The 72,089-nt window shown below is 41.8% G+C and overlaps 1 protein-coding gene across 1 annotated transcript; it reads left to right on the top strand.

The window, feature by feature from the left end:
• Positions 1–45,800: 45,800 nt before the first annotated feature.
• Positions 45,801–55,018, top strand: NRPB1 (RNA polymerase II large subunit). Its single transcript, XM_086510545.1, has 15 exons — positions 45,801–45,940; positions 46,055–46,193; positions 47,755–48,018; positions 48,113–48,421; positions 48,633–48,791; positions 48,880–49,041; positions 49,130–49,350; positions 49,446–49,587; positions 49,679–50,014; positions 50,097–50,383; positions 50,503–50,761; positions 50,899–53,966; positions 54,050–54,142; positions 54,227–54,280; positions 54,360–55,018. Exons 2-15 carry the CDS (start codon positions 46,110–46,112, stop codon positions 54,439–54,441), a joined length of 5,520 nt encoding a protein of 1,839 aa, XP_086366671.1. The 5' UTR covers positions 45,801–45,940; positions 46,055–46,109; the 3' UTR covers positions 54,442–55,018.
• Positions 55,019–72,089: the final 17,071 nt, after the last annotated feature.

Genomic DNA, 72,089 nt, shown 5'->3' with positions numbered 1-72,089 from the left:
GGGCGTAGTAACTATTTTGATCACATGGGTGTGCATGTCCCACACTGGGTTGGGTTTGCGAGGCATCTTACTGATCACCTGCAAGAGAGGAGCACTCACTAGTCAACTGCACCTTGCATAGTACGTACAAGTTCTACAGAAGCCGCAAAAGGCGTTTTGTGATAATAAAACAAACGCCTAAAATAGGGCTGAGTTTTAAAAAAAAAACACCGGTACGGAACCTATTTGTACGTACGGTACAGTTGTACGATATGGATACAATCCGTACGTACATACGGATGCAACCTTGAGCTAGAGTGATCCGTATCTTCTGTTGCAACCTTCATCAATGGTGAGAGACCCCTCGAGGTTGTGGGTGTTTGGATCTGCCTAGCTCAATAGCTCGGTCAATCAACGTACCTCTAGTGTGGGTGGGCTCTGAAATTTGTTGTGATGAATGCTCCTCTGGCTCGCCCCTGGCTGGTGTAAAGAAATATGTGATTCGTCTCTGCGACTATCTCTCCCTTGATGTCCTCAACAAGCTCTCCCTAAGTCTGCGCAGCTCTAGCAGGAACAATTTGAGACATCTCTGATCCTCGTATCTCATGACTCTAGAATATGGTCTGAAACCCTCTCTGACAATGGAAGCGGCCGCATATCTCATAGTACGTCAAGCAATGACATGTGTAGTGCAGCTCTATCTCTGGCTCTAAGTGACATAGGTGACATATCTTGGCCCCTGCTAGTACCCCTCGAAATCGGCCAGTCTCAATCTTGAGTTGATGTGAGGATGTGCGTATCTACCTAATAGCGCATCGTATCCCATGAGATAAGTGTGTATCTGTCATAAAATCTAATATCTAACCAACCCAAATGATTTTCTCATATTAAACTGATCATTTGATGTGGGAGAATAAACAGGAACAAGGGTTAGAATATAGACATGTGTTTATGGATCTGTCTCAACACGGGGCCAAGGGTAAAAGGGGTCAAAATGAGAGATGGTATGTTAAAGAGCAATGCTACCTAATGGAGCTTGAAGACCTCAGGGTTAGCTTCATTAAAGACCTCCAAAAGTTAGTGTTCAAAAGTCCTTTGACCTTAGGCAAGCTAGGGCTGACCTTGAGGTGGGAATCCTACCCAAGCACGAGGTGCTTGTTGGCTTGCTAAGTGTTAGTGGGAACTTCATCCAAAAGCTTGAGGTGTTTCTCACATGCTTAAATGACTAAAGTTCTTGAAGTAATCAATTCAAAGATAACTCTCAAGAGACATGAATGTGCCATGCTTGATTGACTGAGTCTTTGAAGTATTCAATTCAAACAAATGACTTAATAAACATAAAAGACACATGTTCAAATGATCCTCCACATGTGGCCCTCATGATGTGTTTGAATGCTATTGGATTGGTTTTAAAGGGGTCCAATGAGAATTTAGATACATAAAAATAAATAATCAAGTTCTTTCTCTCAAAGAGGAAAAAGAGGACATATGTCCAAATGAAATATTAAAATAATACGAGAGAGAGAGAGAGAGAGAGAGGTGTGGACCAAGCATGAGAGGGGGGGGTATACTCTCCCACACACACTCACATGTTCTCTCATTGTGTGGAGTGCAAAATGCAAGAGCTCCATCTCCTTCTCCAAGTTTGTTGACAAGTGGAGAGCCTACACCAACAATTGGCTATGGAATGCAAATCCAACCAAGAGCCATGCTTCAATGCTTAAGCTTGCCATCTTCTTCATCTTCATTACTATGCTATTATGCTATGATAAGCAAGAAGAGTGATGATAAGTGAGGAACTATTTCTTTCTCCTATAGAATGTTTCTTCTTCCTCTTCCCTACCCTCATTCCCCGCTAGCTCTCTCCACCTTCGAAGGTGTTTGAGGCACTGAGGCTTGGGATGATTAATGCTTTTTGCAAAGTTTATGTTAAGCTCGTGATGCATGAAGCTTTCCATCTTCATATCATCACCAAGGTCACAAGAAACACAAAGATTGTATTGTAACAAAGTCTCTCTTGATGGGAGAATCTATAATACGAACGCCTTTTGGAGGGGACCGTCGGCTCCAAGTAAATCTGGTCCTCATCTCTTGTCATGTTCTCTAATACTCTCTCTCTTGCAAAAGTATTGTTCATGCCAAGTTAATTAAGTACTATGTTTATGTTGCTACCATCAATTAAGTTCACCCTCCAAGTTCTCAAAGTAATCTCACAAAAATGCTCACTCTAATTCTCTCAATTCCGCCATTCTCAAAGTTCATAGGCTATTTACATTACATTGGTATCAGAGCATTTGGTTTTTCTTTTCTTGCTTAAGAAGAGAGGTCCTTAAGTAGCCTATTAATGGTTGATTTCGTTCATTATATTAGGCTAAGTGGGACTGGGATCTATTATCGATTTTGTTGAGCCCATTATGTGGAATATGGTGCACACCTCGGGAGCTTTGGTCTTAATAATGGGGTCTTTTTGGACTTGCCTACGGCTTTACCATTATTGAACCATAAGAAGTCCGAAAGGAGCTATCCCTCGGTAATTCTGCTATGTTAGACCCACCCCACTACTCTCTATAATTAACCAATTCGAGTCGTGGGTGTAGATACTTAAGTGCTTATTTTCAAAGGCTAAGAGGAGTAGCAACTATGGTTTTGAGTTGCCAAAGAATAAACTAAGTAAACACATAAGTATAATTAGCATGGCTGAGAGTAGAATGAACATTGAAAACTTTGATTTTGCACATGAAGGTGCTAATGATAATGCTTCCATGTTTATCAATTAGTTTGTTACTAGGTTGCATCAAGCTATGGGCAACCCTACTTTGCAAGCCGAAGTTACTCAACAACTTCGTGCTTATGGGATTTCCCTTCCTCTCCAAGAGGAGAGAGAGCTTAGGAGGCCTCTTGATGAGACCCCCAAAAGAATACTCTCTCCCATATGAGAGGAGGAATCCAAAGAACAAGAAAGTAATGAATTCCTAAGTTCCTCTGAAGATGTGGCTCCACGAAGACGACAGTCTAAATGATCGCCAACTCCTCCCATGAGGAAACGATCAACACATAGTCCTTCTCCTCGTCACTCCAAAAGGGAAGAGAGGACACGAAGGAGGAATCCAAAGAACAAGAAAGTAACGAATCCCTAAGTTCCTCTGAAGATGTGGCTCCATGAAGACAAGAGTCTAAACAATCGCCAACTCCTCCCATGAGGAAACGGTCAACACATAGTCCTTCTCCTCGTCACTCCAAAAGGGAAGAGAGGACACGAAGGAAGAAAGAGGTCACTTTCTTCTCCTTCTTCTTCACCTTCCTACTCTCCTGATGAAATCTATGGCTATTCTCCTAGAGAATACAAGAGGGGAGGACATCGCAAATCATAGCCTGCATGGTGAAGATCACAAAAGCTCAAGAAGTTCAAACAGAGAGGAAAGAGTATCTATTTTCTCACCTATGATGGCACCTTTGGTGCCACTGACAAAGTATTGGCCTTCATCCATTAATTTGATGCGGCCTTTGGAGATGAGGGCTGTTAAGTATGGAGCCTGATTAACCCCTTGTAGTTTTCTGTGGTAAAAACGCACATTTGTAAGGCCCCCATTATGAGGAGAAGCCATCATGCGTAAAGGAAAATCACTCGCCGGAAACCAAAATTTTCACGGTCAATTTTCACAATGGAATATTCCTTTTCGCCGGAATATTATGGCAGGACGGCGGCTGGAAAGTGGTCGGAAAACGATCGATCGGTTGGCTGGTAGGCCAGTGGAGGCCGGTGGTCAGAAGTCAATGACCGGTGGCCGGTGGCCGAAATCAATGGCCGGTGGACTAATTCAAAAGCGGACTTGTCTTCTCAAGGGCAGCCACACATGGGCGGATTGGAGGGTGCGATTTGGACTTATCTACACAAGGGCGGCTACACATGGCTGCCTCTCATGAGAGAGGACAACCCCTTTGGCCTATAAAAGGAGGCCATTTCTACACACATTTCATAGTGTGAAGTTGATGCAACAAGGTGGGTGTGAGGTGGTGAGAGTGAAGCAAGGTGGGAGCTCTATTAAGGGTATAATCCCTTTGTAAACTACTTCTTGTTTTGAAGTACTAAAGCCATTGAGTGGCTACTTTCCCGTGGACGTAGCTCACATTGGGTGAAGCACGTATATTGTGTGTACTCTCTCTCTCTCTACTCTATAATCTCTTGTGTGTGAAATCTATCTCTCTCCATTAAGTAATCTACTCAAATATCTATTCAGCTATGTCATATTTCCTAACAACTGGTATCAAAGCAAGGTTGGCTCGTAGCTAAATTATCTCAAGAAAAGGATTCCTTGAATTGAGTGGGAGTTATGGCGGAGGAAGGGAAGCTCAAGATTGAGAAGTTCAACCGCAAAAACTACCAACATTGGAAGATACAGATTGAAGACTATCTCTACCAGAAGGACCTCTATTTGCCACTAGGCGGTTTTGCAAAGAAGCCCACAACAATGGCAGATGAAGGATGGATTGTCCTTAATCGAAAGGCACTGGGAACAATCCGTTTAAGCTTGGCGTCAACGGTGGCTTTCAATGTTTCGGAGATGAAGACCATGGAGGACTTTATGAAGTCACTTGACGACTTCTATGAGAAACCATCGGCATCCAATAAGGTATTTCTTATGAAGCGCTTGTTCGATTTAAAGATGGCAGAGAATGGTTCATTTGCAGAACACCTAAATGACGTTAACACAAACATAAGTCAGCTTCGATCGATGAAAATCAATTTCGATGACGAAGTGCGAGCTCTCCTTATACTATCATCTCTACCGGATAGTTGGGACAGCCTTGTAATGGCTCTAAGTAATTCTATTTCTTGCACAAATACTCTTAAGTTTGATGATGTTGTGGGTGTTCTCCTAAGCGAGGAAATATGAAGGAGAAGCACAGGAGAATCATCAAGTGCTACACTGTCAGTGGAAACAAGAGGAAGGCCTAAGGAGAGGTTCAAAAACCAAAAGGGTTGTGATCGCTCAAGACGGAGCAAGTAACGCACAAAGTCAGTTCTTGAATGTTGGAACTGTGGCAAGAAGGGCCACATCAAGAAGGATTGATGGTCCAAGAAGAAGAAGGAGACTGAGTCTCAAGAGCAAGATGCTCTAATTCTCTCATTAGACAATGTGTCTAATTCTTGGATAGTAGATTCCAGGGCTTCATTCCATGCGACACCACACAAGCAACATTTCCAAGATTACACCAAAGGTAATTTTGGGTATGTATACTTGGGAGACGATGAAGCTTGTGAGATTGTCGACAAAGGTATAGTTTCTGTCAAAACTGCTAACGGAAATGAATGGAAGCTTAAAGATGTTAGGCATGTTTCTTCTCTTCGGAAAAAATTTATCTCTAAAGGACAATTGGACGATGAAGGTCACAACATTGCGTTCGGAAACAAACAGTGGAAGATCTCAAAGGGATTTTTGGTGGTTGCCAAGGGAGAAAAGGTCGGTACACTTTACTTGTGTACTATCAGCACGCAACCTTCAACTTGTGCAACAACTACAGAAGTTGACAGTGCGGTGTGGCACTACCGGCTTGGGCATATGAGTGCCAAAGGAGTGCAAATCCTTCAAACGAACAAAACTTCTACCAGGTTTGAAAGAAGTGGACTTAGAGTTCTGTGAAGATTGAGTTTATGGTAAACAAAAGAGGGTAACATTTCAAAAATCAGAAAATGAAAGAAAAAATAAAAAACTTGAGTTTGGGGTCTTGCAAGTACACCATCACTTGGTGGCTCATTGTACTATGTAACATTCATAACGATGCGACTAGAAAAACATGGGTTTATGTCATGAAGAATAAGTCCGATGTATTTTTCATATTTCAAAGGTGGAAAGCCTTTGTGGAGAATGAAACAGGTACCAAGGTTAAATGCCTTAGATTCGACAATGGAGGCGAATATTGCAGCCAAGCTTTTGAAAGCTTTTCTGCTAGCAATGGCATTCGGAGGCAAAGGACAACCCCAAGGACACCCCTCAACAAAATGGGTTTTCGGAAAGGATGAATAAGACAATCATGGAGCGAGCACGAAGCATGCGGCTACATGCATGCCTACCGCTTGAGCTTTGGGCGGAAGCTCTAAGTACGTCTGTGTACTTAATCAATCGGTCACCCTCAACAACATTGGATGGGGGAGTTCCAGAAGAGGCATGGGCAGATAAAGCGGTGAATTATGCATTTCTCAAAGTGTTCAGGTGTGAGGCTTTTATGCACATAGATAGAAGCCTAAGATCAAAGCTAGATGCAAAGTCCAAAAAGTGTTTCTTCATTGGCTATGGCGAAGGTGACTTTGGGTATCGCCTATGGAATCCTGAAGTTGGTAAAATCTGAAGGAGTAGGGATGTAATTTTTAACGAAACAAAATATGTACAAAGATTACTTGGAAAGAAAACAAATAAAAGAAACAAGTGATGAGTACATGGAGCTTGAGGACGGTGAAGACTCAAGGACTGCAAACAGTGATAATGTGCAACAACGTCAACCAAATGAGGAGCCTCAACCTATTCCTTGAAGATCTACAAGAGCAAGTAGACCTCCAAAAAGGTTTGTTCCTTCCTTCAACCATCTCTTGATCTCAGATTCTGGAGAGCCGGAATCATACGAAGAAGCTATGTAACACGAATCCAAAAGAAGAATGGACGAAAAGCATGCAAGTGGAGATGGATTCACTACATCGCAACCAAACATGGGAGTTGGTTGAGTTGCCTAAAGGTAAGCGGGCACTTCAAAACAAATGGGTGTACAAGCTGAAGGAAGAAGAAGGTGGTAAGAAAAGGTACAAGTTTAGGCTTGTGGTAAAAGGGTTTTCTCAAAGGAAAGGTATTGACTTCAATGAAATGTTTTCTCATGTTGTAAAAATGAACTCAATTAGGCTTGTCTTAAGCCTTGTGGATGCTCATGATCTAAATCTTGAGCAAATGGATGTAAATACGGCATTCCCTCACGGTGACTTAGAGGAGGAAATTTACATGCTTCAACCAAAGGGGTATGAAGTAAAAGGTAAGGAGACAATGGTTTGCAGATTAAAGAAAAGCTTGTATGGATTAAAGCAAGCATCAAGACAATGGTACTTGAAGTTCGATCGATGGATGTTAGATCGTGGATTCAGAAGATGCAACTCAGATCATTGCGTCTACACGAAGAATTTGGGAGATGGGAAGTTCATCATCCTAATGTTGCATGTTGATGACATGCTGATTGCAAGTGCTAACATGCAGGACATCAAAGACCTAAAAGAGGAGCTGTCCAGGTGCTGCAAAGAGGATACTTGATATAAAAATATCAAGGGACACGACGAAAAAGACAATAAAGCTATCTCAAGAGGATTACATCAAGAAGGTACTAGAAAGGTTTGCAATGCAAAATGCAATACCAGTTTCTACACCTTTGGCTAGTCACTTTAAACTAACAAAGGATATGTGTCCAAAGACACAAGAGGAGATAGCCTATATGTATAAAGTTCCATATGCTGCAGTTGTAGGTTGTGTAATGTATGCTATGGTCTGGACAAGGCCAGATATTGCACATGCAGTGGGAGTTGTGAGTAGATTCATGGACAACCCAGGTAAATAACACTGGCAAGCTGTGAAGTGGATACTTAGGTATCTAAAAGAGACAACAACAAATGCTTTGTATTTTGGAGGAACTGATATTTTTCTAGAAGGGTATACTGATGCAGATATGGCAAGTGACAAAGATACTCGAAGGAGCACTACTGGCTATGTCTTCAGGTTGGAGGCACTCAATAAGCTGGGCTTCAAAGCTATAGAAAGTGGTCTCACTTTCTACCACGGAAGCAGAGTATGTAGCAATGACGGAGGCAACCAAAGAAATTCAGTGGCTTCACAGATTCTTAGAAGAGCTTGGATTCAAACAAGACAATTGTGTCTTGTACAGTGATAGCCAAAGCGCTATCCATCTTGCAAAGAACTCAGCCTTTCATTCAAGGACAAAGCACATTGAGGTGAGATATCACTTCATACGCACTCTTTTGGAAGAGCGACAACTAAAGCTAGGAAAGGTGCATACAAGCGAAAATCCTGCAGACATGTTTACAAAGGTGGTCAACAAGGAGAAGTTGAGTTTTTGATCATCTTTAATCGGCATTCAAGGATAAGAAGCCAGGATGGAAAGCAGTCACAGGTTTGGTTTGGAGATCAGTCTCCAAGTGGGAGATTGTTAAGTATGGAGCCTGATTTACCCCTTGTAATTTTTTGTGTTAAAAACGCACATTTGTAAGGCCCCCATTATGAGGAGAAGCCATCGTGCGTGAAGGAAAATCACTCACCGGAAACCGAAATTTTCACGGCCAATTTTCACGTAGGAATATTCCTTTTCTCCGAAATATTATGGTCGGATGGCGGTCGAAAAGTGGTCGGAAAACGTCCGATCGGTTGGTCGGTTGGCCGGTGGTCGGAAGTCAATGACCGGTGGCTAGTGGACGATTTCAAAAGCGGACTTGTCTTCTCAAGGGCGGCCACACATGGGTGGCTACACATGGCTGCCTCTCATGAGAGAGGACAGCCCTTTTGGCCTATAAAAGGAGGCCATTTCTACACACATTTCATAGTGTGAAGTTGATGCAACAAGGTGGGTGTGAGGTGGTGAGAGTGAAGCAAGGCGGGAGCTCTATTAAGGGTATAATCCCTTTGTAAACTACTTCTTGTTTTGAAGTACTAAAGCCATTGAGTGGCTGCTTTCCCATGGACGTAGCCCACATTGGGTGACCCACGTATATCATGTGTACTCTCTCTCTCTCTACTCTATAATCTCTTGTGTGTGAAATCTATCTCTCTGCATTAAATAATCTACTCAAATATCTATTTAGCTACGTCATATTTCCTAACAAGGGCTTCACGGAGTCCTCCAAGCTATGCCATGTAGCTATGCACTTCCAAAAATCAACTCGTCAATGGTGGGCTAGCCTTTGTGGCAACGATGAAGCCCCAAAGACATGGAAAACTCAACGAGTTTCCATCATGAAGCAATTCCTTGCAAGCGATGCAAAGGATAACGTACTTATCGAATGGCACAATTTGAAGCTTCTCTCACATGAGTCTATTCACAAATATATGGATAAGTTTTGAGATTTACATCTCAAGGCTAATGTCTTCTAAAAGATAGACTTCGCCAAGCAAAAGCAACAATTTTGTGCAGGATTACCTGAAGAAATGGCCGAGTATGTCAACTCCCAATGGCCTGGTTCTATAACCGAAGTAATCCACCACACCATGGTTGCTTCCCGCATCAATTTCCAACAAGGGGCTAGATGGAATGTCAAACCCATGGAAAACAAAGATAAAAATGATGCAAAGGGGAAAACCAATGCCCAAAATCCTTCCCAAGGTACTTCCTACAACAACAACAACAATAGGTCCAAGGAGATGGGAGTTTACAAAGGTAAAAACAAACTCTCTCATGAAGAGCTTGAAGCTTTTTGCAAGGACCATAAGTGTTTTAAGTGTGGGGAGCAAGGACATGGCTATCATTCTTGCCCTAAGAAAAATGCTCACAATGAGACTCCTAGGGCTTCCACCATCGAAGCTCCAAAAGAGGATGCTCATTGCAAAGGATCATCTCTCTCCTATGCTTGGGGAAAGGTAAGGGAGCATGATGCCTTCATCTTGTTTGACCATGGCTCTACTCACATCTTCATATCAACGGAGTTGGCCACCAAGTTGGGCATTCAAGCTTTTGAGATGGGAGATATTGTAACGACTGACACAGCTTTCAAGGGACAGCAAGCCTCCGTTACTCCCTTGATTGGGAAGTTGAGGCTTCATGTCCAAAGCTATGTCGACAAAGAAGACTTTTTCATCTCTCCTCTCCAACATGAGGATGCTATCCTAGGGGCGCCATGGTTTGATCGCATGGTTGCCAACATGAAGTTCCCTGAGAGGAGAATCTACTTCACCTACAGGGAAAAGAACATGTATATAGATGCTAATGAGTCTGTTCGTTCTATACCACTTGTAAATTCACCAGCTTTTGATAAGTCAATGAAAAGGATTTTTGCCTACATGATTTTTGTCAAAGAATCCACTAATGACGCTAATGGTTTATCAAATGAAAATGGTAGGAATCAAGAAGAGTTAGACTTGTCTGACTTTCTAAAAGGACTCCAAGATGTATTCATTGATGATATCCCTATCGACTTACCTCCAAAACGAGGGGATAATGACCATGAATTGAGCTCCTATCAAGAAGCTCACCACCTAACAAGCCTCCTTATCGAGTTTCCCAAGCTCAACAATAGGAGCTTATGAGGCAAGTACAAGAATTGGAAGACAAAGGGATGGTGAGGCCTAGCTCATCTCCCTTTTCTCCAGTCCTTTTAGTGGAAAAGAAAGATGGAGCATACTGCGTGTGTGTGGACTATCGCGCACTGAACCATATCACTATCAAAAATAGATTTCTCATACCTCGGGTAGAAGATCTATTTGATAAGCTACAAGGCTCTACCTACTTCAGTAAGATTGACCTTAAAATTGGCTATCATCAAATAAGGATACTGAAAGAAGATATCATAAAGACCGTGTTTCGTACAACGTTTGGTCTTTATGATATCTAGTCATGCCTTTTGGCTTGACCAATGCACTTGCCACATTCAATCTTTTGATGGAGAAAATATTTAGACCCCATCGTAAATTCACTGGAGTGTTCTTTGATGATATCATCATCTACTCCAAGTCCTTGGAGGAACACAAGCAACATGTCCAAGTGATTTTTCAAGCATTGAGGGAGAACAAGCTTTTTCTCAACCAAAAGAAAAGCAAATTTTCCCTTCAAGAGATTCAATACTTAGGTCGTATTATCTCTCAAGATGGTATCCGTATGGATCCATCGAAATTAGAGGTAATAAAAGCATGGCCTAATCCAACGAATCTACATGAGCTAAGAAGCTTTATTGGTATGTGTGCATACTATAGACTCTTCATAGCAAAATTTTCTCAAATAGCAGGACCATTATATGACTTAACAAAGAAGAACGTTAAGTATTCCTAGATTGCTAAGGAGCAAAAAGCTTTTGACAAGCTTACCTCTCAACCAGTCCTCATGCTTCCAGAACTCTCAGAGCCATTTGAGGTCCAATGTGATGCTTGTGGTGATTTCCTTGGAGCAGTCTTGCTTCAAGAAGGGCATGCCATAGCATATGAGAGCCGAAGGCTCAATACGGATAAACAAGTCTTGGGCATTTATGAGAAAGAGCTTTTAGATGTTCTGCATGCCCTAGACACATGGAAGCACTATTTATTGGGGACTCCATTCATTTTATGAACATACCATCATAGTCTCAAGTACTTCATGAGGCAAATAAAGCTTTCTGACAAACAAATAAGGTGGGAAAAATTTCTTTTGCAATTTAATTTTCATATTGCTCACATTGCTGGTAAGCACAATCAAGTGGTTGATACACTATCACGATGACCAAAAGTTAATGCTGTGTCTATAGCAACTCACAATGATCTATCTTCTATGATAGATGAGTATGCTATTGACCCTAACTTTAAAGACATAATGTCAGCCCTTGCTTTGGGAAAGAAAGAGGAACCATTCACCTTGCAGGATGGTTATCTTCTCCATGGAAATAGGCTATGTGTTACCCACTCTCTTCGTGAGAAAGTCATGTATGAATCCCATTCTCCTCTCTATGCGGCGCATAGAGGCATTCAACCTACTCGTCGAGGAGTAGAGACGTATTTCTATTGGCCTGCCATGAAAGTGGACATACAAGAGTATGTTTCAAAATGTGTGGTATGCCAAAAGATTAAATATGATAGAGGGAAGAAACCTGGATTACTCCAGTCATTTCCCATCCCTAATTCACCATGGAAGAGTATATCCATGGATTTTATCTTTGGATTACCCAAGTCTATACACAGGAATATGGGAATATGGACAATAGTCGACAGGTTTAGCAAGCAAGCACACTTTATTCCTGTTAAAAGACTATTAAGGCACACCAAATGGAAACCATCTTCATATCTCAGATTTTCAAACACCATGGATTACCAATATCCATCATGTCAGATAGAGATCTTAGAATGACCATTAATTTTTGGAAAGGTCTCTTTGAAAATCTAGGTACAGGATTGAATTTCTCTTCAACCTAACACCCACGAACGGATGGCCAAAGTGAGATAGCCAATCTTACAATACTCGATCTACTAAAGACTTATGTTACAAAACTAGACCAACGATCACAATGGGAGAAGTACTTACCCCTTGTAGAGTATGCGTATAATAATATTGTCCATACTACTACAGGAAAAACACCTTTTGAGATCATAGAGGGAGGACCTAAAAGTCCCTTGCTACTTAAAGTACATGGGAAGATCTTCGCTGCTGATGAGTATAGCTGTGACCTACAAGACTCTTTTCAAAAGGTTAAGGAGGCTATATCCATCTCTCAACAAAGGCAAAAAGATGTTGCTGACAAGCACAAAAGGGCCTTAACATTCAAAGAAAATGATTGGGTCTTACTTAAGTTTCCCAAGGCTCGATTGAGGCAAACGACGAGCAAAAATCCTACGGGCCCTCAAAAGTATTATGCTAAATTAGCAAAAAGATATTATGGTCCTTTTCAAATATTGAAGCCAATCAATGACATGGCTTATCAACTCAAGTTGCCCAACCATTGGCTCATACACAATGTTTTTCATGTGAGCCTACTTAAGCCCTACAAAGGAGAGCCACCAATAGAACCAATTATTGAAGACCCTCCAGAAATCGAAGACCAAGAAGAGGTGCTACAACCCGAAGCTATCCTTTGGCATGAAGACAAGATACTACGGCATGGTAAGATTATCCGACGATGGTATCTTATTAAGTTCAAAAATTATCCATTTGAAGGTGCTAGATGGATGCAAGGAATACAGCTTAAGGATAGTATGAACGTTGTCAATGCTTACAATGTTGCACTAGAGTAAGCAAATATAAATACTTTCTTAATGAACAATGTTTTTGTCTTATAAGACTAATCCTCTTTTGTGCACAAATTTAAATAGTATGCATGCTTAGAATCATGTTTGTGACGACGACGTCACTCAAACACCAAGTAGAATTTGTCACTCTACTTTGGGAGTATGATATGGACTAAAGAGCATACATGCTTGTGACGGCTACGTCTCCCAAGCACCAAATGGACTAGTCATCCATTCTGGAACGATGTCGCTGGGTAAAAAGGGATCCTCTACCCGCTAAGAAACGTAGACTAATGACTAAGACTTTATCTCTTCTACCTCATAGTCGAGGACGACTATGATTTCAAGAGAGAGGTAATGTCATAACATCTAATATCTAACCAACCCAAATGATTTTCTCATATTAAACTAATCATTTAATGTGGAAAAATAAACAGGAACAAGGGTTAGAATATAGACATGTGTTTATGGATCTGTCTCAACACGGGACCAAGGGTAAAAGGGGTCAAAATGAGAGATGGTATGTTAAAGAGAATGCTACATAATGGAGCTTGAAGATCGTAGGGTTAGCTTCATTAAAGACCTCCAAAAGTTAGTGTTCAAACGTCCTTTGACCTTAGGCAAGCTAGGGTTGACCTTGAGGCGGGAATCCTACCCAAGCACGAGGTGCTTGTTGGCTTGCTAAGTGTTTGTGGGAACTTTCTCCAAAAGCTTGAGGTGTTTCTCACATGCTTAAATGACTTAAGTTCTTGAAGTATTCAATTCAAAGATAACTCTCAAGAGACATGAACGTGCCATGCTTGATTGACTAAGTTTTTGAAGTATTCAATTCAACCGAATGACTTAATAAGTATAAAAGACACATGTTCAAATGATCCTCCACATGTGGCCCTCATGATGTGTTTGAATGCTATTGGATAGGTTATAAAGGGGTCCAATGAGAATTTAGATACATAAAAATAAATAATTAAGTTCTTTCTCTCAGAGAGGAAAAAGAGGACACATGTCCAAATGAAATAATAAAATAATACGAGAGAGAGAGAGAGAGAGAGAGAGGTGGACCAAGCATGAGAGGGCGGGTATACTCTCCCACACACACACACACACATTCTCTCATTGTGTGGAGTGCAAAATGCAAGAGCTTCATCTCCTTCTCCAAGTTTGTTGAGAACTGGAGAGTTTACACCAACACTCTTGGCTATGGAATGCAAATCCAACCAAGAGCCATGCTTCAATGCTTAAGCTTGCCATCTTGTTCATCTTCATTACTAATCTATTATGCTATGCTAAGCAAGAAGAGTGATGATAAGTGAGGAACTATTTCTTTCTCCTATGGAATGTTTCTTCTTCCTCTTCCCTACCCTCATTCCCCACTAGCTCTTTCCACCTTCGAAGGTGTTTGAGGCTTGGGATAGTTAATGCTTTTTGCACAGTTTATGTTAAGCTCGTGATGATGAAGCTTTCCATCTTCATCACCAAGGTCAGAAGGAACACAAAGATTGTATTGTACCAAAGTCTATCTTGACGAGAGAATCTATAATACAAACGCCTTATGGAGGGGGAAACGGCTCCAAGTAAATCCGGTCCTCATCTATTGTCATGTTCTCTAATACCCTCTCTCTTAAAAAGTATTGTTCATGCCAAGTTATTTAAGTACTATGTTTATGTTGCTACCATCAATTAAGTTCACTCTCCAAGTTCTCAAAGTAATCTCACTACAAATGCTCACTCTAATTCTCTTAATTCCGCGATTCTCAAAGTTCATAGGCCATTTACATTACAGTATCCATGTATGCAAGCCTAGTCACAAACCCGTCCTCCGTGAGTTGGAGAAGATGCTCTCTGTAGAAGGCCATCTTCGTGCCCAACTCCTGTGTCGGCTGTATCCATGTGCTCCTGGTATCTAGCTAAGTGGTGATCTCTGTCCGTGTGAGAGACACGAAGGGTGCATCCGGGAAGTATGTTGAGCAAGCAGAGGATCACACCCACATTTTTGCTCACACTCATCATTTTTGTAACCATTGATTGTAATAAATGTCTTTCCGACATTGATTTTGATTGGAGCCATTCATTAAGTAACGGGACTCAATTGAGTTTCCAGCTTGTAATTCCGAAGTAATTTCACTTGCTGATGTAATTAGTTAGAGATGTTCTCACCTCCAAGGCTGAGGTATATAAGCCAAAGTTTTTGTAACCTAAGGAGATTCAGATTATTAATCAAAAGTGAGTTTTTGAGCGTCGTGACTGTGTCTGAGAGAGAGTGAGAGAGAGAGAGAGTCTTATCTACTTGCTACGCGAGCTACGGAGCCGCCATTGGAGAAGCGACACCGCCATTGTGTTAGCAACGGCGAGAGCTACGCACTGATACCAAGAGTGCGCGCTATCGGCTTCTATGTGTGGTAAGTTCCTACGAGCTTCGGTGTGAGTTTTCTTCCAACTCGTGTGTCGGATTAGAGAGTGCAGCATATCTATAGAACCACAACGAGTAGAGCTACACATTAGTACCATCGGGGTCAAGTTTCGGTCACCTGTATTTTTCGGCCTGTCTTCATACGCGTTTACCGCACGGAGTGATTATAGGTTGATTTTGCAGTTCAAGTCTTTATGTTTTTTCTTACCTAATGTATAGACTTTTTCTTGAGTTTGAGATCGATTCATTGATTCTAGATCCTGTTTCGTATAGCATTCGTTCGTAGTACGGATTTCAGTCACTTGCGTATTTTAGAACTTAGATTTGATTTCCTTAGTAGTGATTGTCATTAGAAGGTCGAGTAGGTGATTTGACACCCACCTAGTTGTTTCCATGCGCCTGCGGGTCAAGCTTCGTCCTCGTCTGACAAATTCTGTTGTTGGTTGAGTTCTCGCTATTTAGCTTCCGCTAGCGGCGTAACTGCCTTAACATTTGGCGCCGCTGCCGGGGACGAGAGCCCTAAGTAGGTGACCTTAGACTAATCCTACAAGGTGAGTCGTATAAACTACTTTGTATAATTTAGTTAGAAAAGATCTAGGAGTGGTGGACTCCGAAGATCTCGAGAGATACTAGGAAGTGGGGTATTCCTGGGTCTTCCGTGTTGACAGTATTTTTAGTTTAGCTTAGATTTGTTTGTTGTTTTGTTGGTGTTGAGTAGTTGTTGATAGAAAGAAGAATTTGCTAGTCCGTGAGTGACAGTGGATATCTTAAAGTCACAATTACCAAAACCCATTTTATGATTAGGAATAGCTTAGGTAGGACTTCATTTGATCCTGATCTAGAGCTAATAATCATTGGAGTATTTGCTTGATGTGGTTGATTGCATGTTAGATCACTAAACCGTCGAGTTAGTAGTGAACTTGCAATAAACAAAAGTCAGAGAAATTTTCTGTGTATCTGTGAGTTGCTGAGCACTAGAAAAGCTTTAGGAAGGATTCTGTGCCAAAAAACTGGAAATCTGCAACTTTAGACATCATACGCGTATGATGTCTAAATGACCAAACAGAGACCAAAACAGAAATTTTGACTTTACCAGAGTGTTCAAAAGGGGGTTATACCCTAATTTCAACTTAAAACAAGAGCATTAACACTCAAAGAAACCCAAAAAGACAAGTCGGAGTCCAAGAAACGCAAAGAATAGGAAATTTTGGATTCAGATCTTGTTTTTACATTCAAACCTGACAAAAACACTTGAAACTCAATTATAAACATTGGAGAAGGCTTAAAACCAAGAATAGTCAAAATCTGGGACATAAGACATCATACGCGTATAATGTCTTTTGGCACATCCACTGCTTATTTTTGATATCTGACCTGACACGATTGTTACAAGCACTGTAGGAAGCATAAATATCAAGTTTTGACCCAAATTGATGAAAAAGACATCATACGCGTATGATGTCTTTGACCTAATTTTGGACATATTTTGATACTTTGCCAACACAGATCCATTGTAATAGCCGTCTAGAGGTTATATTTCAAGTTTCATCCCATTTGGATCACAATTGACCCAAAAAACAAGTCAAAAGCGGAAAATTGCCAAGAAAAGCCTAAATTAGCCATAACTTGCTCAAACAGAGTTCAAACTGAATTTTGTGAGTGGAAAGAGCATAAGGGGGCTACTGAGAGTGAGCATAACCAAAATAGTCTAAATCTGTGAAAAAAGACATCATACGCGTATAATGTCTTTTTCAGCATAACTGCAACAAAATTCTCACTTGATGAAACAGAAGTTGTCCAACTGACAAGATTAAACAATTGACCAAGTATCAATCAGTTTGGATCAATTCTGACCACAAAAACTTGGGGAAAACAAATTGCCGAGACGGAAAAGTTAAAGTCCTTTAGGGGAATTGATGAATTTGAGATCGGGCAGGAACCTCCAAAATAACCAACCAAAACAAGGGGAACCAGCAAGTGTCATATTAACCGAGGGAAGTGTAAACCAAAGTTGGGTGCAACCATTAGAGCCGATCTTTGAAGAAAGTGTCTCTGATACTTCTTCGGAGAGATCTTACGAGATTTTCACCGAACACTTGGAACACTTGAACCTGAACAACAGAGAAAATATGGCAGCAGGATCATCAAACCCTTCCGCCACAATGAAGCTATTGTTCATAAAATACCAATACGACAATGAGCAAGGTGCCAAGATCTACAAAGATGGAATGGACCGCTATTGTGTAAGGATAGAGGAGAGACCTAGTGAGTTCAAGGACTTAGTGCCTGTGAGCTATAGCGGAGATAGATATCTAGATGACGAGGGTACCATGTACTTGGTAGTCCTAAACCCTAACATTGTGGACAAGTGGGGATTGATGGGCACCAAAGCCAAAGTAGATGAAGAACTTGAGGAGAAAGCACCAATAATGAACTTCCCTGATGCGAGGTTAAGAAGAGAGAATGAAACTACAAGGATCAACACTGATAACATCTATGTGGGGCTATACAAATATAATAATGGGGAGCATGATCTCTATTATAGATGTGAAGAACCCTACACTGGAGAGTTGACAGACCGAAAAAGACTTTATGTCTTTACCTACACAGAGGGATCGCAAGTGAAAATTGCCGCTTACGACAAGTATGGCACGCAATACTCAACAATGGGCAAGAAAGAATTAGAAGGATATACATACTTTGGGGGACCACTACATCAGTATTATGTTACTTCTAGCTCACAAAGACCAGCACCAACAAATGGAGGGCAAAACCCAATGATGACAGGAGGACAAAGAACTCAAGCTGCTGACTCTTTCAGTCAACCTCAGTACTCGAAGCCCGGACCAATGGGATCATTACATTCCAGAGAGTCAATGGATACGAATCGAGGGAGTGCAGTTCCAATCCCCACGTATACCACTCCAGGTCCAAGGTTCGAAGCGGAACCATCACATTTACCTCCTAGTAGTAGATTCAGGGCAGGGGAACCGACAAGGGTAACCCATGAGATCCACGATGCTAGAGAAAGCTTTAGCCGGGACACAGGAGCAATGAGATTGGTAGCAGACCATAGACGTATGAGACCATCTCAAGTAGCGAAGTGTATGCCAAAGAAGTATGGTGGTTCAGGAGATCCGTATGCACATGTGTCACTCTTTAAGCAAGTCTTAAGAGCTGAGCAGATAACAGATTTCCATACACAATACGAGGGATTTGGTCTTACTCTAGAAGGTACGGCATTGACATGGTTTCAACCACTGAACATAGGGGGATTCCATGACATTGACCATTTGCTAAGAGAGTTTGCTGAGGAATTCTCAAAACGAGGGATTAAGCACAATACGGTCTCAAAATATATGCTTTTAAACAGAGAGAACACGAAAAAGTGAAGGAAGCTTCACTTCGCTTCAAACAATACATTGAGAGATGTCCAGTACGTGAACGACCACAAGATGACAGACTATCTGTTCTCTTTATTGAGGGACTGAGAAACGACACTCTCAAGAAGGACTTGCACTTGAAAGCTTGTACAAGTTTCGAGCAAGTAACGAGAGAGGCATTGTACTTAGTGGATAACTGTACGGTTTATGGAGAGGTGTCAGCGGATACAGATTTTGCATCCAGTAGCTCCTCCTCCGTAGCAAGCGAGACTACCACTAAAAAGAATGTTCAAACAACAACCATGCCAAATGTAGAGCAAATGATAGAAGATGCTCTAAAAAGGATGGCACCATACCAAAAACCATTGCCAAAAACACTGAAATGGTGTGCTATTGAACAAAAATGGACAAACCATCCAACAGAGGAGTGCTATTACAACAAAGGGTATGTAAGGGAGCGTCAGTATGCACCTCCTGCTCAATTAGCACCACCTTAGGTACATCCAGTACCTCGATACCAACGGAAATGTACCAGACCTTGGGGATAGAAAGACCGCAACCAGTATTGGGACAACAACCCACCTTTACCAGGAGCAATGCATGCGTGGCATTAGATATGCACCAACCTTAGAGAATCAGGAAGAACAAGCCTTAGTGCCTGTTCAATCCTATTATGAAGAATCTGGTGCACACATGTCTCCAACTGTGTATTACCCACCAGAAGAACCCAAACAACCAGAACCATGGGGCATGATTGGGAATGTTGGAACACCAACAGTTACAAGTGCTTCTGATGAAGAAAGATACAATTTGGACGCAAGAACATTGATGTTCATAGCTCATGGAGGGTTAACAGGACAAAGACCATCCTATCCACAAAGGACGAATCAAATGGGACCAAGACCAGCACTAGGACCCTGTTACAAGTGTGGAGGTGACCATCTGATGAATGTTTGTCCACATACGGAAATCATTAGAATTAACGCTTATTGCACTGAGTGTGGGGTTACTCACTTCATTGGGGATTGTTCAAAGAATCCAAACAAAGTGCAAAAGACGACATTGAATATGCTAGAAACTATTCCTACCAGCAGTGGGTCTGAAAATGAAACTCTGATACCAACGCAAGTTGTTACTAGAGCTCAAGCTAAGAAAACCACTAGAGAACCTGAGAATGGAAAGTTAGCGACTGAAATGGTTAGTCCAGGACCGCGGAGTCAGAAAAACACATGGAAAGCTAGAAAAGCACGCATGAAGTTGAGAAAAAGAGAAGACGCTATTCTAGCTGAGGAACTAAAGCAAACGAAAGATAGATTAGAAAAACTTGAGAGTCAAAACGGGAAACGAGAGATGAGCCCGGAAAGAACGAAACAAAAGAGTATCAAAGAAACAACGAGCTTAAGCTCAGGGGGATCAGTGCTAGTCGACAAAGTACACGAACCATTGGACGCACTGATGAGAGCTTACGAAGCTAGGTTAAAGAACAACCAAACACAAGAACAGAGGTGGATGACATACCCAAACGCGGAATTGGAAAATCAGAGACTTGAAATGTGCCAGAGAATGATCGAGACTGCACAAGCCTTATTAGAACCACCAAAAGAAACAATGAATTGTGGAACGGAAAACCCAATTCAGCAAGAGACTATCATTTCACGGGTAGCTGAAAAGACTCCCAGTGCACAAAAGCCTGAAAATACACACAAGGATGACCGCATAGTGTTGAACACAACCGATCAGGAGATAGAGAGTTTTCATCCAGTCATACAGAGGTCTTACGGAAGAGATGAGGATTACAATGAATTTTGGAAACAAGTGAGAGAGGCAAACTTTGCAAACGAGCTAAGTTGCCAAGCTAATCAGACAAATTGGAAAAAGGACATCAGGAATCCTCCCATAGTGGAATTTGAGGCAGGATCTCAAGTGGACTTGGATATGCAATCTTACTGGGGAGATGGGGGCTCTGTTAGAACAATGGAGAGCAAGCCTCATTCACTGAATACCTTACCTTCATACTTAGGAGAGTATGAAGCAAAATCCGAGATTAGAGCACTTCCCTCACGAAGAATTTCATCAGAAAAGTCATGGACTCGCAAGGATTGATAGAGATCTTGTCAACACCAGTGACATGCACTATCACTCTAGCTGAGGTTTTGAGGCTAAGACCACATATGTGGACCACTGTAGGAAAATGCTTGGAGAAATTCGGGATAAAAGACCCAACATCGAGACTGAAAGAGGGTATACAAGAGCTGAGTAAACCACAAAAGAACGCTAAGCCTGTACCCTTAAACAAGGTCGGAGAGTATTGCGAAGGTGAAGAGGGGAATACAACCTTACCAGTTGAATTCCAAGGAGTAAACACGATGGCAATACTAGACAGCGGAGCTGGGGTAGCCATTGCTACAAAAGACATCTGGAAAAAATGGGGGAAACCAGCAATAAGGAAGACTAGGTTGAAACTCCAATTAGCAGATGGACACATGGAGAAACCTATGGGTTATTAGAGAAAGTTGTAGTGACTTCTTGCGGCATTGAATACGAACATACTTTTGCTATTGTCGATTTTGCAAGGAGAATAACTATGATATCATATTGGGAAGACCATTCATGAGACAGTTGAAAATGGTCCAAGATTGGGGCTACGATCACATATACCTAAGAAATATGGAAACCACTACACGTGTGAACCTGAAAGACCATAGCTACAAAGATGTGAACCGAACACCGGTGGAGGAGTTTGATTCTGCTACTTTGGCGGGATCCGAATTTCCAGCTTGGTTAGGTAAACCCAAGGAGTTATGGATGTGTGGAGCTTCGAAATGTGGAAGTCTGAAACGAGAAGAATATGTTTTAGAAAGGGCTATCGAAGACGAAACTTATATAGGAGAACCCTTTCCAGAGGACACGCTTGAACCATTAGAATGGACACACATTCTAGCAACCCTAGATGTTTGTGCAATTCCGGATGGTCCCACAACGAAATTTTGCGACAAGGACGGGTACGACGTGGTTCCGTATTTCATGTTGAGAACTGTATTCGAAAAAGAAACTGAAAAGAACGATACACTGGAAAAGGAAGATGAAGAGGAGGTGTTTCACGACATTCCCGATCATCCTGAGTGGGGAAATGAAGCAGACAACGAGTCAAACGGACAATTCAAGCGGAAACGAAGAAACTATAACGGATGTCCGATTTTATGATTTTCCGAACCAAACTAAACAACGCCAGAAACGCTATAGAGCAAAGAGAAAAACAAAGGGGGTTAGAACCAATCCGATGCCTAGAATAAGAGGAAAAAATCAATTCCTAATGCTAGTAAAGGCGGAAGATTGTGTTAAGGACAAGATTTCTGGAAGAATGAGAGGCAATGATCAAAAGAGCTTACGAAAAGACAAAAGAGGCTCAAGAAATCAAGTTCAAAGGAATGGAACGAAAACAGAAACAGAAAAATCAGAAAAGAACAAGCGCAACAGAGAACACACGGAGTCCAAGTTAGAACGTAGAAACAAGTACAGAGAGCTCAAGAAAACTCTGAAAGAAGTTTGGACGACAGAAATTGAGAGTGGAGAGGACGAAAACGCCAAAATCAACGAAAACATGGATGTTCCCTCTCACTATAGGAAATTCACAATAGAGGATAGGAAGGTGGTATTAACCCCACCTATTCGAGAGAGAAAGGAGAACGAATCATATGACGGACCGGAGGATGCAAAAAAAGTTGATTTAGCAGCTCCAGGTGAGCCACCTAGACCGGTGTACATAGCCACAGATTTGTCTCCAGGCGAGGAAGAGAGACTTTTGAGTCTTCTCAGAGAGTATAGGGATGTGTTTGCATGGTCTTATAAGGACTTAAAGGGAGTTGACCCATCGATATGCCAACACACAATCCCATTGAAACAAGACGCAAAGCCTAGCAGATAGAGACCATACACATATAATGATACGTTTGCTAAGCGAATCAAAGAAGAGATAGATAAGCTAATTGAAGCTGAATTCATATACGAGATTGAACACACCGATTGGGTATCTCCAATTGTGGTAGTACCCAAGAAGAACGGAAAACTCCGAGTGTGTGTCAACTTAAAGAAAGTGAATGCTACAACAATCAGGGACAATTATCCCTTGCCGATAACTGATCATGTTCTAGAGCGTGTATCAGGGAAAACAGCATAGTCTTTTCTTGATGGTTTTTCAGGATATAACCAGCTAGCCATAGCACTGGAAGATCAACATAAAACAGCTTTTGCAACGGAGTGGGGAATTTATGCTTATCGGGTTATGCCTTTTGGTCTAACCAATGCTCCCGCAACCTTCCAGAGGCTGATGACGCATGCTTTCAAAGAATACTTAAGATTGTTTCTAGAAATATACATGGATGACTTATGTGTATATTCTCTTCTGAGAGATGAGCATCTAGAACACCTAAGAAAAGTATTTGAGAAATGTAGGACATATCGCATTTGTCTCAATCCTGAGAAATGTGTGTTTATGGTCCGACAGGGCAGAATTCTGGGACATATTGTCTCACAAAACGGAATATCCACGGATTTAGAGAAGATAAAGGTTATAGTGGATATGCCTAGACCAACCAATGCGAAACAAGTACAGAGCTTTATGGGACATTGCGGATATTATAGACGATTCATTTACATGTACGCTATAATAGGCCAACCACTTTACAGGCTAATAGTGAACTTTGAATGGACAGAGGAGTGTGGGAGGATCGTTCAAGAAATGAAAGAGGCACTCATTACTGCTCCAGTCTTGAAATCACCAGATTGGGAGAAGATATTCCATGTGCACATAGATGCTTCGGCATATGCAATAGGATGCATTCTGGCTCAGCCAGAAGAAGGAAACATGGATTTTCCTATCTGTTACACCAGTCGACAGCTCAACAATGCAGAGAAGAATTACACCACAACAGAGCGAGAGGGATTAGGAATGATATATGCTGTGAAGAAATTTCGGCATTATCTTCTAGCCAACAAGTTTGTGTTTTTTACGGATCACCAAGCCTTGCTCTACCTAGTGAATAAACCATGCAATACGGGGAGAATAGTGAGATGGGTTCATTATCTTACTGGAATTCGACTTCACGGTAGTAGTAAAGAAAGGAAAAACACATCTTAGAGCTGATCATCTTTCGCGATTGACGAATGGAGAAGACCCTATAGGAGTAGATGACGACATGCCAGACGCGTACTTGTTCAACATAGAAATGATACCGAAGTGGTCTCAAAATGTCATTAACCTATTAACCTATGGAGGAGAGTTCGATAGAAGAGAATACAACCAGAAACATATTGCTATTCAACAATCCAAGAATCTTCAATTGGTTGCAGGAAGGTTGTATCAATTGGGAAATGATCATATTTTACGACTATGCATCAATCCTGAGGAATATAATATATATATGCGCGAAGCACATGTTCAGGAATGTGCATTTCATTGTTCAAGAAGGAACACATATAGGAATTTGTTACAATTGGGAGTCTATTGGCCAGGAATGAAAGAAAGCGCACATGAATATGTCACCGTATGTATTGTATGTTCATCAAAACCGCCAGCAGAGTATTCGACATTATATCAGATAATGATCGCTCCAGAATGGAGTCAGTATATTGTTGAATATCTCACAAATAGAACTTTCCCAGAAGGAACGTCAAAAGCTCGTCAGAAATCTGTAGAGACAGAAGCTAGAGATTACGCTTTAATAGGAGATCAACTCTATAAGAGATGTAAAGACAACCAGCTTAGGATTTGCGCAACAGAGCTGAGTATGTGATAATCCTGGAGCAAGCTCATGGAGGAGTAGGTGGAGGCCATTTCTCAGGTGATAAGACAACAAAACTTGTCTTAGCCGTAGGAATATGGTGGCCAACATTACATATGGACGCTGAGGAATACGTTAAACGGTATGATGACTGTCAGCGGACCAAAGTACCACTTAAAAGAGATGATATGCCGCTTAGACCAATGATGGGGGCAAGAGCTTTTGCAAAATGGGGGATTGATTATGTTGGACCCATTTCACCTCCTGTATATAAGACTCATGCACAATACATCATTGTGGCTACAGACTATCTAACAAAGTGGGTCGAAGCAAAGGCAACTCAAAAAGCAGATGCCAGGACCACGGCACAATTTCTGTATGAATACGTCTTTGTACGATATGGATTGCCAATAGAAATTGTGAGTGATCGAGGCACACATTTTATAAATGAAATGATAGAGATCCTTCTAGATGAATTCATGATAATCCATAGGAAATCAGCCCGTATCATCCACAAGCAAACGGACAAGCTGAAGCAACAAACAAAACCATATGCACGGTCCTCACGAAGATTGTATCTGAGTCGAGAACTGACTGGGACCAGAAGTTGCATTCAACATTATGGGCATATAGGGTAGCATATAAAACATCAATAGGAACGACCCCATATAACATGGTTTTTGGGCTAAATGCTATCTTACCAATAGAATTCTTGATTTCACCTTAAGGGTGGCTAAGGATCTAGAGTGGACAGGGCACTGAGCTTTCTGATAGAATAGATGACCTGGAAAAGCTAGACGAGCTTCGCCTAAAAGCAGTAGCTTCTATCTACGCTCAAAAAAGGCGACAAAAGGAATTTTTTGATAAACATGTGCGGACTAAAGAGTTTAAGGTTGGGGACTATGTCCTAGTTTTACACTCTGAAACAAACATGCTAAGAAGCTTAAAAAGCGAGGGATGGGACCTCTGTGATTAAAGATCTATCACCAAGTGGAGCCGTCAAGTTGCTACATTAGACAGAGAAGAAATGCCCAATTGGATTAGTGGATGCAGAGTGAAAAAGTATCTTTTGCCGCTAACCCAAGACATGCTTCTCAAAATACATCAAGAAAAGTTGCGTGTCCAGAAAAAGAAAATGATTGTGGAGGAAGCGCAAGCCGAGGCGAAGGAAAGAATGGAGAAAAGAAGACTACTGCGTCAGAAACAGCGCAATGAAGGAGCAATACGAATAAACGCAGTCAGTATAACAGAAATGGATAAGGACAAAGAAGAACCCATCATTGAATGCAAAGTGGAAACCAACCAAATCAAAGCCAGAGCACTATTGGATTCAGGAGCTCAAGCTAACCTACTGTCACTCAGTTTGTATAGACAATTGACAAATGACACTAAACTACAAACTGCCAAGCAAGAGTTAAAGAGTTACTCTGAGAATTCAATCAAAACTGTCAGATGCACAGTTTTACATATACAGATTAACCATTATGTGTATCCTCATATGTTTTACGTGGTTGAAGACCAAGCTACACAACAACCAGTATTGCTAGGACAACCATGGCAGAAGCAATACAATGCAATGATTGACTGGAGTTCTAAATCAGTGCTTATCAAATACGAAGGTGAAAGTCAATCAGTTAAGTTCACCAAAGGAGCAGAGCCAACTCCAAAGGACGAATCCAAAGACAAAGGTAAACAACAACCAGAGAAAAAGAAGAAGCAATGGTAACCAAAAGTTTCTATACAACCGGATTACTCTTCGACGAGGAATTCCAATAGTGGATAAGGAAGACAAGCAATAATATAACAACTCAACCTTGGAAAAAAACGGAGTCAAAGTTGATATGGGAGACCAAAAAAGGTTGTGCCAGAGAACACAAAGGTGGAAAAACAGATTCTTCAATAAAGACAACAGAGTGATTCCAGACAATCAAGGACAGTGAAACAGATCTGGATTCCAAAGAAGTTCATGACGGCACAAAAGCTATAGCAAGCAAATTTGGATCCCAAAGATTTGTAAACAGGAACTCCCTTCAGTACAATCCACGGAAACTCCTAGGTATTTCAAGCGAGGAAATCAACACAAGGAACAAAGCAGGTTTGGGTCGCAAAGAGTTTGTGGCAAGCACAAGCAAAGCGGAAGCAGATTTGGATTGTGAAAAAGAACAACAAGGTAAAGAAGAATCCATCGACTGATTCTACTACCGAAGTATCACCAACCCAAAACCCGACCACCAATCCTTCAATCAAACACAGAGCAGCTTTATTGGAAAGGTTGTTGTATCATCGCTCTGCAATTGCATTGGGAACTAATGACCAAAAAACTACAATGCTTCGCCCACAGACACTTCATAGTCCGTTCGGAGGACTCAGACTAGGAGGGGGGAGGTATACAGGTATACAGGAGTTACAAAGCTGCTACAAGCGCCAAAAACAAAGAAAAACAAAAATTATATTACAAGGGCAGTGTCTTACATGATTTTGCAATTTTATGTTTGATTGCGGATATTGATAATGTTTATGCCCTTATATACCTATTTTTTGCAACAAGAAGAGATCAAATGATAAATTGGGTCTCTAGACGTGTAAATATCACTAAATAAGAGTGTTTTTGGAGCAAAAAAAAAGTGAAAAAAAGTGGTATCCAAGTCCAGAAATCACAAATAAGTGTATATTCATATACACAGGGTTACCAGCTATTTATCGTGTATGTTTGGAATTTTTTGGCTTCAATTTGCTATTTTCCTTTATTTTTTATGATTTTCTTGATAAAGTAAAAGAAAAATAAAAAAAACAGGTGAAATGAGATCGGAAAAAAGAAAAGAATAGACGGTGATGGTCCTAATGACAAGGGCAACCCATGGTAAAAATTGGGTACAATTCTGAAAAAGTTGCGGAAAGCCCGAAATGACAGAATTTTGGCAAAGTGGACAGATTTCTCAGAAACAGGTCAAACGAAGTCCAAATTGAGAAATTTCAAATCCTAAAGTGCATTTCACGACGAGATAGGAGCACATGTCAAATTTGGTAACAAGTGATCTGGGAAGCCCGAAGTTAAGTATTTTTCACTTCACTTTCAAGCTCATTTCCACTATTACCTTCTTGGAGAGAGCAAAGAGCACACAGGAGCATCCGACCTTCTACCGCCTTCTACAACTGCTACGAGAGCTCAGAGGACACCAGACATGAGAGGTAGACTCGTTGCCATAAGCTTTTGATGCTTATCGTTAACTTTTGTCGCGAAAACTGACCAAAACCAAGAAACAAGAGCAGACAGGGAATAGGGAGGAATGCTAGGTAGGGGCACAACCGCCTAACCAAACCTTGCAAGAACTTAGAGGTGGGTTACCCTAACATAGAAGATGGGTTTCTAACACTCAAAGCTCGAGAAAGAACGACTTGAAAAACCCTAGGTCAACAGAGCCTGCAAGAGGCAAACAGAAAAAAGTTGTCGAAACGACACAAAACTTCTCAGGAAGCTTAACAACATCGAGGGCAATGCAACCATGGAGTATCTCCGGGTTTGGATCACCAAAAGTAGGTCGGAACAACCGATTCGGCTGCGGACACACAAAGCGTCATTTTGGCATAACGGCTAAAATTGACGACGAAATGACATGAAACTTCACAAGCAGCTTCAAATATACATGGATGACTTATGTTTGCAAGCAAAACCCAAAAGAAAGCTGATTCACTTACCGATGGTGAAAAAGACGCTTTTGGGCAACCAAATGGAGAAAGATGGAGAACGGGGAGCCAAAGTCAAGTTCAACCAAATAGGTGACTTCACAACATATCCAATGAGCGGGAAATGCAACTCTCGAGAAGAAAAGTTGAAGAAATTCAACTCCAAGGCAAAAAGACGACTTCGGAGACTGAAATGCCTATAAGGGGGCTTTTTAGCTAAACTAATGACTTTTTAAGTTGAAAACTAGTTAGCAGGGCTTAGGGCACTAGCACAAAGCATTCTTTGCACAAAAAAACCAACATTTCAAGAAAAGACATCATACGCGTATGATGTCTCACAGCATGATTTTCACATCCATTTCAACATTTGAGTGCATAGCCTCATTCCACATGTTAATCACATCCTATGAACCAAGTATCATGAGAATTGGAGTTAGGAAACCCAAGGAAAACCAAAAAGACGCAAATTAGGCCATAAAATTGATTTTTGGTCCTAATTTTGTCAAAATAACTCCAAACTCATTGAAACTTTGTAGGATTGTTGATTAACACATCTACAAGCTATCTGGAACCAAAAAGCACCATTTTGACACAAAAGACATCATACGCGTATGATGTCTATTTGCACTTACAGAGCCAAAACTGCTCATTTGGCATCATACATCCATTATATATATCTAATACATGCTACATATGAAGTTTGGAACCATTTGGTCAAGTGGATCACCACATTAGCCCAATTGAGAGAAAACCCTTCATCCAAAGCCTATTTTAGCCCAAATTCAACATACTCAAGTCCAAACCAAGATTTGAGTAGAGACAGTCCTTCACTAGTACATGGGGAGTCCACAGAATCAATCCCATGAAAAATTGATGAAAAGGACATCATACGCGTATGATGTCTCCAGAGCCATTTTTAGCCCAATATCTATCCAAACTTCATAAATCCACTGAATAAGCCTATCTAAAGCCAAATCCAAGCTTATAGAGAAATTTGGTCCAAAAATACACTAAAAGACATCATACGCGTATGATGTCTCACTATGTGATTTTGGCACCTCAGGGCTTCAACCACCAAACAGAAGTGATCTACATGCCATTTGAAGGTGAACCACCAAGTTTTATCCAATTTGGATCATAAAATCCAATTCCCTTTCAAAATTTTGCCAAGAGCCTGAACTGGACTAAACTGGCCAAAACTTAACCAAATGGGATCCAAACTCAAATCCAAGCATATGATACTCATGTATACACTATCAGCTACAAGCACAACCAATATGAAGTCATTTTGACACAAAAGACATCATACGCGTATGATGTCTCCAGCATGATTCTGAGCCCAGTTTGCATATTTTTTCACCTACCCTGCATCCTTAGGCCCTGAATAGCTCATGTTTCAATTTTCAAGTCATTTGAATAGTTAAAAGCTTCATTTCGGCTTTCAGTGCTAAAAAGACGCTAACTTCTGAAATTGGAGTTACAGGATCCATGGATTCCGCCAAGTTATCGGCAACGAAGAGAAAAAGACCGACAATCAAAGATGCTCTTGCAGAAGCGGAACCCTTTGACATTCCAGCAGAAACCCTCAAGCCAACCAAAACTTGGGTGCAGGAAGCAGTACTGGAACAAGAGGGAATAAAGATCTACCAGGGGACTTTCAGAGATCCTCAAGGGCAAGCGGTGGATATACCGATGATCCCACAAGAATTGGTGGATTATAGCAGGTCAGAGAATATCAGCAGGTACCTGGAAAGGGCAGACTTGCACAGATTCTTCACCTCGAGACCATCAGGTGTAGATACAAGAAGAGTGTATGAGTTGGCAACCTCCATTCAGAAGGATGGGAAAGCCACATTGACAGCAATAGATGGAGAGAAAGTAGAGGTACAGATCACTCCACAGCTCATTGCAGATGCATTGAAGCTGAACAACAAAGGGAGCTCTGTCAGGAAAAGAAGGGAGGCTATAGAGGTTTATGGGTCCAAGAAACAGAATGCAACTTATGGAGATATGGCAACCCTTTGCCGACTGTACAACCAATTTCTCCATATTTGCAGTAAAAGACCGCAAAAGTATACGACACCGCCCCATGCCATTGCAACTACCATCACATGGGCATTGAAGAGCAATATGCCAAAAGAGGTGAATTACGCTCAACACATCCACGAGCAAGTAATTGCCATGCACAACGAGAAGCCAAAGTATATAGGAGGAGCTGAAGTTCTGACAAGAATAGCTTATGAAGCTATTGGAGCCAGAGATCAATGGCCAAAGGTTCCCTCCCAGAATGAGTGGCTTAGAGAAGCCGATGAGGAGGAAGAACAGCCTGAAGTATCCAAGAGGGCGTCCACAAGAGCACGTAGGAAACTAGAAATAGTTTCAGAACCTGAAGAGAATGTGGTTGAGCCGATTATGAAGAAAGCAAAGAAGAAGGTTGCTCCCAAGCAAACCAAAAGTCAGAAAGCGGCACGAATGGAAAGACTAGTGGAGCAGTTTAGAGCGGAAAGAGCTCTAAAGGGGGACTTTGAAGAAAAGTGGGTGCCAGACCCCACTAAAGTCGGAACTAGCTCAACCAGGCCACATGTTGATCAATATGATCAATATATTAGAGCTTATGAGGAGTCAGAGGCAATACTGGAGCAGCAACCTGTCGAGCCATACACTGAAGAGGAAGTACAACTTTTAAAAGTTGAGCTGCAAAAGGACGACAAGGGGAAGAAGAAAGTAGATGAGTCTACTGAACCTCAAGAGAAAGACGGGCAAGCAAACAAAGGGAAAGCCAAGATGACTGAGGACAATCAGCCCTCCTTTACTGATGTACCCAGCCCGAAGAAGACGGAAATCATTGTGGAAGAGACCACAGTAGAGATGGACACGGCTGGTATGGAAAAGCCGGAGGCCGGGACCAAGGAAAAGGAGATAGATCCAATTCAACAAAAGAAAAACGATTATGAGGATCTGGTAGCGATAGGGTACACTGAAGAAGAGGCCCTTGAGGCGGTTTATGGGATCACCCTACAAAAACGAGATGATCGGAGAGGGACAGAGGAAAATACAAAGAGTACAAAAGAAAGTGATGAAAAACTGGAAGAGCAGAACATACTAGAAGAGCCGAAGCCAGTGGAGGTGGTGGCCAAAAAAGCTTTAGGGTTGACAGATGAAGATGAAAAAGACATGCACATGGTGCATGAACTGCTCAACAAGATCAAAGAAAGATCCAAGGCAAAGGAAGCGGAGATTGAGATAGCCAAACAAAGGGAAGCCGAGTTGCAGAGGAAATTAGAGGATGCTATGACTGAATCTGAAAGTCATAAAGCATCACTCTACGATGTGGAAAACGAGAGAGACGGCTTGATACTCCAGCTAGCTGAGGCCTCAAGAGAAGTAACAAGTGCACAGGAAGCAAGGGAGCGGATGGAAGACGACTTGGAGGCGGCTAAAGATGAGCTCATTGAGCTAAGGGAAAGAGTCGAGCTCCAAGAAAGAACAATCACTAGACTCAGGACTACCCCTAGAGCTAGCAGAGCAGGAACCGAACAAGAGGGAGCTCTTGTACCAGCTCTGGAAGACCATGTCCGAAGCTTACAAAGAGAGCTAAGATTAGAGCAAGTGCAAAGGTTGCACATTGCGGAGGGATCATTGGCAGCAGAGGAGAGGCTCACTTTAGAAAATCAAACACTAAGAACAGAGAATGAGACCCTCCGCAAACAGCTCCAAGATCTACAAGAGCAACAAAGAAGAGAGACAGAGACACCACAAGAAGAATCAGGTGGAGCAGCCATAGAACTACTAGAAACTGGAGAGGCAACCACAATTGAAGATCCAGCCCCAGTTCACGAGGTGACCTCAACTTCAGGAATCTCTGAAGAAGAAGAACAAAGGCTCCATGACCAAATAGAAAAGTCAGCAGAGGAGAGTGCCAAAGCGGAAATGGAATGGGAGAGGAGACTCCTAATCTCCATTAGACTTCAAGGATTAGACACAAAAGTGCTCCATGAAGAGTGGATGCAACCCAGCCTGCCTTTCCCTTTGATGAAGTTTGAAGTGATAAAAACGAAAAAGAGAATAGAGGAGGAGCAGTATGTCGCTCTTTACGAAGGCGACATCACAAAAGAGAAACAATCAAAGAAGATTGTAGATTCGCAGCCTAGATGGAGGAAAGGTTAGCTGAACAAATACCCAGCCTATCTCATCTACTTGGTGGAGGCACCAAAGGAGATTCGGGAGAATGCAACCTTCTGCCCGGTGCCAAGAGTCAGAAGCTGGAAAGAGCATGGCAGGATTGTAGAAAAGAAGCCAAATTGGCTTAATTACCCAAGAATGCCAGGACCAAAGGCAGGAGAGAGAATAGGTAAAGCCTACATGGTGAAAACCCTAACGGGCACCATCAAGCTCTTTACTGGCTCTCCTAACCTTTCGTGTCAGATGCTCAAGAAAATTTGCAGGACTCTCTTAGCTTGCATTGAAGTGTTCGCGCCAGATAAAGCCACGACCTCGAGTCTACTATCGACGGCCGACACAGTGACTGATATGATGTATGATCTTTCATTGCAGCCTTCTCCAAAAGTGTTGCACCTCCTATACCAGAGGATTATGTTTTTGCCTAGCTTCCACATGCAAACATTTGAAGAAGCTTTCTACACCGGCTTTTTCACCCACGAGAGTAAAATATTCGGCCCAACCTTGACCATCGGCAACCTGCGATACGAATCACATTTGCAGATGCTCAAGACGACAGGAATTTATTGACCAAGCATAAAGGTCATGTCAGGGACGACATGAACGCGGAGGGGGGGAGTGTTGAGCCAGCAGAGGATCACACCCACATTTTTGCTCACACTCATCATTTTTGTAACCATTGATTGTAATAAATGTCTTTCCGACATTGATTTTGATTGGAGCCATTCATTAAGTAACGGGACTCAATTGAGTTTCCAGCTTGTAATTCCGAAGTAATTTCACTTGCTGATGTAATTAGTTAGAGATGTTCTCACCTCCAAGGCTGAGGTATATAAGCCAAAGTTTTTGTAACCTAAGGAGATTCAGATTATTAATCAAAAGTGAGTTTTTGAGTGCCGTGACTGTGTCTGAGAGAGAGTGAGTGAGAGAGAGAGTCTTATCTACTTGCTACGCGAGCTACGGAGCCGCCATTGGAGAAGCGACACCGCCATTGTGTTAGCAACGGCGAGAGCTACGCACTGATACCAAGAGTGCGCGCTATCGGCTTCTATGTGTGGTAAGTTCCTACGAGCTTCGGTGTGAGTTTTCTTCCAACTCGTGTGTCGGAATAGAGCGTGCAGCATATCTATAGAACCACAACGAGTAGAGCTACACATTAGTACCATCGGGGTCAAGTTTCGGTCACCTGTATTTTTCGGCCTGTCTTCATACGCGTTTACCGCACAGAGTGATTATAGGTTGATTTTGCAGTTCAAGTCTTTAGGGTGTTGTTCTTACCTAATGTATAGAATTCCTCTTGAGTTTGAGATCGATTCAATGATTCTAGATCCTGTTTCGTATAACATTCGTTCGTAGTACGGATTTCAGTCACTTGCGTATTTTAGAACTTAGATTTGATTTCCTTAGTAGTGATTGTCATTAGAAGGTCGAGTAAGTGATTTGACACCCACCTAGTTGTTTCCATGCGCCTGCGGGTCAAGCTTCGTCCTCGTCTGAAAAATTCTGTTGTTGGTTGAGTTCTCGCTATTTAGCTTCCGCTAGCGGCGTAACCGCCTTAACAAAGTATTAAAACGGAACAATCCTAGGGGAAATTGGATGCTTTGTGTGTAACTAAAAAGTCTTTGCATATCCCTACATGGGAGGGGACGAGCCCTTCTTCTAGGGGATGAGAGAGAAAGTCACACACACACACACACAGGCTCCCTTTACACAAAGGGAATTAGGGACACATGTCAGCTCCCTAGCCCAGATGCCCACAAGGTGTGCCCAATTCCTATTGGATGGCCTTGGAGGTGGACCAATGAGAATTAGGCTAGAGTAAATTTAGCCTAATTAATTTTAAAACACTTAATAAAAAGAACCAATGAAAATTAAGTCTCCTGGATGATTATTGGACAACCCGTGAAGGGGTCCAATAGGAATTGAGCAGCCCAATGGGCTACCTAATTCCTATTGGTCAGAATGGGGAAAGGTCCAATGGGGATTTAATTCATTTAAATCAATTAAGTTTAATTGATTAAGCTCTCACAAAAGGGGAAAGGGGGACACATGTCAGAAGGCTATCACTTATGCTGCTTAATAGCCATTGGCTTGACTTGGGGAGGTCCAATGGGGAGCCTGCAAGAGCAATTAGCAAGAGGGCTCGCCCAAGAGAGAGAGAGGGCTGATTTTTGCAAGGCATTATCACACACACACTCACACACAGTCTATGTGTGAAGCAAAGAAGACTATCTCTTCCCAAGCTTTAATGGAGAGCTCATCACCTACTCCAAGCTTGTGAGATAGAAGCCTACATCAACACACTCTTGGCATGTGGATGCACATCCAACCAAGAGCCAAGCTTCAATGCATGCTCATCTCCTCTACCAAGCTAATTACTAAGCTAAGCTATGCTAATATGAGTGATTATGTGAGGAGATGTACATCTTTCTCGTAAGATACTCCTTCTTCCTCTCAATCTACTCTCATACCCTGCTAGCTCTCACCATCTTCGAAGGTGTGTGAGGTCTTGGGTCTGAGAACGGGGATAATTAAAGTTGTGTTTGCTAAGTGTTTTGCTTAGTGCATGAAGCTTTCATCTTCATTGCACTGGCTAGTCTTGAAGGAACACAAAGAATTGTATTGTACAATGTCTCTCTTGATGGGAGAAACCATAATACAAAGCCTTTTGGAGGGGGGACCGGCTCCATGCAAATCCGGTCCTCAACTGTTGTCAATAGCTTAATTTCTCTCTCTTTTGAAAGTATTGTTGATGCTATCTAACTAGGTGTTATGCTTTTTGTTGCTCTCTCCACCCAAGCACTCTTGTAATTCTCATTAGGAATCTATTTTAATGAAATGCCCACTATGTTCATGCTAATTTCCGCTACACATAAGTTTTTAGACCATTAAATGTTACATTGGTATCAGAGCACAAGGTTTCTCTTTTCTTGCTCAAGAAGGGAGGTCCTCAAGCTAGCTATAAATGGTTGGTATTATTAATTGCCTGTGAGTAAGTAGAATAGGGATTTTTCAGCCTTGCAGTGCGCCTGCCTTCGTGCAGTTAACGGGGCATCACCGTCGAGAGCTACGGTCTTAATAGTGGAGTCCTACGGGGCTTGCCTACGGCTTAACCACTATTGAGCTATTAGAAGCTTGATAGGAGTCGGTGTTGTTTTGGTGTCGAGAGACCCTCTCTTGTATTCCTTGCAATTAATGGTATTCGAGCCACGGGTACAGTAGCTTGAGTGCTTTTTCTAAAGGGGTAAAGAGGAGTAGCAACTAGGGCTTGAAGTGTCAAAGTACACCTAAAAAGTTTACACCTAAAAGTTGTTAGAATGGCTGACAATAGTAAAGAGAGTGAAATTAATGTTGATAACTTTGATTTTGCTCATGAGCAAGCTACTAATTATGCTTCAATGCTTGTTAACTATCTTGTTTCTAGGCTTCAACAAGCCATGGGCAATCCATCTCTCCAAAGCGAAGTGCAACGGCAGCTCCGTGCTCACGGGATTCTCCAAGCTCATCACCATGACGAGAGAACACCTAGGAAGCCTGCTTGTGAGACTACCAAAAGAGGTCTCTCTCCGATTCGGGAAGAAGAAGAGAATCCGTACGAAGGGCTCAAGAATTTACTTCTTGATGATGCATCTCCTTCCCAAAGGAGAACTCAAGAGCCTCCACCGAAGGAACGAGAAAGAAGTGAGTCTCCCGCCACCTCGGCGGAGATGGCTCCACGAAGACGGCGGGCTAAACGCTCTCCATCACCACCAAATTGGAGAAGACCATCACACTCTTCTCCACGCCATAATTCAAAGAGGGATGATAAAAACCAAGAGAAGAAAAAGGCGAGAAAGAGGACACCCTCTTCTCCATCTTCTTCATCCTCTTCCTCTTATGAAAGTGATGGTGAAGACAACGAAGATCAAGACAAGAAAAAGGCGAGAAAGAGGTCACCCTCTTCTCCACCTTCTTCAAATTCTTCACCTTCTGAAGAAAGTGATGGTGCAACCTTTGAACCATCGAAAAGAAGAGGCCATAGGAAATCCTATGCCGCATGGAAGAGGTCGTCCAAGTTGAAGAAATTCAAAGAGGGAGGGAAGAGCATCTCTTTCCTTACCTATGATGGTACCTTTGGTGCTACGGACAAAGTCTTGGCCTTTATCCAGCAATTCGATGCGGTGTTTGGAGATGAGGGCTTCACGGAGTCCTCTAAGCTACGCCATGTAGCTATGCACTTTCAAAAGTTCGCTAGGCAATGGTGGTCTAGCCTATGAGCCAACGGTGAAGCTCCACGAACATGGAGAGCTTTAAGAGCTTCCATTATGAAGCAGTTTTTGGCCACCGATACCAAAGACAAAGTACTCACCGAATGGCGAAGCTTAAAGCTCTCTCCCTATGAATCCATCCACAAATATGTAGACAAGTTTTGGGACCTACAACTCAGAGCCACTATCTTCAAAAAGTTGGATTTTGGAGAGCAAAATCAACAATTTTGTGCGGGCTTAACCGAAGAAATGGCAGAGTATGTCAACTCCCAAAGGCCACGTACCATATCGACGATAATACACCATACTATGGTGGCCTCACGAATCAATTTCCAAACGGGGGCTAAAAGAAATAATAAGCCCCCGGAAAACAAGGGTTCTAATGAGCCTAAGGGGAAGGACAATGTCCAAAAGTCTCCTAAGGGCAACTCCAACAAAGCTAAAGAGAAGGGAGTTTACAAAGGTAAGAACAAACTCTCTCCTGAAGAGCTTGAGCGTTATCGCAAGGATAACCGGTGTTTCAAGTGTGGTGAACAAGGGCATGTGTACCGCGCTTGTCTCCAAAAGAACAACCGCCAAGATCCTCCTAGAGCTTCCTTGGTTGAAATCCAAGAGGAGGAGACTCACCAAACTCAGCACAAAGGATCTCCTCTATGCCATGCTTGGGGAAAGGTAAGAGAACATGATGCTTTTATTCTCTTTGACCCTGGTTCTACTCACAATTTTATATCTATAGTGTTGGCCACCAAGCTAGGAATACAAGCTTACGAGATGGGAGATGTCCTACCCGTAGATAGTGCCTTCAAGGGGCAAGAATCTTCAGTCACTCCCTTAATCGGGAAATTGAGGCTTCATGTCCAAGGCTATGTGGACAAAGAGGACTTCTTTATCTCTCCTCTCAAGCATGAGGATGTAATCCTAGGGGCACCATGGTTTGACCGCCTGGTTGCCGATGTTAAATTTCCTGAAAGGAGAATCTCCTTTAAGTTCAGGGAAAAAGACATGTATATAGATGCTAAGGAAATGGGTAACACTATCCCCATTGTACATACACTAGCTTTCAACAAGTCAATAAAGAGCTCTATTTCCGTGTACATGATTTTTGTTAAAGATTCTCAAAATGAACCTAATGCTTTAGCAAAAGAAAATAAAAGCAACCAAAAGGATTTAGAGTTATCCAATTTTCTCAAGGGGTTTCAAGATGTTTTTATTGAATACATCCCTTGTGAGCTACCTCCTAAACAAGGTAATGATGACCATGCAATTGAACTTCTTCCAGGAAGTTCACCGCCTAACAAACCTCCTTATAGAGTTTCTCAAGCTCAACAAGAGGAGATTATGCGGCAAGTGTATGAGTTAGTTGAGAAGGGCATGGTTAGGCCTAGCTCATCTCCATTTTGCTCACCGGTGCTATTAGTGCAAAAGAAAGACGGCACATATCGTATGTGTGTCGACTATAGAGCACTAAATAGGATCACTATCAAGAATAGGTTTCCCATTCCACGGGTAGAAGACCTATTTGATAAGCTACAAGGATCGACCTACTTCAGTAGGATTGACCTAAAAAGTGGCTATCATCAAATAAGGATAGTTGATCAAGACATTGTAAAGACCGCATTTCGCACCACATTTGGTCTTTACGAATACATTGTCATGCCTTTTGGCTTGACCAATGCACCAGCCACATTCAACCGCTTGATGGAGAAGCTGTTCAGGCCTCATCGAACCTTCACTGGAGTGTTCTTTGATGATATTATCATCTACTCTAATTCATTAGACGAACACAAGCAACACCTCCAGGTAATATTTCAAGTTTTAAGAGAGAATAAACTTTATTTTAATCGAAAGAAAAGTGAATTTTTCTTGCAAGAGATTCAGTATTTAGGTCACATTATCTCTCAAGATGGCATCCAAATGGATCCATCAAACTTAGAGGTAATAAAAGGATGGCCTCAACCAAGGAATCTTCATGAACTAAGAAGCTTTATAGGTATGTGTGCATACTATAGACGCTTCATAGAAAAGTTCTCACAAATTGCGGGACCATTACATGACCTAACAAAGAAAAGCGTTAGGTACACATGGTCTGCTAAGGAGAACAACGCTTTCAAAAAGCTTAAAGAAAAGCTTATCTCTCAACCTGTGCTTACACTACCGGATCTCTCAAAACCATTTGAGGTCCAATGTGATGCTTGTGGTGATTGCCTTGGAGCTGTTTTGCTCCAAGAAGGGCACGCCATAGGCTATGAGAGTCGAAGGCTCGACCCTGTTGAGCAAGCTCTAGGCATATATGAAAAGGAACTCCTTGCAGTTCTACATGCCTTAGACTCATGGAAGCACTATTTATTGGGGACTCCTTTCATTATGCGAACGGATCACCAAAGTCTTAAGTACTTCATGACGCAGACCAAGCTCTCCGACAAACAAATGAGGTGGGCAAATTTCTTTTCACAATTTCATTTTCATATTGCTCACATTGCTGGCAAGCATAATCAAGTAGCTGATGCACTCTCAAGACGGCGGAGAGTGAATGCGGTTTCCATAGCAACTCACAATGATCTATCTTCAATGATAGATGAGTACGCTATTGATCTCGATTTTAGAGATGTGATTTCAGCCCTTGCATTAGGGAAGAAAGAAGAACCATTTACTTTACAAGATGGTTATCTTCTCTATGGCAATAGATTATGTGTTACTAACTCACTATGTGAGAAAGTAATGTATGAATCTCATGCTCCACCTTATGCGGGGCATAGGGGGATTCAGTCTACCTTAAAGGGAATTGAAACATATTTCTATTGGCCTACCATGAAAGTGAACATACAAGAGTATGCTTCTAAATGTGTGGTATGCCAAAAGACAAAATTTGAAAGAGGGAAGCAACTTGGATTGCTTCAACCCTTGCCAATCCCTAATTCACCATGGGAGAGCATATCCATGGATTTTATCTTTGGATTGCCTAAGTCTATCCATGGGAATACGGGAATATGGACGATAGTAGACAGGTTCAGTAAACAAGCTCATTTTATACCTGTCAAAAAGACTATCAAAGTCCATCAAATGGCAACCCTCTTCATTTCACAAATTTTCAAGTACCATGGCTTGCCAATGTCCATTGTGTCGAATAGAGATCCTAGAATGACCAGTAATTTCTGGAAGGGTCTCTTTGAGAATTTAGGGACAAGGCTAAACTTCTCTTCGGCCTATCATCCACAAACGGATGGCCAAAGTGAAATAGCTAACCTAACCATTCTCGATCTACTAAAAGCCTAGTAACGGAAGTAGATCAAAGATCCCAATGGGAGAAGTACTTTCCCTTAGTGGAGTATGCTTACAATAACACTGTACATACTTCCACGGGAAAAGCACCTTTCGAGGTAATTGAGGGAAGATCAAAAAGTCCCTTGCTACTTAAAGTACATGGGAAGATCTTCGCTGCATATGAGTATAGCCGAGACCTATAAGAATCTTTTCAAAAGATTAAGGATGTTATCTCTATCTCACAGCAAAGGCAAAAGGCTGCTGCTGACAAGCACAGAAGAGCCCGAGCCTTTAAAGAAAATGATTGGGTCTTGTTAAAGTTTCCCAAGGCTCGATTAAGGCACACGACGAGCAAGAATCCTACGGGCCACCAAAAGTTCTATGCTAAACTAGCAAAAAGGTACTATGGTCCCTTCCAGATTCTTAGGCCAATCAATGAGATGGCCGATCAACTCAAGTTGCCCAATCATTGGCTCATACACAATGCTTTCCATGTGAGCCTATTAAAGCCTTACAAAGGAGAGCCACCTCAAGAACCAACTATCGAAGACCCAACGGAGATTGAGGACCATGAGGAGGTGTTGCAGCCCAAGTCCATTCTCCGACATGAAGACAAGGTACTAAGAGGCGGTAAGACTATCCGGCGATATCTTATTAAGTTTAAGAATTATCCTTTTGAAGATGCAAGATGGATGCAAGGCATACAATTAAAGGATAACCGAAACCTTGTCAATGCTTACAATGCTTCCCAACAGTAAGCAAATGTACAAAATGTTAAAAATGAACAAAGTTTTTGTCTTATAAGACTCTCTTTTTCTTTATTGTGCACAAAAATAAAGTAGTATGAATGCTTAGATCAAGTTTGCGGAGACGATGTCTCCCAAACACCAAGTAGAGCTTGTCACTCTACTATGGAAGATTGATAGAACTAATGTGCAGACATGCTTGCGGCAGCCTCAGGCTCTCAAGCGCCAAATGGACTAGTCATCCATTGTGGAATGATGCCGTAGGGTAACATAGGGATCCTCTACCCGCTAAGAAAAGGACTCATGAATATGCTTTATCTTCTCTACACCATAGTCGAGGAGGACTATGATTCAAGAGAGAGGTAATGTCATAATAATCAATATCTAATTGTCCTAAATGATTTTCTCATATTAAACTGATCATTTAATGTGGGGAAGTGCCACGGGAGAAAAATCTAGAATATTGGTTAAGCTAGCAGACCGACCACAGTAGGGATCCAAAGGAGGGAAAATAGGGATCCAAAGGGGGGGCCATTTGCAAAAGAGCCATGTGCAACAATGGGCTAAAAAGACCCTAAGGTTCAACCCATTAAGACTTCCAAAATTCAAAGGTTGTGTCCAAAGGTCAATCCTAGGGAAATTGGATGCTTTGTGTGTAACTAAAAAGTCTTTGCATATCCCTACATGGGAGGGGACGAGCCCTTCTTCTAGGGGATGAGAGAGAAAGTCACACACACACACACACACACACACACACACACACACACACACACACACAGGCTCCCTTTACACAAAGGGAATTAGGGACACATGTCTGCTCCCTAGCCCAAATGCCCACAAGGTGTGTCCAATTCCTATTGGATGGCCTTGGAGGTGGACCAATGAGAATTAGGCTAGAGTAAATTTAGCCTAATTAATTTTAAAACACTTAATAAAAAGAACCAATGAAAATTAAGTCTCCTGGATGATTATTGGACAGCCCGTGACGGGGTCCAATAGGAATTGAGCAGCCCAATGGGCTACCTAATTCCTATTGGTCAGAATGGAGAAAGGTCCAATGGGGATTTAATTCATTTAAATCAATTAAGTTTAATTGATTAAGCTCTCACAAAAGGGGAAAGGGGGACACATGTCAGAAGGCTATCACTTATGCTGCTTAATAGCCATTGGCTTGACTTGGGGAGGTCCAATGGGGAGCCTGCAAGAGCAATTAGCAAGAGGGCTCGCCCAAGAGAGAGAGAGGGCTGATTTTCGCAAGGCATTATCACACACACAGTCTATGTGTGAAGCAAAGAAGACTATCTCTTCCCAAGCTTTAATGGAGAGCTCATCACCTACTCCAAGCTTGTGAGATAGAAGCCTACATCAACACACTCTTGGCATGTGGATGCACATCCAACCAAGAGCCAAGCTTCAATGCATGCTCATCTCCTCTACCAAGCTAATTACTAAGCTAAGCTATGCTAATATGAGTGATTATGTGAGGAGATGCACATCTTTCTCGTAAGATACTCCTTCTTCCTCTCAATCTACTCTCATACCCTGCTAGCTCTCACCATCTTCGAAGGTGTGTGAGGTCTTGGGTCTAAGAACGGGGATAATTAAAGTTGTGTTTGCTAAGTGTTTTGCTTAGTGCATGAAGCTTTCATCTTCATTGCACTAGCTACTCTTGAAGGAACACAAAGAATTGTATTGTACAATGTGTCTCTTGATGGGAGAAACCATAATACAAAGCCTTTTGGAGGGGGGACCGGCTCCATGCAAATCCGGTCCTCAACTGTTGTCAATAGCTTAATTTCTCTCTCTTTTGAAAGTATTGTTGATGCTATCTAACTAGGTGTTATGCTTTTTGTTGCTCTCTCCACCCAAGCTCTCTTGTAATTCTCATTAGGAATCTATTGTAATGAAATGCCCACTATGTTCATGCTAATTTCCGCTACACATAAGTTTTTAGACCATTAAATGTTACAAGAGTAAATTTAGTTTAATCAATTAAAAACACTTAATAAAAGAACCGATAAGAATTAAGCTCTCTAGAAGACTATTGGACAGTCTCCCAAGGTCCAATGAGCATTCAACAGCCCAATGGCTTGCATGATTCCTAATGGCCAGGAGGCAAAGGGGTCCAATGAGAGTTTAGTTGCATTTATTAATTACCTAAAGCTCTCACAAAAGGGGAAAGGGGGACACATGTCAGAAGGCTATCACTTATGCTGCTTAATTTCCATTGGCTGAGGCTGGGGAGGTCCAATAGGATGTGAGCATGAGCAAATAGGAAGAGGGGTCGACCAAGAGAGAGAGGGGGCTGATTTTTCAAAACGCATTATTGACTTACACACTCACACAATCTATGTGTGAAGCAAGAAGACTCTCTCTCTCCTTCTCAAGCTTTAATGGAAAACTTACCACCTACTCCAAGCTTGTGAGAAGGGAGGCCTACACCAACAACTCTTGGCTTTGTGATGCAAATCCAACCAAGAGCCAAGCTTCAATGCATGCTCATCTCCTCTACCATGCTAATTACTAAGCTAAGCTATGCTAATAAGAGTGATTATGTGAGGAGATGTATATCTTTCTCGTAAGAATACTCCTTCTTCCTCTCAATCTACTCTCATACCCCGCTAGCTCTCACCATCTTCGAAGGTGTGTGAGGTCTTGGGTTTGAGACCGTGAGGGAATTGATGTTGTGTTTAATAAGTGTTGTGCTTAGTGCTCGAATTTTCCATCTTCATAGCACTAGCTAGTATTAAAGGAACACAAAGAATGTATTGTAAAATGTCTCTATTGATGGGAGAAACCATAATACAAAGCCTTTTGGAGGGGGGACCGGCTCCATGCAAATCCTGTCCTCAACTTTTGTCGATTGCTTAATTTCTCTCTCTTTTGAAGTATTGTTCATGCTATCTAACTAGGTGTTATGTTTTTTGTTGCTCTCTCCACCCAAGCACTCTTGTTATTCTCATTAGGAATCTATTCTAATGAAATGCTCACTACGTTCATGCTATTTTCTGCTACACACAAGTTACTAGGCCATTAAATGCTACATATTGTCTGGTGATGGGCAGTCCTAGCATTGAAGTCCCCTAGTATGATAATGTCACCATCCTTGGAAAGCTCTCATATGTCATTATCCATTAGGAGGAAAGTGACAACTAGCAATGTGGAGGTATCTGCTTATCGTTGCTCTTAGCCTCACCCACATGTACCTAGCGTGCTCATCCTTGCGTGCTATATATATCAATGGCTGCAACTCTTCCTTGAATAAAATTGCCACTCCCTATGAGCCCCATCCTCGATGCTCCGATCTGGTCTCCTGTCTGCAGGCTGTCTCCAATCTATATCCGCTCACCTGTGGCATGGATTGCCCAGGGGCTTGATGCGTCTCATACTAGAAAATGATGTCTCTCCTAGTGAAACAATCCTCAAAGGCAACTACATCAAGACGGAGTGACCCTTACAATTCCAGGCTGCCATCTTTAGTGTGGTCCCATAGGTTTCGCACCGTCATGCGGAGCGTTGCTCCAATATCATCACCCTTCCATCCCTATAAAAAGAAATCTTCCCTTTCTCACTTGCTTCTCTAATTTTTGGCATTACCTCTTGCATATGAGCAATTTGCAAGAGGGTGAGGTCATCTCCAAGAAATATGCATGTCTTCTTTAGAGTCGGTCTCTTCTTCAAGAAGTCCTTCTTCGCTTCCATGGAGGGGTAACAGAGGATGAGTGCCCTTTCCTTCGAGGTTTCCCCATTGCTCCCACTTTTCTTATTGCCCACTCTCCAAGCCCTTGTATGCGTCTGCTCGTTAACCCCCACTAGAGTCACGAGTTCTTTCACCTCTTCATCCACATTATCTTGGTCTTTGAGGCCACATATCCTTACGTGTAAGGCCCGCACACGTCTAGTGTCAGGTTAATGATGGTTGGTGTGGGGGTGGAGGTTATTTCCTTGCCCTTTCCTTTCTTGACAATGTCGATCCATTTCTCGGCCTCTTTTGCTTTTTGTTGGGTCTTTGTGATGACATCTACCCACGAGGTCGTCATTTCTTTTTGTTGCTCCTCACCTTCTTTGATGGCCCACACTTGTTCTTTAATCGTGTTAAGCTCTTCAATTACTGAAGGTTGAAGCTCTCCCTCTTCGAGGACATGTTGCGATCGCACCTCTACAAGCTCTTTCTTGAGTAGTGCGATTCCATCTTGGGCATTCACACAATCCTCAAGTGTATGTATCGTGCTTTCTTGTGCCGACACGCGCTCGTCGAGTGCCTTAATAGTACCTAGGAGGTGGCGATTAATCTTGTTGATGGACTCACTCATTTCTTCCTTGCATTTTTGAATGGCATCCTCTAGAGGTTCATCCTTGCCATTTTGTTTCCTCATGAGTGAAGGCCGCAAAAGGAGAGGGAGAGAAATAGAATGAAGTGAAGAAGAAGATAAAGTGGGGAAAGGGAAGAGGGGGAAAAATCACCTGGATGGATATCCACTGCAAAAACCCGCACTCGCATAATTGAAGAGAGAGAGGAGAGAGAGAGAGAGAAATGAAATATTATATTTCAAAAAGCCAAAGGTGACCTATGAGACCAGAAAGTTACAATGTGGTGGATTTGATACAAAGTCCGAGTAACAAAATGAATATACTACAGAATCCTAAGTTGCTAGATGTGAGCTAAGCAACTAGTTGGGCTTGTGTAGGATATGGGTGGGGGTGAAGTGAGTGGGGGACTAAGACAACACAACGTGGAGAGAGAGAGAGAGAGAGAGAGAGAGAGAAGCAAAAAGTCGGTTTGCCTTTCTCTAGAGAGAGAGGCCACCACCTTCATAGCTTCGCGAGAGAGCAAGACAAAGGCACCTGCCAAGTGACGTGCAATCTCATCGTAGATTCTTCTACCAAGTTGTCCACCCGCCACCCTACCCTCACCTTCTCTCTTCCTCTCCAACCACGCAATCTTGTGTAAATTCCACCTAATTCGCCTATTGCCTATATCGTGCAGACATGTTGTCAACAAATTTTGATTGTTTAACGATTGAATTTCAGCTCCTAATGTTGCCTCAATACTAAACCATATCAGCAAATTTCTTTGGCAAGGCCAACCAAGCAAGACTCGGTTTCATTAGTATGAGAGGACCATTTGTGGTTTCATCCAACCTGTTTCATCTTAGGGTTGCCCACGACTCTGGCTACATTATTCTCACAGTTCTCTCCCCGCCCCGCACGCTTATATATACCACCACCGCCCGCGTCAGGGTCTTTTACGCCTTTCTCCCTCTTTCCCTCCCTTGGCTCTTCTCGATCTGCTGGAATTGTTTAGCAACCGGCTCGACAGACGTCCTTAGGTGCCACGCCTTTCCTGCGCTCCTCGTCCCTACTTGACGATCTTTTCTGCGTGATATGCCTCTGCTGATCAGTGTCTCCTTCATAGGCCTAACTCAAACGTCTCCTGCTTCCAGGTCATCTGGGCGGCTGTAGTGTACAAAATACAACAAAGAGCAGAAGGACTTCGCTATGGACCAGCGCTTTGCCTACTCACCGGCCGACCTGGCCAAGGTGAAATATGTACAGTTTGGCATCATGAGCCCGGATGAAATTGTAAGACCCTCGCACTCTTGCAATGTATGCATTTGCGTTTGCTAGTGTAACCGGCACTCAATTCTCTCAAGATGGAGTGTGATCACTCTAAAACGAGCCTTACCCACAAGTACAATAGAACAGGAGAAAACTACTCAGAAAGTCATTCTTTTGTACCAAAACGAGTCTGAACAGATTGAATTGGACAGGATGAAAACTTTTTACAAGATAGCTGTGTACTATAGAAGGCATTTGTGGAATGTGCATTTCGTTTCAATAGGTCAGAACTGTGTGCATGCATGCATGCCTGCATTCACGAGAGAGGAGTAGTGTAAACAGCACTCAATTCTCTCAAGATGGAGTGTGATCACTCTAAAACGAGCCTAACCCGCAAGTACAATAGAGCAGGAGAAAACTACTCAGAAAGTCATTCTTTTGTACCAAAACGAGTCTGGACAGATTGAATTGGACAGGATGAAAACTTTTTACAAGATAGCTGTGTACTATAGAAGGCATTTGTGGAATGTGCATTTCGTTTCAATAGGTCAGAACTGTGTGCATTCATGCATGCCTGCATTCACGAGAGAGGAGTAGCTCAGTTCATAGGGACAATTGATGTCCGAGTGGGCTACAGTTTGAGTCCAGCTATGGTTTATTTGGTGAGCAAATTTGTGAAGAAACAGCTTCTGGATAGCCATTGTTTGTTAGCACCAAATAGGATGGCTACTCAAAGGAGGGGAATTTAGAATGTCGCTTTTGCAAGTGCTGGTTATGGCCATCAACGATAAATCACACACCTGACCTCTGTGACATGGAGGCAAGATAAAAAACAAGAAATATTATACGGTTGCAGAACTCATCTTACAAACATATGAAATGCACATAAGGCTGATTGCCAATCAGTTTGCCAAGAGGGCTAGAATCCAACACCCTAGGTTTATGAGCCAACTGCTCTCACGAGGTTGCAGTACTTTTAGTCTGCTTTAGCTGGACCACTGAAGAACCATTCAAACAATTGCAGCAGACTAACTTCTCGAGATGAGGCAATGTGGGATAGGCTATAAGGCCCTCTTGTTCTCTGTAGCCATCAACCTGAACCGCCATAGATTCATACCTTTTGGGTTTTTAGCCTGCCTAACGGGTTGGGTCAGTTGTGGCATGTGAGACAGTCTTGTGAACAGGTTATTTAGGGATCACTTTATTTTAGTGTCAGGGCACTAGTATTGACTTGTGAAAATCATATGATGGATATGCTGCTTTGACAATTGGTGTATAGTTTTTGATGGCAGTTCAGATGATTAGCTCGTGCTGATCAGTTTAGTTTTTAGGCTATCTTGACTTGTGCTTTTTGGCATCAGTCGTGAGAAGTGTTGACAAATATTTATTGTTGCATCCTCCCTTGCTCAATTCGGGAAAAGAGCATTTTTGCCTGTTTATTTGAGGCACTTGAAGTTTGAATTTTGATCTTTGGTTCGATACTGTTGTTGACTACTGTCATTTGCCTGCATTCCCCCATTTTTAAGTCTGGTATTAGCTGGGTGTTGTGACGATATCTAAAGATGGTTCTGTGTTTTGAGGACAGCGGCAAATGTCAGTGGTGAAAATTGAGAGCAGTGAGACATATGATAGAGGGAAGCCCAAGCTTGGCGGTCTCAGTGATCTTCGGCTTGGAACCATTGATCGTCAAGTGAAGTGTGACACATGTGCAGGGAACATGTCTGAATGCCCTGGGCATTTTGGTCATTTGGAGTTGGCAAAGCCGATGTTCCATATTGGGTTTTTGAAAACTATTCTGTCGATCTTGCGATGTGTGTGTTATAATTGCTCAAGACTGCTTGCAGACGAGGTACGTTGGTCTTAAAGTGCCTTCTTTGGTTATGGAATTTGTGGATGTTGCACAAGATTGATTTCTGTCATCGGTTTGGATTTTTCATCTACAGGAGGATCATCGATTTAAAGTAGCCAAAAAAATTAGAAATCCAAAGCACAGATTACGGAGAATGCTTGATTGCTGTAAGAGCAAGCAGAAGTGTGAAGGAGGCGATGACATTGATGATGATCAAGCACAAGACGAGGAGGCAGAGAAAAAAAAGAGGCATGGTGGTTGTGGATATCAGCAGCCAAAAATCTACATTGACGGCATGAAGATAATGGCTGAATTCAAAGCCAGCAAGAAGAAGACAGACAGTGATGAGCAACAGTTTTTACCAGAACCTGTTGAAAGAAAGCAACAGCTTAGTGCAGAGAAAGTAAATTTCAGTTCATTTGCTAATTCTTCTTTGTTTCCGTCTCTGCTTTTTCTTTTGATAGAGTTTCTAGGTATTGTCTATGTGGATTTTTACTTCTGGCAAACTGGTGATCTAAAGTGACTATGCTTGATATTTGTTGTACGTCCCAATTCGTGTTGAATACTATTGAGGTTAAGTGAAGCTCAACTTTGTTCCTTTGGTGGCTGTTCAGGTGCTTGGTATCTTGAAGCAGATTAGTGATGATGATTGTATGCTCATGGGATTTAATGCTAAGTATGCACGTCCTGATTGGATGGTTTTACAAGTATTGCCAGTTCCTCCACCTCCTGTCAGACCCTCTGTAATGATGGACACTTCTGCTCGCAGTGAGGCAAGTGCTTTTATCTAGTGTTTTTTGACTTTATTGTATTTTTGGATTTGCTAACATATCCATGCTGAACATATGATCACTGTAACAGGATGATTTGACTCATCAGCTTGCTATGATTATCCGCCATAACAACAACTTGAAGCGCCAAGAGCAGAATGGGGCTCCTACACATATTATCAACGAGTTTGCTCAACTGTTACAATTTCACATTGCTACATATTTTGACAATGACTTACCAGGCCAACCACGAGTGTGTGATTCATCTGATTAGGACTTCAATTTTATAATTTGTTACTGTATTGATTTTTTCTAACAGACTGTCTCTTCTTTCACAAAAGGCAACTCAACGGTCTGGAAGGCCAATCAAGTCAATATGTCAGAGGTTGAAGGCAAAAGAGGGGCGCATCAGAGGAAATTTAATGGGTAAGAGAGTGGACTTCTCTGCAAGGACGGTCATCACACCTGATCCAAACATCAATATTGATGAGCTAGGAGTTCCTTGGAGTATTGCTTTGAACCTTACATATCCAGAGACAGTTACTCCTTACAATATGGAAAGGTTTGAGAACTCTTTAATATTTCTTTGTGTAACCTGAAGGGTGAAACCTTTTTTCCTCATTTCTCCTTTTTGATGTGGTAAGTTTTTCTTAACAGATTAAAGGAACTTGTGGAATATGGGCCACACCCTCCTCCTGGTAAAACAGGGGCCAGGTATATTATCAGGGAGGATGGTCAGCGTCTTGATCTTCGCTTTCTGAAGAAAAGCAGTGATCGACATCTTGTACATGGATACAAGGTGGGTTTGTAACGGTTAAAGTTTTGTGTGGGCATGTACCAGAAAAGTGAAGATTGTTAAGTTTATCTCTACTTACTCACTGTTGTCACAGGTGGAGAGGCATCTTAATGATGGAGACTTTGTGTTGTTCAATCGTCAACCCAGTCTACACAAAATGTCTATTATGGGGCATAAAATAAGAATTATGCCCTATTCTACCTTCCGATTGAATCTTTCAGTCACTTCACCGTACAATGCTGATTTTGATGGTGATGAGATGAACATGCACGTGCCTCAGTCTTTTGAGACCAGGGCGGAAGTGCTAGAGTTGATGATGGTACCAAAGTGCATTGTCTCTCCTCAGTCAAACCGCCCAGTCATAGGCATTGTTCAAGACACACTTCTGGGTTGTCGTAAGGTCACTAAGAGAGACACGTTCATTGAGAAGGCATGTGTCAAAATTTATTTCGAGTTTTTGTTGTATTGCTTTCTTGGTTTGTGATTGACCTGTTCGATGCTGGCATCCTTAGGATGTCTTTATGAACATATTGATGTGGTGGGAAGATTTTGATGGCAAAATTCCTGCTCCGACTATCATAAAGCCGAGACCGATGTGGACAGGGAAGCAGATATTTGGTCTCATCATACCTAAGCAGATAAATTTAATTCGTACTGCAGCTTGGCATGATGATACTGAGGCTCCAGACTTTTCACCTGGTGACACAATGATTCGCATTGAAAGGGGAGAGTTAATTGCAGGAACTCTTTGCAAGAAAACTCTTGGCACATCTTGTGGAAGTCTTATCCATGTGATTTGGTAGGATGGCTCAAATGCTCTTCGTTTCTTCTTTGCTTTCTTATTGTAGTTGATTTATACAATTTACAGTTATGGACTATGCAGTTTTGAAATTGACTGCTGGTTTTCCATTTCACCAGGGAAGAAGTGGGACCGGATGCTGCTCGCAAGTTCCTCGGTCACACACAGTGGCTTGTAAATTATTGGTTACTTCAGCATGGTTTTAGCATAGGAATTGGTGACACTATTGCTGATGCTGCCACAATGGAGAGGATTACAGAGACAATCAATAAAGCAAAGAGTGAGGTGAAAGAACTTATCAGGATGGCTCAAGACAAGCAGCTGGAGGCAGAGCCTGGCAGGACAACTATGGAGTCTTTTGAAAACAGAGTTAATCAGGTCCTGATTGGCAATTTTGTCTTTTTTCTCTCATATTTGATTCAATTGTTGTTTCTGTACCACGTCAAATTTTATTTGAACATGAGATTCTTACTTCTGACCATACTTAGTTCCTTTTCTCCTGCTTATGAGTGCAGGTGCTCAACAAAGCACGTGATGATGCTGGAGCCAGTGCTCAACGCAGCTTGTCTGAAAGCAACAATGTCAAGGCTATGGTCACAGCTGGTTCAAAGGGTTCATTTATCAACATCTCGCAAATGATTGCTTGTGTGGGGCAGCAAAACGTAGAAGGAAAACGTATCCCCTATGGATTTGTTGATAGAACTCTGCCACACTTTACAAAGGATGATTATGGGCCAGAAAGTCGTGGTTTTGTGGAGAACTCCTACCTGAGAGGGCTCACACCTCAGGAGTTCTTCTTTCATGCAATGGGAGGTAGAGAGGGGCTTATTGATACAGCCGTAAAAACTTCTGAAACAGGTTACATTCAGAGGAGGTTAGTCAAAGCTATGGAGGATGTTATGGTAAAGTATGACGGAACAGTCCGTAACTCTCTCGGTGATGTCATTCAATTCCTTTATGGTGAAGATGGCATGGATGCTGTTTGGATAGAATCTCAGAAAGTTGATTCAATCAAGATGAAGAAAAAAGAGTTTGACAGGACATACAGGTTTGAAATTGATGCAGAGAATTGGAATCCAGATTACATGTTGCCAGAGCATGTGGAAGATCTAAGAACCATTCAAGAGTTCCGCAATGTGTTTGATGCAGAAGTTCAGAAGCTTGAGACAGATAGACGACAGCTGTGTACAGAAATTGCACCATCGGGAGATAATTCGTGGCCGTTGCCTGTAAATCTTAAAAGGCTCATTTGGAATGCTCAAAAGATCTTTAAGATAGATTTCAAGAGACCATCAGATATGCATCCCATGGAAATAGTCGAGGCAGTTGATAAGCTTCAGGAGAGGTTGAAGGTTGTTCCTGGAGATGACCATCTTAGTGTGGAAGCACAAAAGAATGCCACTTTGTTTTTCAATTGCTTACTACGTAGTACTCTTGCCAGCAAACGAGTACTGAAAGAATATAGGCTCACAAAGGAGGCATTTGAGTGGGTCATTGGCGAAATCGAAACTCGGTTTCTGCAGTCACTGGTAGCACCAGGGGAGATGATTGGGTGTGTTGCTGCTCAGTCCATTGGTGAGCCTGCCACTCAGATGACATTGAACACTTTTCATTATGCTGGTGTTAGTGCAAAGAATGTTACGTTAGGAGTCCCTCGATTGAGAGAGATTATTAATGTTGCCAAAAAGATCAAGACCCCGTCTCTGTCTGTTTTCTTGAAGCCAGAGGTGAACAAGTTGAAAGAACGGGCAAAGAATGTGCAATGTGCTCTTGAATATACCACCCTTCGAAGTGTGACGCAAGCCACAGAAATATGGTATGATCCTGACCCCATGAGCACGATAATTGAAGAGGACGTGGAGTTTGTTAGGTCATACTATGAGATGCCTGATGAGGAGGTAGCACCAGAAAAAATCTCTCCTTGGCTTCTTCGTATCGAGCTGAACCGTGAAATGATGGTCGACAAGAAGCTCAGTATGGCAGACATAGCGGAAAAAATCAATCTTGAATTTGATGATGATTTGACATGCATATTTAATGATGATAATGCTGAGAAGCTCATTTTGCGAGTACGCATCATGAATGATGAAGCTCAAAAAGGAGAGGCGGCTGATCAGTCAGAGGATGATGTGTTCTTGAAGAGAATTGAGAGTAACATGCTTACTGAGATGGCTTTGAGGGGAATTCCCGACATCAACAAGGTTTTCATAAAGTCTACCAAATTCAACAAGTTTGATGAGGTGGATGGGTTTAAGCCAGATACTGAGTGGATGCTTGATACTGAAGGAGTGAACATGCTAGCAGTCATGTGTCATGAAGACGTGGATGCAACAAGAACAATCAGTAATCACCTGATTGAGGTTATTGAAGTGCTGGGAATTGAAGCTGTGAGGCAGTCACTTTTAAGTGAGCTTCGCATTGTTATCTCTTTCGATGCTTCTTATGTAAACTACAGACATTTGGCAATTCTTTGTGATGTAATGACCTATAGGGGTCATCTTATGGCTATTACACGGCACGGTATCAACCGGAACGACACAGGCCCTATGATGCGATGCTCTTTTGAGGAGACTGTGGACATCCTTCTAGATGCAGCAGCATTTGCAGAGGCTGATCATCTCCGGGGTGTCACAGAAAATATCATGCTCGGACAATTGGCTCCAATTGGTACTGGTGATCATGCTCTGCTCCTCAATGAAGAGATGCTGAAGCAGGCTATTGAATTGCAGCTACCTAGTTACATGGATGGTCTAGATTTTGGCATGACTCCTGCACGGGCATCGCCAATCAACAGGTCACCGACTCATGATGGAATGATGTCTCCAAGCTACCTGCTGAGTCCAAATGCCCGGGCATCACCAATTAGTGATGCTCAATTCTCACCCTATGTGGGTGGATTGAATTTTTCTCCAGTATCCTCTCCAGGGTACAGTCCTTTATCCCCTGGTTATTCACCTCAATCACCCGCCTACAGTCCTTCATCACCTGGTTATAGTCCGGCGTCACCAGGGTATAGTCCAGCATCTCCAGGGTATAGTCCTCAATCACCCGCTTACAGTCCAACCTCCCCAGGATATAGTCCGTCATCACCGACCTACTCACCGACAAGCCCTTCCTACTCCCCAACAAGCCCTTCCTACTCGCCAACAAGCCCTTCGTATTCGCCAACAAGTCCATCATATTCACCGACCAGTCCTAGTTACAGTCCAACCTCGCCTAGCTACAGTCCAACTAGCCCAAGTTACAGTCCTACATCTCCTGCCTACAGCCCAACGTCGCCTAGCTATAGTCCAACTAGCCCGAGTTACAGCCCGACGTCCCCGAGCTATAGTCCAAGTTCACCAGCATACAGTCCTACATCACCTGCATATAGCCCAACTTCCCCAAGCTACAGCCCTACATCTCCAAGTTACAGCCCCACGTCCCCGGCATACAGTCCGACATCTCCGAGTTACAGCCCTACATCGCCTGCTTATAGCCCGACGTCCCCCAGCTATAGCCCAACTTCACCTGCGTATTCCCCCAGCAGTCCCCGGTATTCGCCTTCAAATCCATCTTATAGTCCTACATCGCCAAGCTACAGGTACGCTTATTTTTTGCATCTGGGAAAACATGTGTTGATGTTATTTTGTGGTTTAGTTTCTTAATTGCAACTTGTGTTTGTAGCCCTACTTCACCATCGTACTCGCCCACTTCCCCCTCGTATCAGCCAACAAGTCCTTCGTACAGTCCTGGCTCTCCCACGTATTCTCCAACCAGGTATAGATGGCCAATCTTTCATATTGGTTGGTAGGTTTGGTTAAGTTTTGAGGGTTCATTTTGATTGATTTTTTTGTTTTGCAGCCCGAGTTACACTCCTGCTAGTCCTGCCTATAGTCCTACATCTCCTCAGTACAGGTAATGGAGTCATGAAAGCTGCCCAGTCCTGCAATTCAGTGTAGTTAATATTGACCTCCCTTTTGATGTATTTGTGCAGTCCAAGTGGGAGCTATTCACCTACTGCTCCGGGCTTTTCGCCTTCGTCAAGCCAATACACTCCTACTGGAAGCAGTAGATGAACTGAGAGTAAGGCTCTTGCATTGAAACTTGGAATAGTGCTAGTGCAGAGTGTTCTTTGAGTTGAGAAAGTGCACGGCGAAGCCACTGCACTTCTGACCTGACCATCCTTCTCGTCGACGGTGAAGCAACTAACAGAGTCGAACTTTTTAAAGCTTTCTTTGCACTCAGTCTAAAACCAAAAAAAAGAAAGGTTTTTCTTGAACTGTGCTGCTCATGAGGCTGCTTACTGGGGAGGATGGTGGATGATGACATGTGACGCTTGTGAGGAGCTATGGAGTCATGGACCTGTGGTGTTGTATATGGTTATGGAAACTTCCCAAAGCTACGCAGGGTCCAGCTAGATCGGGGATATTTAATGTGCGGATATTCAGAGACTGCTTTTGTTGAGCTCTGTTGATGTGCTTGAAAACATGAGGCAGAAATCCTGCTTGTATACTGATTGAGGCAATTTGAAGTGTTGTTTCCAGCACTTTGTAACTCGAGCGGTGGCTGACTAGGACACATGCTGTTTGTTGTACATATATTGAACTGTTAGTATATTACTGTCTGGCTATTGAAAATGAAATTTTATCTCTCTTTCTCTCTCTCTCTCTCTCTCTCTCTCTCTCTGCATATGATGCCGCATTCATCAGAGTTGAGCCCAAAAAGAGTAGTTTCAATTGTGTGATTTGCTATTATCAAAGTGTGGATAATTATAAAGGTGCATGTTCTTTTGTCCATGCTAGCTTAGAAACGCTTACTGTAGAAAACTGCAACAAGAATGTGTTTCTCATCAATGCTGAGCTTTTTAAGGCAGAGTGTTGGGAGTGGTTGGTGATATCTCGAATGTGCTAACATGGCCTAAAGATGGAAGTCTTAATTTGGAATATTCCTTTTGGCATGATATTACAGGCCTTTGAGGAAAAGCAAAAAAAGTGTTTAATTTGTTTTCCTGTGGTCCCTCTCTTCAATGGTCTCATGGAATATCGTCTTGTTTTATTGTGGGCGTCAAAATGCTTGTGGATGTAAGCAGTGCTCACATATCCTGGTTTGCAGTGTAAATTTCCCAGTTGATAACAACAATTCCTTGTTGTAAACTGCTCAGATCTTTATTTTCAAGGTTAAAAGTTGGAAATTTTAGTTGTAAATCCCTGCAAATACCCTTGATTTTGGCATAAATCCTGGTTGTCAAACTGAGAAATGAAATGCTTTATTAACGTCTTCAGAAGGCCAGAATGACCTATGAGACCAGAAAGTTACAATGTGGTGGATTTGATACAAAGTCAGTAATGACAATAAAATGCTATGGAATTTGAAACAGCTAGGAGTGATCGAGGTAGCTAGGTGGGATAGCTAAATCACAGGTCACAAAAGATGCAGCTAGGTGGGATAGCTAAATCACAGATCACAAAAGATCTAGCATCGGTCGTTGGTAGATCTCATCAATCTCCTCCCTAGTCAATAGCCCGACCGGGCGTCGTGCATGTCGGGCCAAAGTGATTCGAATCTCGTGATGTAGCCTTCGTCAATGCTGTGTAGTCCTCCCTAGTCGTGGGCATCCGGATCTCCCTAGCTCGATCGCTCGGTCGACCAGTGTGCCTTTGGTGTGAGGTGGCGAGCTCTCGTGGTAGTAGCTCCTCCGGGTGTCCAGTGTCTGCTCTAAATAAGTCTGTGATCCGTCTTTGAGACTGGCTGGCCTCTCCTCTCATCAGGCTCTCTCTGTGTCTGCGCAACTCAAGCAAAAATAGACCCAAGCATCTTTGATCTTCGTACCGCATGACTTTGGAGAGTGGTCCGAAGCCCTCTCTAAACAAGTAGTAGAAGTGGCCACGTATCTCGTAGTAGACGGGGCAGGGGCATATGTAGTGCAACTCTGTCTCAAGCTCCAGGTCACATAGGAGGCATGTCTTGGCCTCTGTTGGTACTCTGCTGTATCTCCCAGTCTCGATCCGCAGTTGGTGTGAAGATGTGCATATTTGGCCAATAGCACATCGTATCCCATGAGACAAGTGGGTGTCCATGTATCTGGGTCTCGTCACAAAACCGTCCTCCGTAACCTGGAGAAGATGCTCTTTGTAGAAAGCCATCTTTGTGTCTAGCTCCTGTGTTGGCTGTATCCATGTCCTCCTGGTGTCTAGCTGAGTTAGGTCCTGGCGAATGAGCCCGGTGATCTCGGACTGTGAGAGTCAGAGAGGGTGCATCCAGTGAGTACTGGAAGGGAGGCAGTCTGTCTATGTTGAACCCATGCGCTTGAAACCATGATGTCATCTCCCCATACCAGCATGCTGTATCTCCTTGCATGGCTAACTGTAGAGAGGACTCAAGTGCAAGGCGGGCATATCTGTTTCTGGGAGGTTCCTAGATGCGGTGTATGAAGGAGACGGATTTGGTGAGTGCCTCAACCACTAGTGGGGGGGCAGCTAGCTCTGCTCGTATAGAGAGAGAGAGAAGGGCAAACTTCATGCATATGATTTTGGTCCATAAAGGAATCTAATTATGCCATATTGTTGTAAAAGTTATGGTCAATCCTTGCCCTTGTGATGGATGCACGCCAGCAACTCTCTACGTTCATCAAGACTTGACCTTGTAATTATTATCACGGCTTGATTGTGATTTGGGGATTTACAATGAAACTTTTCAATGATAGTAATTTAAGCAGTGGACCAATGCAACTGCCATTTTTCTTTCAAACATTTGCTTGGTCTTAACTTTTCACCACAAACTAGATCCCACAATGCCCTCTATTTTGTACAAAATTTGTCGGTGAAACTTGAATTTTTAATGATTCTAGAAATTGAAAAAAATTCAAATAAGATGTCCTTGCAAGTACTGGATTTATTTGTAATCATACATTGATATGTGGAATATTTCTACTAAATATAGAGGAGGAGAAGAAGAGAATTTTAACGTCGTAGGAAACTATCCCAAGAGACCTGAGAGAGAGAGAGAGAGAGAGAGAGAGAGAGAGAGAGAGAGAGAGAGTACAATGTAGTTTTATGATGGCAATGTTTAGGCATAGTGGCAATAAAATATATTGGGATGGTGCTCGAGCTTTGCACCCATCCTGGATAGATGAATCATTTTGGAGGGTATTGTCTAGTCAATGCTGTTTTGAGGTATATAGGGTGAAGGGTAAATGATAACCTTTGTATGAAACAATTGTTAGAGTTGAAAACTAACACCTATAAAAATATAGAAATCACCATTTGTCCACCACAAATACAAACATAAGAAAACCCCACTTCCACATGCATAGAGAGATATTGATGTACATCGAGAATCCAAGCCACCCATCCACCACGTTTCAATTACAAACAAGGGATCTTCCCTTTCCATGGATAATGACACATTGGTTCCATTTTGAGTCTCCAGTAGAGCTAGCTAGCTCTTCTCCATGCATAGTTGGTCACAACAGTATTCCTAACCTTGAGGCTATCCGATCGGGTGGTTTGAAGTTACATATTGGCGTAATGGTTGGAATAAATGGCTCGCTACAGGGAGGTCTTGGAGTCAAGACTGTGGGGTGCAAAATGACCTGAATTTATAAGCCTATCCGAATCTAATTTAATAAGCCCCAAATTTACAAAGTTTTTTGTATTTACAAATGTGCATGGGACAGCCCACATGCTTTCAACGGTTGATCCCATTTGAAACTTGCATGTGTAATGTAGTGTGGAGGTTAACAATGTTGGTTGTTATAGCCATCCCCTCTGGAAAAAAACTATCTTAAGCTTGATTGTCAACCGTTGTAACCGACCACTTTAAGCTAGTTGGAAAAATATAAACACCTAAGAAGAAATTTTAAGTCCACAAGGAAGGGCTCTTGTGGCCTAGATTTATCCGAAATAGAGACATTGCTATGAAGCCCCAAGGGAACTCATGGCATCCACAATGATGGTTCTTACAATAGAGAGATCTTTTCTAAATCTATAATGTATGGCTTGAGGCAAATACCTTACTTACTGTCATTTGTCAAAGAGTAATTTTTTCTCGACGCCCAATTCGTTTTTTTATAAAGAACTATATACTTGAGCCACTACTTAGTTGAGTGATACAATACAATTTAAATCCATTAAGACTTCCTAACAATAAAGGTTTTCCAACCATTTTGAACACTCAAAATCTAGCACTACCGTGAATAACATAAGTTTCAAACTAGTAATTATGTCTGATATTTCACATGGACAATTCATATTTCATGAACAAATTATAATTTTCTTTTTGGAAATACATCAACTCGTAAAAGCTTTCTATGATCTTATAAATACAAGATTTTTTTCTTGGAATAGATATGGATGTGGGGATAATAGAGACATGGATGACAACTGTCAGGTCCAATCTATATTTGCATTCCATGTTTGTTTACATGATGGTTGTAGGTAAGGATTTCGAATTCTTTTATCTTTAGATTCAATAGTTCTTCACGTTATTGATGCACACACCACTTGGTGCAGTTACAACGTTTCTTTCATTTTGTAAATGTAGCTAAACATCGAAATTCTTTTTTATATGTACAGATGTTCTATTTTTTATTCTTTTTTGTACCCACTTATACTAGCCTCTATCAATTCTCTTTTCGAATCTTTTGGTTCAAGTCGTGGATAATGTATACAAATTAACACTCACACACACATACACACGCACACACACACACAAGGTTCTAGATCGACTTGTCAAAAGAGAACCGAGATGTTGACAAAGGCATTTCATTATTTAAAATTTGGGTTGGCTGTCTGACCTAGATATCTAATAGGGGTACCAACTTACCTTATAATTAGTTCTTGGGTGGAGAGAGCAACAAAAAGCATAACACGTAGTTAGATAGCATGAACAATACTTCAAAAGAGAGACAAATAAAGCTATTGACAACAGTTGAGGACCGGATTTTCATGGAGCCGGTCACCCCTCCAAAAGGCTTTGTATTATGGTTTCTCCCATCAAGAGAGACATTTTACAATACAATTCTTTGTGTTTCTTCAATACTAGCTAGTGCAATGAAGATGGAAACTTCAAGCACTAAGCAAAACACTTATTAAACACAACATCAATTTCCTCACAGTCTCAAACACAAGACCTCACACATCTTTCTCGTAAGACTACTCCTTCTTCCTCTCAATCTACTCTCATACCCCGCTTGTTGTCGCCATCTTCGAAGGTGTGTGAGGTCTTGGGTCTGAGACCGTGAGGGAATTGATGTTGTGTTTAATAAGTGTTTTGCTTAGTGCTTGAAGTTTCCATCTTCATTGCACTAGCTAGTATTGAAGGAACACAAAGAACTGTATTGTAAAATGTCTCTCTTGATGGGAGAAACCATAATACAAAGCCTTTTGGAGGGGGGACCGGCTCCACGAAAATCCGGTCCTCAACTGTTGTCAATGTGCCTTAATCGAGCCTTGGGAAATTTAAGTAAGACCCAATCATTTTTTTAAAGGTTTAGGCTCTTTTGTGTTTATTAACATCAGCCTTTTGCCTTGGTGGTGAGATAGAGATAGCATCCTTAATCTTTTGGAAAGATTCTTGTAGGTCTCGGCTATACTCATCTGCAACGAAGATCTTCCCGTGTACCTTAAGTAGCATGGGACTTTTTGATCTTCCCTCAATTACCTCAAATGGTGCTTTTCCCGTGGAAGTATGTACAGTGTTATTGTAGGCATACTCCACTAAGGGTAAGTACTTCTCCCATTGTGATCTTTGATCTACTTCCATTACATAGGATTTTAGTAGATCGAGAATTGTTAGGTTAGCTATTTCACTTTGGCCATCCGGTTGCGGGTGATAGGTTGAAGAGAAATTTAGCCTTGTTCCTAAATTCTCAAAGAGACCCTTCCAGAAATTACTGGTCATTCTAGGATCTCTATCCGACACTATAGACATTGGCAAGCCATGGTACTTGAAGATTTGTGAAATGAAGAGGGTTGCCATTTGATGAACTTTGATAGTCTTTTTGACAGGTATAAAATGAGCTTGTTTATTGAACCTGTCTACTATCGTCCATATTCCCGTATTCCCATGGATAGACTTACACAATGCAAAGATAAAATCCATGGATACGCTCTCCCATGGTGAATTAGGGATTGGCAAAGGTTGTAGCAATCCAGGTTGCTTCCCTCTATCAAACTTTGTCTTTTGGCATACTACACATTTAGAAACATACTCTTGTATGTTTGCTTTCATGGTAGGCCAATAGAAATATGTTTCAATTCCCTTTCGGGTAGACTGAATCCCTCTATGCCCCGCATAAGGAGGAGCATGAGATTCATACATTACTTTCTCACGTAGTGAGTTAGTAACGCATAGTCTATTGCCATATGGAAGATAAGAATCTTGTAAAGTAAATGGTTCCTCTTTCTTCCCTAGTGCAAGGGCTGAAATCACATCTCTAAAATTGGGATCAATAGCATACTCATCTATCATAGAAGATAAGATCATTGTGAGTTGCTATGGAAACCGCATTCACTCTCGGTCGTCTTGAGAGTGCATCGGCTACTTGATTATGCTTGCCAGCAATGTGAGAAATATGAAAATGAAATTGTGAACGGATCACCAAAGTCTTAAGTACTTCATGACGCAGACCAAGCTCTCCGACAAACAAATGAGGTGGAAAAATTTCCTTTCGCAATTTCATTTTCATATTGCTCACATTGCTGGCCATAATCAAGTAGCTGATGCACTCAAACATACAAGAGTATGTTTCTAAATGGGTATTATGCTAAAAGACGAAGTTTGATAGAGGGAAGTACCCTGGATTGCTTCAACCTTTGCCAATCCCTAATTCACCATGGGAGAGCATATCCATGGATTTTATCTTTGAATTGCCTAAGTCTATCCATGGGAATACGAGAATATGGACGATAGTAGACAGGTTCAGTAAACAAGCTCATTTTATACTTGTCAATAGACTATCAAAGCCCATCAAATGGCAACCCTCTTCATTTCACAAATTTTCAAGTACCATGGCTTGCCAATGTCTATAGTGTCGGATAGAGATCCTAGAATGACTAGTAATTTTTGGAAGGGTCTCTTTGAGAATTTAGGAACAAGACTAAATTTCTCTTCGGCCTATCACCCACAAACGGATGGCCAAAGTGAAATAGCTAACCTAACAATTATCGATCTACTAAAAACCTATGTAATGGAAGTAGATCAAAGATCCCAATGGGAGGTGGACTATGCCTACAATAACACTGTACATACTTCCACGAGAAAAGCACCTTTTGAGATAATTGAGGGAAGATCAAAAAGTCCCCTGCTACTTAAGGTACACGGGAAGATCTTTGCTGCAGATGAGTATAGCCGAGACCTATAGGAATCTTTCCAAAAGATTAAGGATGCTATCTCTATCTCATAGCAAAGGCAAAAGACTGCTGCTGATAAGCACATAAGAGCCAAACCTTTAAAGAAAATGATTGGGTCTTACTTAAATTTCCCAAGGCTCGATTAAGGCACACGGCGGGCAAGAATCCTTCGGGACACCAAAAGTACTATGCTAAGTTAGCAAAAAGGTACTATGGTCCCTTCCAGATTCTTAGCCCAACCATTGGCTCATACACAATGCTTTCCATGTGAGCCTACTAAAGCCTTACAAAGGAGAGCCACCACAAGAACAAACTATTGAAGACCCAACGGAGATCGAGCACCAAGAAGAGGTGCTGTAGCCCGAGTCCATTCTCCTACATGAAGACAAGGTATTAAGAGGCGATAATACTATCCGACGATATCTTATTAAGTTTAAGAATTATCCTTTTGAAGATGCTAGATGGATGCAAGGCATACAATTAAAGGAAAACCTAAACCTTCTCAAATGCTTACAATGCTTCCCTATAGTAAGCAAATGTACAAATGTTAAAAATGAACAAAGTTTTTGTTTTATAAGCCTCTTTTTTTCTTTATTGTGCACAAAAATGAAGTAGTATGCATGCTTAGATCAAGTTTGCGGAGACGACATCTTCCAAACACCGAGTAGAGCTTGTCACTCTACTATGGAAGATTGATAGGACTAATGTGAAAACATGCTTGCGGCAGCTTAGGCTGTCAAGCACCAAATGGATTAGTCATCCATTCTGGAACGATGTCGTAAGGTAACATAGGGATCCTCTACCTGCTAAAAAAAGGACTAATGAATATGCTTTATCTTCTCTACCCCATAGTCGAGGACGACTATGATTTCAAGAGAGAGGTAATGCCATAATAACTAATATCTAATTCTCCTAAATGATTTTCTCATGTTAAACTGATCATTTAATATGGGGAAGTGCCAGGGGAGAAAAAGCTAGAATATTGGTTAAGCTAGCAGACTAGCCACAATAGGGATGCAAAGGAGGGAAAATAGGGATCCAAAGGAGGGGCCATCTGCAAAAGAGCAAGGTGCAACAATGGGCTTAAAAGATCCTAAGGTTCAGCCCATTAAGACTTCCAAAATGTTAAGGTTCCAAAATTCAAAGGTTGTGTCCAAAGGTCAAACACTAGGGAAATTGGATGCTTTATGTGTGTCCCAAAAAGTCTTCATAATCCCTACATAGGAGGGGGCAAGCCTTGCAAGTAGGGGATGAGAGAGAAACACACACACACACACACACACACACACACACACACACACACACACACACACACACACACACACAAGCTCCCTTTACACAAAGGAAATGAGGGACATATGTCAGCTCCCTAGCCTAGGTGCCCACAAGGTGTACTCAAATCCTATTGGATGGCCATGGAGGTGGACCAATGAAAATTAAGCTAGAGTAAATCTAATTTAATTAATTTAAAAACACTTAATAAAAGAACCAATAAGAATCAAGCTCTCTAGAAGACTATTGGACAAAGTCTCCCAAGGGGTCCAATGAGCATTCAATAGCCCAATGGCTTGCCTGATTCCTATTGGCCAGGAGGCAAAGGGGTCCAATGAGAGTTTAGTTGCATTTATTAATTACCTAAAGCTCTCACAAAAGGGGGAAGGGGGACACATGTCAGAAGGCTATCACTTATGCTGCTTAATTTCCATTGGTTGAGGCTGGGGAGGTCCAATAGGATGTGAGCATGAGCAAATAGGAAGAGGGGTCGACCAAGAGAGAGAGGGGGCTGATTTTTCAAAAGGCATTATCCACACACACTCACACAAACTCATGTGTGAAGCAAGAAGACTCTCTCTCTCTCTCTCTCTCTCTCTCTCTCTCTCTCTCTCCTTCTCAAGCTTTAATGGAAAGCTTAACACCTACTCCAAGCTTGTGAGAAGGGAGGCCTACACCAATAACTCTTGGATTTGTGATGCAAATCCAACCAAGAGCCAAGCTTCAATGCATGCTCATTTCCTCTACCATGCTAATTACTAAGCTAAGCTATGCTAATATGAGTGATTATGTGAGGAGATGTACATCTTTCTCGCAAGACTACTCCTTCTTCCTCTCAATCTACTCTCATACCCCGCTAGCTCTCACCATCTTTGAAGGTGTGTGAGGTCTTGGGACTGAGACCGTGAGGGAATTGATGTTGTGTTTAATAATTGTTTTGCTTAGTGCTTGAAGTTTCCATCTTCATTGCACGAGCTTGTATTAAAGGAACACAAAGAATTGTATTGTAAAATGTCTCTCTTGATGGGAGAAACCATAATACAAAGCCTTTTGGAGGGGGGACCGGCTCCATGAAAATCCGGTCCTCAACTGTTGTCAATAGCTTTATTTCTCTCTCTTTTGAAGTATTGTTCATGCTATCTAACTAGGTGTTATGCTTTTTGTTGCTCTCTCCACCCAAGCACTTTTCTTATTCTCATTAGGAACCTATTCTAATGAAATGCTCATTATGTTCATGCTATTTTCCGCTACACACAAGTTACTAGGCCATTAAATGTTACACTACACTTACAACTTGAATGTCTCAGGAAGTATTTTTAGTCGCAATCTGGCGGTATTAGAAGCTATTAATTTTCAGCAAAATTTATGCTTTGTTAGTGAGTCCACACTCCTAAAAATGGTACTTAAAGAGTTTCAAAACGTTTTCCATTTCTCCCTTCAAAACAAGTCAAGGTTGCAGGTACCAATGTCGATAATCAAGTTTGGACCCTCCCCAATAAAGGATTTCTTGCTCTTATTTCAATGAAATCTTGGGTTTTTCTAGCCAACTTACCGGGTGCTTGCATGGATGAATGTCAAGTCAATGTCCTTGAAGATACTAAATTCTTGGATAAAGGAGAGTTGATCAATGCTCCCTTTACCATGAACATTTTAGATCCATCCAAATGCTCCACCAACACTAGAATCTATGTTAATGCTGATTATTAGTTTGATTCTATCTAGAATATCTACATGCTATATATTGAATGTGCTTGGAAATCATCATCTGTGTGTGTAGTACAAGCCCCCCCCCCCCCCCCCCCCCCCCCCCCTCTCTCTCTCTCTCTCTCTCTCTCTCTCTCACACACACACACACACACACACACACACACACACACACACACACACACACACACACACACACACACACACACACACATGGCTGGTTATAGCGTGTTACTATTTCCCTGGTATAATTTGTTGGGACTGTTGGCCCGGGGAACCTTTGGTGAATAACTGGCTTAAATTCACTAGGTGAATTTTTTTAAAGGTGGGACCTTAATGGTGCCTAACCCTAAGTTATTAAATGGGTTATGGGCGGGTTACCCTACTATGTAAATGATGTCTTCTTCTCCTTAATAGCGAGGTGGCTCCCTCTTGACGGGTCTGCGATACTGCGCTCTCTCTCTCTCTCTCTCTCTCTCTCTCTCTCTCTCTCTCTGTGTGTGTACAAGGCAATGTTCCTGCACCATCCCCCTCTTGAAGCCGGGCCCGCCATACTGTGAAGGAAGGTGTCCACCTGCTCCAAGCCCTATAAAAAGGTGAGCTTTACATGCTTACTTAGCATTGGTAGTGTGTGTGTGTGTACTTGGGAGTAGGTGTCTGTACATTAGGATTGTGAGGGTTTTACCTGCAAAGGGGTAGTGTTAAGTGTCGGATTTATGGCAAAGGGCAAGGATAAGCTGGCCATTGTGGAGCTGCTGGCTGCTCCTACTCAATCTCATGTGACTTTTGGCATTGAATTGGACTGCTGTCCGAATTGTTTGATGGGTTGTAATTCACTTGTTGGTATGGTAATATTCCTCATGCATATGCCGGTAGAGGTACTTGAATGGTAAGTGCTGCTGAACCGTTTGTATTTACGGCACTGGTCTTTTTTTACTCACCTTGAGAGTTAGGAATTGCTTTTTAATGTCTTATCATATGCATGTGTATGAGAACCCTTTTGGCGTGTGCGACTTTGGTTTATAATTTCCTTTCGAGTTTAGGGATATCTGTCAATGCATTTCTACGGTTTGTCATAAGCATGTAAAGAAACATTGAAAGGTTGTTCTTCTTTCAAATACTGGATAATTGTGACCTTGAAATTTGGTTTTAAAAAAAAAGGGTGTAGTGAAAGAAGTTCTGCTTAAAAATCTGGTGTATGACCCTATATAGTGGGGTTGACCCACTTGTGGGGTGTAAGACAACGGCATGTATGTTCTAGTAAGGCTACCGTGGCAGTTATATTACAGTTGATGTGCCTCTGGGTTGGTTATCGAGCTTACCATTCTTGTTCAGATCCAGTCCATGCTATTGTGTTTATGATTCTTGGGCAAAATTGCTTAAATGGGCCGAATGAATGATTGGTTATGATGGATGGTGGCCGAATATGGTTATGGTTATGATGGGTTGTGGAATATGGTAAATATGATAGTAAATGGGCTACTCATGAGGTGGTATGTGGTTGCTTATTACATCAATGTTATGGGCCTTTGCAGCACACGTCCCTGGCTTTTTGAACAAATGAGGAAATATGGAATATCCCCATCTATATGTAATATGATTTTGGGGATTAACACTTAGACTTACTACCTTACATGTGGTCTTCAACTCCGACTAAAGGGGTGTAGGACTTATTTAAGAATGTCTTTTTATGTTACAGGTGACTCCAAAGTATAGATTGACTGCACATATGAGTACGATCACTGGCCCAAAAGAAAAAGCGGCAATTAATGCCAAACTCTGTAAAGGCAAGAAACAGTTGTATGTGGCCCACTTTGAGGCTAAATTGCCTCATAAAACTCGTCTCTGGCCTTATCTCATGAGAGCTTGTAAAGCACAAGGGGCTCCATATGGTTTTCCCCCTTGTAAATGAAAACTATCTTTGAATATATGATTAGCTTTACCTTTCTTATTATTTCTCTTTGAAAGCAATTAAGTTGGGTGACATCTATAACATGTGGGATACCAATGCATCACCTGCATACGGTGCCAATGCTAACTGAAAGTTGTGTTGTTTCCATGGATGCAGGTGAGGGTTACCTTCTCAACTATGGTTTTTAAAGTTGCTTGGCTTGAAGATGGCGGATTTATATATCTTTAGGCTCTTGATTCTATTGTATTTGTGTATAAAGTCCGTTCTGTACTATGAATGGGAATTATACCACTTTTTCATTGACATAGTTTCTAGTGTCTTTTGTAATTTGAAAGGATTCTTTGGTGTTTATGTTATATTGTTACTGGAACACACACACACCTAACATCAAGAGTAGTATTGATACTGTTCAAAAACCTAGTTACTATATTCTATCCCTTGGTTTTTGTCCTGGATAGTTTTACTTAGGACCGATACCTGTGGGATGGGGCTCTCTTCACACGGCCCTTATCGGTTCTCCTGGTCAGTTGAAGGTTGAAGAGGCTACCGATTCTTACCATTAGTCATATATTTCTCTAATTAACACAATTTCTTTTGACCATGCAGAGCTTAGCACTATCTCCAGGGTTAGAGCTTCCTACTGAGCCTCTTTCTAAAGCCTCGCTTCAAGTACTTAGATGCATTCATGACCCTTTGGCATCTGAATTAATAGCAGAAGCTTCTACTGATTTAATTTTTTCCAGAATACATGTAAAAGTATGACCGAGTTAGGATTTCAAGAGAAAACTACCAAACTTCCCACCCTGTTTCCATTTTTTAAAAGTCATAAAAGTAAATTTTGATGGATCTCACATGCTTCCAATTGCCTTTTTTCCAATATTATGAAACATGTCAATGAAGGACTCAAAAAATTTGACACGTGAAGAGCTCAAAAACATATGTGCTATTAAAAGAAAATATGTAAGGCGCTTCTCAAGAGTGGACATCCAACCTTTTTGATAGTTGGTAACTCGTTTGATGTCCTCCTAAACCTTTCATTTTCCATGCTATGAAAATATCCCTTTAGAAGGTGAATATGGTCTCATAAATGTATTGAATTGTCTCATAGACTTGTCCTTCTCTAATAAAGCCAAAGAAGGGTTCTCTTGCATCTCCTTTGTTAAGTCAGCTAGGTAGGTTAAGAAAGTGAGCAAGGCTTCACCTCTTCGGATGAATAGTATTCAGTTTCAAATAATCATTCAGTGGGTTCTGAACCACTGCTATGTTGTACTTGGTAATAACTGCTTTCGTTCAAACGAATGGCATTCCTATGGGATTCGCTTGTTCCCTCCTATGTACTTGGTAATAACTGCTTTCGTTCAAACGAATGGCATTCCTATGGGATTCTCTTGTTCCCTCATATGTGTAACCTTTATTTACTATATTTTGAATATAAATGGATTATTAGGCAAACTTCCCAAGCAGAGGGGCTCTCTATGCTTATAAATTGTAATCACACATTTAGATTTATGGATGACATATTAAGTATCAATAATCCCAACTTTGCCCAACAGGTATTGGATATCTATCCTGCTTGCCTTGTGATTGAACCCACCTTTTTAGAACAAGAAACTATCAATGGTATTGCCTTCACTAAACTTACTAACTATCTATCCATTGAACTGAATAATGACACTTACTCTATTGGTAACTTTTCTACTAAATTTTTTTGGAAATGGGATAACCTTAAGCTTACTATTGCGGAGTTTGTAATGAAAAAGAGCAACAAACCGTTCAAAATGGCTCTACATACCTGTTTAAGTATTCTTCATTTAATTATCTACTCTTCCTCTAATGTAATTTTAGCCCTAGAAGAAACGGGGGTCCTTATTAGGAAGTTTCAATCTAAAGGCTTCCATAGAAGAGCTTTGATTTCAACCATAACAGCTGCTCTGAGTAAAAAAAGAATGGCATGGTGTCAAGTTTGATGTTGCATTACTTATTCTTTTACTGATTGAGGAAGTAGGCCCATATCTAATGAGCCTACTAAACTCATTCGTTATGGTGCCTGGGTAAGGGTGGGCACACAAACACACATACACACACATATGGTTGGTTATAGCATGTTGCTAATTCCTTGGTATAATTTGCTGGGACTGTTGGCCTGGGGAACCTTTGGTGAATAACTGGCTTTAATTCACTAGGTAATTTTTTAATAAAGGTGGTACCTTAATGGTACCTAACCCTTAGTTATCAAATGGGTTATGGGTGGGTTACCCGGCTCTGTAAATGATGCCTTCTTCTGCTTAATAGCGAGGTGGCTCCCTCCTGATGGGTCTGCGATATTGCGCTCTTAGCGCTGTGTGTGTGTGTGTGTGTGTGTGTGTGTGTGTGTACAAGGTGGCACTGCTACAACATCCCCCTCTTGAAGCTGGGTGCACCATACGACTGTGAAGGAAGGTGGCCACCTGCTTCAAACCCTATAAAAAGGTGAGCTTTACATGCTCACTTAGCATTGGTGGTGTGTGTGTGTACTTGGGAGTAGTTGTATGTACATTAGGACTGTAAGGGTTTTACTTGCAAAGGGGTAGTGTTAAGTGTGGGATCTATAGCAAAGGGCAAGGATAAGATGGCTATTGTGGAGCTGGCTGCTCCGACTCAATCTCAGGTGACTTTTGACATTGAAATGGACTGCTGTCGGAATTGTTTGAAGGGTTGTGATTCACTTGTTGGTATGGTAATATTCCTCATGCATATGCCGGTAGAGGTACTTGAATGGTAAGTGCTGCTGAACCGTTTGTATTTACGGCACTGGTCTTTTTCTACTCACCTTGCGAGTTAGGAATTGCTTTTAAATGTCTTATCATATGCATGTGTATGAGAACCCTTTTGGCATCTGCGGCTTTGGTTTATTATTCCATTTCGAGTTTAGGGATATCTGCCAATGCATTTCTACAGTTTGTCATAAGCATGTAAAGAAACATTGAACGGTTGTATCTTCTTTCAAATACTCGATAATTGTGACCTTGAAAGTTGATTTAAAAAAAAAGGTGTAATGATAGAAGTTCTGCTTAAATATCTGGTGTATGACCCTATATAGTGGGGTTGACCCACTTGTGGGGTGTAAGACAACGGCCTGTATGTTCTGGTAAGGTTGCCATGGCAGTTATACTACTGTTGATGTGCCACTGGGTTGGTTATTGAGCTTATGTTTCTTGTTCAACTACGGTCCATGTTGTTATGTTTATGGATCTTAGGCAAAATTGCTTAAATGGACCGAATGAATGGTTGGTTATGATGGATGGTGGTCGAATATGGTTATGGTTATGATGGGTTGTGGAATATGGTAAATATGGTTGTAAATGGGCTGCTCATGAGGCCATATGTGGTTGCTTATTACATCAATGTTATGGGCCTTTGCGACACACGTTCTCGGCTTTTTGAACAAATGAGGAAATATGGAATATCCCCATCTGTATGTATTATGATTTTGGGGATTAACACTTAGACTTACTACCTTACATGTGGTCTTCAACTCCGACTAAAGGGGTGTAGGACTTATTTAATAATGTCTTTTTATGTTACAGGTGACTCCAAAGTATAGATTGACTGCACGTATGAGTACGATCACTGACCCAAAAAAAATAGCAGCAATTAATGCCGAACTCTATAAAGGCAAGAAACAACTGTATTTGGCCCACTTCGAGGCTATATTGTTACTAGAACACACACACACACACACGCGCGCGCGCGCACACACACACACACACACACACCCACACACACACACACACACACATGTCGATATTGACTCCGATTTGCTTTGACTAATTTAAACCCTTTTCTTTGTTACCATATACACGTGGTAGTGATGTGGCGGCATTTTTTCCCTCACTAGGAGGTTTTTTTCCTTGCTCATTGTATATAAGCCCATCATTCTAGGGCTATCTATCTTTCCATTGCAGACTAAATACACTCTCTGTTGTGTGCCTTGATCTCCTTCGTCTTCTCCAAGGTGTGTGTGTTTTCCTGTAACCCTAATTCCAACAATTGGTATCAGAGCAGGCTGCATCCTCCCAGGCTTAGTCGCCAGTAGCTCTAGCACACGCTTGCTCACTTTCTCCAATTACTGTGAGCTTTGGTGAGCATTCACAGGAGGTCGACAAAAATTTTAGGCGAGCTTAAAGAGCCTAGTATGCTCATATTTTTAATTTGGGCTCATTTCGGCCTCCGTTTCCACTACACACTATTTCATCATTTTGTGCAAATTTTTTGTCAATGTCGTTTTGTGCATAACAAGTCCCTTATAGTCTTATATGGTTTGTGCTATATAGAATGTGTTGTTCTCACTTTGTTTCTCTTCTTTTTCGGCAATTTTCACATCAGGTGCAACATTTACCATGACGGACAACAACACAGGTGTGTTCAAGATGTTTACTACTGAGGACAGATTGGATGGGACAATTACCCTATGTGGGCTTACATGATGAAACATGTTTTTGTGTCAAAGGGCGTGTGGAATATTGTGAAGGGCATTGAGCAGTTGAACATACTTTATTGCTACTCAAAGAAAGGGTGGTAACAACAATGCAACCACTGTTTATGGTTCTTCTGTGAGTGGAAAATCACTTGTTCCTAATGCTTCTACTGGCAACAATTCGGCTTGAAATTCTAGTGATAAGGGAAAAAAGAAGATGCGTTGCCATTACTGTAAAGCTAATGATCACTTGATCAAGCATTGTCCTAAGTTGAAGGCCAAAGAGACTAAGAAGAAAGAGGGTGGTTCCACTGCAAATGTTGGTTCCACTACAAATGCAGCTATTGTTGAGTCTTCTGTGAAAGGAGACTGTGATGTTGATGTTGATGTAGAATGGGATTTTAGTGCAAAGTGTACCTATAATCTTGCTGTCCATGATGCATGCATGTCAGTTGCTGCAGATTCACATGTGTGGTATTTTGACAGTGGTTCTAAAAGCACATTACCTTACATCGTGATTTATTCACCTCTGTTGTCCCTCATGGCAATTCAATTACTTGTGTCAACAATGCCTCTTATCCGGTTCAGGGAGCTGGAGAGATTGTGCTTACTGCTACAAATGATAGTTCTTTCACACTTGTTGATGCACTTTATGTACCTGGGATCAAGAAGAATCTTTTGTCTGTATTTGCACTTGCTAGACTTGATCTTGTAGTCAAATTTGTGGATGACAGATGCACTATACATGATCTTAGTTTCGGTGATGAAATTGTTGCATCTGGCATTTTATGAGTGGGTTGTATAAGCTCACTTTGTATGACAAGTGTCGGCAGAATTTTGCAAATGCAGTTGTGGATTCAAAAGCTATTTCAGATGCAAAACTTTGGCATGCACATTTTGGTCATCTAAATTTTGCCAATTTGCTGTGTTTGCAAAAATCTGATACGATTACTTTTTTGCCGCCTCTTGAAGCACCTGTCAAACACGTTTGTGAAGGCTGTATTTTGGGTAAGATGCAGCATTCTAAGT

This window comes from Adiantum capillus-veneris, chromosome 4 (assembly GCF_014529385.1).
Source record: "Adiantum capillus-veneris isolate H3 chromosome 4, ASM1452938v2, whole genome shotgun sequence".
NCBI classification, from domain to species: Eukaryota; Viridiplantae; Streptophyta; class Polypodiopsida; order Polypodiales; family Pteridaceae; genus Adiantum; species Adiantum capillus-veneris.
The sequence above is the reverse complement of the archived record's forward strand: the minus strand, read 5'-3'. Positions and strand labels throughout refer to the sequence as shown.

Bases quoted from the DNA above. Each gene is read 5' to 3' on its own strand.
- NRPB1 (XM_086510545.1), top strand. From the start codon at position 46,110: ATGGACCAGCGCTTTGCCTACTCACCGGCCGACCTGGCCAAGGTGAAA. The intron at 50,762-50,898 runs GTCCTGATTGGC...TTATGAGTGCAG, and splicing joins TTGAAAACAGAGTTAATCAG to GTGCTCAACAAAGCACGTGA. The intron at 54,143-54,226 runs GTATAGATGGCC...TTTGTTTTGCAG, and splicing joins CCCACGTATTCTCCAACCAG to CCCGAGTTACACTCCTGCTA.